The sequence below is a fragment of the Adiantum capillus-veneris genome, chromosome 9 (assembly GCF_014529385.1).
Source record: "Adiantum capillus-veneris isolate H3 chromosome 9, ASM1452938v2, whole genome shotgun sequence".
Taxonomy (NCBI): domain Eukaryota; kingdom Viridiplantae; phylum Streptophyta; class Polypodiopsida; order Polypodiales; family Pteridaceae; genus Adiantum; species Adiantum capillus-veneris.
Window position 1 is genome coordinate 78,033,402 of NC_140939.1, and position 72,089 is coordinate 78,105,490.

Sequence of the window (72,089 nt, forward strand, 5' to 3'; positions counted from 1 at the left end):
CTAAAAATCCTCTTCATCACTTGGCTCTGTTGTGGACCGTGTCTCCAACTCATGAAATGAGACCGAGAGTATATCTATCTGCGGCGGCTCTAAAGTACCTACCTCATCCTACGTTTCTGTCTTTCTATCTTTGAGGAGTTTGTTAACTCTCTTGAGCTCTGTTATTTCTTTCAGGACCTCTTCTTCTTTATGGATCCGCATCAGTGCCACATCCCTGCGCTGTGATTGCTCCAGCTTTAATTTTAACTCAATGTCCTTGTTCTACTTTTCTAGTGCCTTGCATACTTTATCAGTCTCTTTCATCGAGCCCACGAGTGGATTTTCTCTGATTTGCTGTAAGAAGATTGCCTCATCATCGATTCGTTGTTCAGAGTACTGTAAAGAAGCATTTGCAACATCCAATTGCACTTGGATTTTTTGAGCTGGCAGGGATGTCGTAAGAAGTTCATTTGTAACTTTTGTCAGCTGTTCGTCTTTTGCCTTGCAAGCATCTGATAACTTGGTGAGAAGATCACCTAACACCTCTATTTCTTTTTGATGTCTATCTCTAGCTAGCTGATGCTGTTTAGCTTCGGCTTTCATCTCCTGCATGGTGATGATAGTCATCCTATCTTCTAACTCTCCTTGGAGAGTGTCAACCACCATCTCGAGCTCTTTAGCCTTGGTACTGCGGATAAGTGCTACTGATCAGAGTCTCTCCTTCATATGTTGCATCTGCCTTGCATATTCGTTTACTTGCAATATGACCTCGCCATTTGACTGCCAATCTTCTTATCTTGCTAGTCGAGTGGATGTGTCTGCAGCCTCATGTGTGTCTTTCTGCTGCGTCGTAGCTACTGGTTCTTCTTGCGTAGAGATAGAGGGTTGGTATTTTTCTTTGTCATCCTTAGGCCTTGTGGATGCCTCAGTTGTGTCTTACTGTGTGGAAGTAGAGGGTGTTGGCCTAAACTGTGTAGTCTCTTCAGGTGCACGGCTCACTTCCTTCTCTGGCTCAGGTTCTTTATGTTGTTGTTGCTCTTGGTACATTTTTTCCAATGTCTCAATAGGGTCTTCAGCCTCTTTTCTTGTGTGATGCTTCGTTCTTGGGCCTTTAAGTCTGCTCGGCACCTATTTCTCTGGGTCCTTCCCTTGTGCTTGTCAATTGCACTGGTAGGCGTGTTTTTCTCTTTTGAAGCAAGCTTGTTTCTGCGCGGGCTCTTCTTGGTAGGCGGCCGCAACTTTTCCCCTTATTTCTTCTCTTCTTGCTGTCTTCTCCTTGTTATCAGAGCTCTCACTGATGTGCCTTTCTAGCGAGCTGTCAGCTAATTCTTTATCGGATTTATAAGATCTTTCTCCTGACCTTGTTTCTCTCTAAGATGTTTGTGCTGCCAATATGCATGTGTTTTGGTCAGGGGCAGGTGGTAGATTGTCGGCCATGCCAATCGCATGGTATGCTATCCTTGTCAAAACTTATGGTGCACCCAAGTAAGTGATCTTGCCTTCTTTCTTGGTGACCTTCAAGGTGGTCAGGACATATTGAGCGTGGTTCACTGGTTGCCTAGTTGTCGACTTTAGAACTTGGGTAAATGTGGTGGCAATCACATGATTTGGCATAGTGTACCTTGGTGGCCTTTTTGCCAAAAAATGGAAGTGTTGATGGTATAATATGGCTGGCTCTTCCACCTATTTGTGAATCAAATCTGCAAAGGTAGTCAGGGTGGTCTCTTTTGTCAAATTCCATGCTGTTTTCCTATCCCTTTCTCTCATTGTCAGTCCCTCTGTAGGCAGTCTGAGTGCCTCTGCCACTATATCTTTGGTTATGACCACTCGACCTTGTTTCCCTGAGTGTTAGATATTTGGGCCGTTCCATCTTCTTTGATTGTGGATAAAAGCTCGTAAGCTTTTGGAAAATCCACTCTGCAAGGCTCTTGTTCATAGAAGTCTCTGAGTCCTAGCTTGCGGTTGGCTTCTTTGGTCTCGGGCTTCGCAGCAACATCATATACTTCCTTAGGTAAGAGTTTCAACTCCACCTAATGCTCCTCTTCACTCTTGAATCTGCCAGTGAAGACTGTAGTGTGATGCTCTTCTAGTTGTTCTCTGAAGAGGTATGCTACCTTGGCTGCTTTGACTGAATGAGGGTCTAGTTGATAAGCGGGAAGTTCTTGCAACTTCTCCTTCTGGTTGAGGTTTTTCTTGGCCCTCTCTGCTTCTTGCATGACTCCTGTTCAATGAATAGAGTGCAAAGTTCATAGATTTGTCGGAATTTTCTTTGAAATGTCCTTTAGTCTGAAATGCTGACAATTTTGATCCAGTTTGCTTCAAATCAATTTTTGAACAAGCATAGATGCATAAAAATATGCAAGGAACAAAACTGTGAAGTCAAAAAAAAAAATCGCAACCAAAGTAAATAATCATGATTATTTACATCTGAGTAAATTTTTTAACTTTTTGCAAACTTGGCTTCATAGGCTTGAAGTATATACCAAATACATGCTCTGAGTGAAATATGGGCTCATTTGAATGCATAGGGTGAAAATGGTACCAGATTTTGGCTTTAGGTCTTTGAAACAGTACATATAAAGGGAATTTGGGATTTTGAGCTCTAAATTGGTTCAAACTTGACTAGTGAGCTTACCACATCATGTAATTTGGATGTATGATGGAAAAATATCAAAACTTCTCAATTTTTTCTAGAAAGTAAATAATCGCGATTATCAACTTTTCTTTCAATTTTATTTTTTTTTTGTACAAAGTGGTTCTAGGCATTGTATAGACTCTGTATATGAGATATAAGGTGATTTGGATCAAGAAATGTTGTCCATAACCAAGAAATTGGCTTGCAAAGACTTCTTTGCATTTTTTGACAATTTTCCAAGTAATGGGTGGTCATTTTGGCTCATACTTGATTTTTGGCATGTAATAGGTGTGTACACATGATAGGTGAGGTGAGGTGACAATTTCCAAGCAAAAATGATGCAAAAGTAAATAATCATGATTATTTACAACAATGACAAATTCTTTGCAAAACTTACAACTTTTGACCTAGACATATTCTATACACCTAAAATAAGTCCTAAATTGAATTTGGTCAAGTTTGGTCATGCCGGCATCACTTTGTGCTTATTCGACTTTGAAATCACCGTTTTGTGTGACCACGTTGCCTGTTGGGTTGGTTGGTCAACTTCGAGGCTTTGGACTTGTCCGCAACATAGTCATGAAGCAATTTGTCTAATTCTGGCTCATTGGAGTCAGTTTGACCCCGTATATCGAATTTGACGCTTTGTAACCTTCGAGCCATTTTTTGCTTTTCGAAGGCTTTGTTTGATTGATTTCACCAAACCAATCATATACATTGTATATGGACCTCATAAGCAAGTCATTTGTGGAGTGAGATCGAGCTTCTGGCATTTTCCAAAAACTTAGCTTTTCTCTCAACCCCTGCCAAATGGTCAACTGATGATATAGAGAGGTTGAATTATGTTAGGGCATGCTATGGTTTGAATCCCATATGATTTGGTCGAGCTTGCAGACCGCCATGGTCAGTTTTTGGTCGTAGGTCTTCATGCACTGCTCGGTTTCTAGGGTTTTTTTCTAGAGCTTTAGACTAGCTACAGGCAGTACAAAATGAATCATTGACGAGTAAAGAACTTACTCCTCATCTTGTGTAAGACGGCACTGAAAATGATCAACTGTGGGCTCCTAAAAAGTTGCACGAAAGAGGTCGAAATCTCTCTCTGCAAAGGCTGCAAGCAGAAATGAGGTGGTTTTAGCCTACCTTGGATATCTATATCCGGACTTCCCAAACCAATTTTCCTTAGATTCCCCCGTTAGTCCTACTAGGCCGTGAAATCTATGTTAGACTCAAAAATTTCCGTGATCGGATTCCTGTAGCTCATTCTACAATAATTTTGCAAAAGTAGGCCCCGCTTCCATCTTCTGATTTTATTGAAAATTTTTGTGCTTGTCTGCCTTGTCTTTCTGATCACCATTGTGTCTTCCATTTTTTCATCTGAGCTTCCTTGCTATTTGTTATTAATTTTTGACCTATTCAATTTAAAAAATCAAAGAAAATAGAAAAATGCTCTAAAAAGTCAAATAAAAATCCAATAATTAAGAAAATCCATTAAAAAACACAGCTTTATTGTTTTCTGTTGGATTTTCCTGTTTTTAAGTCTCATTATCAAAAAAAATGATGAAAAATACCCATAAAAGGACTATTTTTGATGATTTTTTGATAGTATATACACTATTTACACTCATTGGGAAGATATTATCAGTGAATTTCCCTTGATAATGAATTATAAGGGTATTACTAGGTTATTTTGCAAAAAATCACACATTAACATAAAACTTTTTTCTCCCTCTTCAAACATTACCCTTGATTACTTAGTCCTTAGTGCCCTTCCACCCCTCCTAGATGGCGTCCAAGACGACTGTGTGCATGGGTTGAAAAATTGTGTCTATGCATAGCCATGGTTGTTGGATCTACCATTCTATGAAGATCAATGCAGTTCAAACCATTATGTTGTGCAAGAGCTGGGTATTGAGTAATTAACTCAAAGGTTTATGATGTCGAGGTTTGCTTCTGATGTCTTTCAAAGAGAAAATCTTGTAGCTTGTGTGCTCTTTGTTTGATTGTACCATCAGGATGCTTCAACACACTCAATGCTTTAGCTGCTGCTGGTATCACTTTTGACTGTTGTCGAGCTTTTTCTAGCCATTGGTAGCTTGGTATGCTTGGTGCTGTATGGTGTGGTGGAGTCTTATTACTCGCCATTGCTTGATTGGTTTTACGGTTTGTGGAGAAGATAAGTGCTCCTTTTTCTTCAAAACCATTTTCATGTTAGGTTCCTTGCTTGGAGATGCTCATCTCTGTGTTTTAACTCTTGGAACCTTCTTTTGTTTTGTCGGTGAAGTTTTAGGCACCCAGATCTGAATCGGTTTATCCTTAAACTGTGCTTTTGGTACCCCAACTTTGCCTGACTCCTTGCATGTTTCATGTAGCATTTGATTGTCGAGGGGATGGAGAAGATTGACTACTTCATGGTTTTTTCTACTGATTGCTTCTTTTTCATTCCCCCTTGCTTAGTGCGATTGGAACGATGAGTTTCCCTCCTTTAGGTGATAGCTTTAGCTGATTTGTATCCCAATCTGGTATTGCTCTGTATGTCCGCATCCAGGGAATTCCAAGAATCATCATCTCATTCATGTGTTCATCTGGTAAACATACAAACTAATGAGGACATGAACATCCATGTAATATCACGTTCAAGTTGACTACTCCCAATGTTGGGGTTGGGTTCTTGTTGCATCCTTTGATTGTCGTTATTCCTGTTGTTGTCAATTCTTGACTTCTGGCCTTCTTGTATGTGGAATAACTGATTGCATTTACTCTAGATCCTATGTCGACCAAAGCAATGGTGCTTTGATTGTTGAGCTGTACATTGATGCGCAGGTCCATTCCATCGAGCCAGTCATCATCTGTTGAAACTGCATCTTTAGGTAATTCCCATTTTCAGTCATCTATTTCCAGAGTGTTGATGGGAATTGATATCTGTTGATTCTTGAGAGCAGCTTTTTGCTTGAGTACCCGAAGCCGAGCTTCCTCTTGGGTTTCATTAATAACCTGCTTTCGTTTAATCTTCCTTTGCTTGGCTGCATGCATTCTTTCGAGTAATTCATTAATTAGCGACAAATTGTATTTCTTTAAACAACATCTACCAATCCAATTAGCCATTGGTTCACCATCTAGGGTGGACAATTTTACTGCTCCACTTGGACATACATCTTCAATGATAAACGATCTGTTTCCCTTTTTCTTGAACTTGGAAATGTGTTGCTGAAGGGAGTAGACTAAAACTAAGTCCCCTTTTTTGAATATTTTTGTGATTAAGTGGCTTGAATCAAAAATTTGTTTTTGTTTTCGCTTCTGTGCACAAATGTGAGCTACAACAGTTAGCCTTTGCTCATCTAGCTTTTCTAAGTCTTCAAGTCTTTCTGACAATTCATTTCTAGTCCACTCAAGATTCTGTGCTACCCTTAATGTCGACAATAGAAATTCTATTGGAAGTATGGCATCAAGACCATAAAAAAGGTTAAAGGGTGTAGCATTTAAACTTGTTTTGAATGAAACTCGATAATCCCATAGAGCAACACGGAGATTCATTTCCCAGTCTGTCCTTCCTGAACTAACTACTTTAGCCAGCACCGAGCTGAGAGTTTTATTCGTATGCTTAGCTTGTCCGTTTGCTTGTGGGTGATAGGGAGCTGATTTGTTATGGATGATCATAAACTCATTAACACTAGAATGGTAACAGGACACTTTTATGTCCTTGGACACTTTTGTGTCCTGTTAAGTGACCATTTTTCTTGAATTATTCGAAGAGTATGAAAATGACTTTCTAGGTGCTATATATCCACAAAGTTTCCTTATGAGCTGAAAAAGTCTTAACATTTTTTTTGGAGTATTGATCTCACCATTAACATTACTCTTGCACAACATTTTTGAACCTAAACTGTGTGAAAAAACGCGTCCTGTTTTTGGTTTTTTTCAATTTTTGGCAACTATACCACTCTAAACTTCATGTTTGTGAGGTTTAGATGGCTAGAGGTTAGGCCTTCATATTTCTCAACATGTTTTGATGCTTGTAGGGAGAGCTAAGTGTTAAAACTGAAAGTTATGACCAATTTACAAGAATTGCATAATCATGTTTTTGACCAAAATTAGCACTTTTATGATTTTTTTGGTGGCTTTCTTGATATCCAAATTCAATTTTGATTGTCTAAGTGTAATGTATAACATAAGGCTAATCTTCCTTGAGTTTTGGGGGACCTAATATGCTATATAGAACAATATATGATGATGGTTGAGTTTTTTGATTGCTGAAGAATACGATACATTTTAGAGTAGCAAGTATAACTTTCTCAATATTGCTAGTTTCTTAGGCCAATTGTGTGTATTTTGTAGGTAGTAATCATATCTAATCATAGACTACAAACTTGGTTAGATATTGAGTAGTTTCTATGGGTTTCTAGAGGTCATAATGCTAAACCCAATTTTTTCATGTTTGCTATATTTAGCACTTTATCATTGCCCCTGTGAAATGCCGCAGATTAAATGTGTTTAAAGTGGAACTTGATATAAGAAGGTAAAACGATGATGAACTGAATAAGTAGTTGATTAACACTAGGTTGGTAACCTAACAGGACATAAAAGTGTCCTTTCAGGGTTTTGAAAAAAACCTCCAAAACCATAGTAGATCCACTCATTTTGTAAAATACTTTCATGAGGTTATAGTTCAAGGCCTACTACAGATGGAAAAAATAAGAAACTTGTAAAATTTCTCATCTTTTGGTCACACCAAGCCTCCAAAGTTGACGGACCAGTACATTTTCATCAAAACAGTCATTTCTTATGTTTTGTTGCATAAAAATAAGATTAGGGATTTTTGTAGGACTTGAGATAAATTCCCTAGTTAACTTCAATGGGTTGGTGATCAGAACATATGATTGCTTCTCACTCACTATCTTTTGTTTTGCCAAAAGAAATAGGTACAAAAAAGTTGAATTTTTACCATTCTGCAAACCTATCATCAAAGTTTCTATAGCCACGCTCAATACAATACTATATGCATGTTTTCTTAGTTCCATATTGTCCTTTAGGTTCATAAGGAGCCATGGAGCATGTCAAAAGAATAATACATCTCTTACCACGGGGAATCTTGGGGACAAAGATGAAGTGCTAAATACAGCAAACATGAAAAAACTAGGCTCAACATTATGAGTGTAGAATCCCATAGAAACTATTCAATATCTAGCCAAATTTGATCCTTATGACTAGATATGGTTACTACCTACAAAATGCATGTAGTTGTCACAAGAAACTAACAATATTGAAAAAGTTATACTTGATATACTAGAATGTTTCGTTTTCTTCTATAATTGAAAAAATCAACCATCGTTGTCTACTATGCAAAATAGGGTATTAGGTGCCCTAAAACTCAAGGAATATTAGCTTTATGTCACAATATGCGACATAGAAAATCAAAACTGCATTTGGATATCATGAAAGCCACCAAAAAAAATAATAGAAGAGCTAAAGTTGGCTAAAAAACAGGATTTGATAATTGTAATTTGGTCATAACTTACAACTTTAACATTTATTTCTCCCTAGAAGCATCAAGACATGTTGAGGACTACTGAAGATAGTTCTCTAGCATTATAGACCTCACAAACATGAATTCTAAAGTGGTATAGCTGCAAAAATTTGAAAAAAATCCAAAAACAGGACCCATTTTTTCATACAGTTTGGGTTGTGAAATGTTGTGCAACGACAAGGTTAAAGATGGAATTGATATTCCAAAAAAATGCAGAGTTTTTTTCAGCTCATGAGACAACTTTCTAGACAGATAGCACCTCAAAATCCATTTTGAAACTCTTGACATAATTCAAGGAAAATGGTCACTTAATAGGACATAAACGTGTCCCAAGACATAAAAGTGTCCCATTACCAACCTAGTGTTAATAAGGTTGGCTAGACAATAAGAAGTAAGGCTGATTACAAGGATGGCTCAGGAGAACATGAACAGAGAGAACGTTGGCGATTGGAGGCAGGATGGAGTAGCGAGAGGATGGAGGCGTAGGTTGGCGGCATGGCTATAGTGGCGCTCTTGCAGTGCTCCCTCTTGTGCTTGTTGGAGGGGTATTTATTACCTCTAATGAGATTCGGAGAGTCACCTCCGGGGAGAGACCAATGGCACAGCTACACTGGCAGTAATTACTTGACACTAATTACAACAATTACTACAATAACTATGTAAGCCTATAAATAGGAGTCACTACATTGTATGCAAGGGTTAGATTTTTGGGCTTTTTGTACTTTTGGCTTACAAGATTTTGCTTCCAGACTTTTAGCTTCATAAGCTTTTGGCTTTAAACTCTATAATCGCTTACTCCCGTGATCAATCCTCAGACTTCATCTGAGCTTGAGCCTGTTGTACACTGAACTGATTATCTTTGTACTAATGATCTTAATCTATAATAATAATCTTCCAGTTTGTGTCTCCCGTTCCATTCAGTTCTTTGTTTCAGTCCAATACTTAATTACAGTCCTTACTAACTGAATTGCCTAAATAATCAATAGCTCTGAACTCTGGTATAGCTATCTGAAGAGGTCAGCTCTCATTCTACCTTGGAAAACCACCCTTACTCTTATTTTTCCCTAATCAATATAGGGAGAGAAAGTGAGAGTGTTGACTCTCTCACACTTTTCTCTCCACTAACCCATCTCCCTATATGTGCTTCATCCCCTTCCTCAATTCTCTTCTCTTGTCTCTTGCATGCATTCCTCACACGCACACTCTGCTAGTACAATCCCCACAATTGGTATCAAAGCTATGGCTCGGTTATTATGCATGCACAAAGGCGTCTCAATAGCAAGACAAAAGCGATGAATCTTGGCACGAGCTTGGTAGTTGTAGATCTTGTACAATATATGGAATTGGATTGGAGTAGATCTGATGGATCTCAGAGCCCCGTCAGTGCACGCATCCTCTCTTGGGCTTTAAGAATCTTGAGGATTCTGAAGGAATATCTGTAGATAGTGGATTCAAGGGAGGAATCATGTGTGAGAGAACTCTCTCTCTCTCTCTCTCTCTCTCTCTCTCTCTCTCTCTCTCTCTCTCTCTCTCTCTCTCTCTCTCTCTCTCTCTCTCTCTCTCTCTCTCTCTCTCTCTCTCTCTCTCTCTCTCTCAATAGAAGGTCAATCTTGAGAATCAGGTTGAGATTTGAGCAAGCTGGCAGCAGCAAATTCAAGGCTTGAGTAAGCTTGGGATAAGCTCAGAGCATTGAGCAACCAAATTGGAATCTTGAGAAGAAGCATTGGGTAGTTGCAATCGACAGCCACAAAAGCTGCAACGTTGGTAGAGAATAGGCATTATGGGGAGCAACATCCATATCGACAGTCAAGCCATAAGAAAATTGGGGAAATTGACCATCACGAGCACTACAAAGTCTTGAGTGCAAGGAGAATCTAGGAAATCAAGAGCATTGAATCTTGAGGCTTAGTAAGTAGCCATAGCAATACTCGGACAAACAACAAACACTCAGTGTGCACGTAGCAAGCCAATGCAACATCATGTGAAGAGAAGTCACCTGGGCATGTGTGTGGTGCTCCCTCACACAAACACACTCTCACACTTGCTTTCCATCAAGACAGAGGTTCAACATGGTGTGCTACCTTGTGAGGTTTGACATTGGGGTAGCCGACAGTCTTGATAGGGTCAACAAGGAACCAAGAAAGTCAAATATTTTGGTGGTGTTGCTCACACACTAACACGCACACCGATCAATTGCAAGGTAGCGGATCGACTTGACATTAGGAAGAGAATGGGGTCTAGGAGGGCCTCTTTATTTGGTAGTTTAAGGAAGTCAAACCTTTAGTATCAAGAATGCAATCAAAGGAAAACTTTTGAATTCAAGCAGACAAGACGGCTAGTTTAATTGAATTCAAAGTTCCCCCCAAAATGGAATTTTAAATCTAGCGGGTAAAACCAAATCATGTAGCATATCTATGGAAAGAACTTGACGCGTAGGACGCAGATCTATGATCTTCGGTCAAATCGGAGATAATATGTGGGAGTTATGGAAGACGGAAAATCATAAATTTTTCCACCTCCTTTTTGGGGAAAAAGGTGCATCCTTTGACCACTCTTACACATCTTACACACCGACCATTCTTGCACACAGGGCATACATCTATTTGTCAAAATGTTAATCACCTCTACAACCTCATGGAAAATAAAGAGTCCCTCCTATGCCCCATCCTCTTCCTAGTGACTTGTGTGGTGTGTTGTTTACACACACACACACACACACACACACACACACACACTATTTGATAGCGAGAGCAACCAGAAAAATTGAGCAGTAAACCAAGCAAAGAAGAGCCAAACTTAGTAGAAGAGAGGCAGCACTACACCAAGCAAGGAAAAGCCCCCCCCACACACACACAATGACACACCAAGCAAGGCTTGAGCAAAGCACTTTGACGAAAGCAATAAATTGCATAGGGAATTGGGGCAGAGCAAGTTGTTAGAGCCTTTGCAATTAGTCTGGAAAATAACTAGAATTTGATAGTGAAATCTATTTTTTAAAAAACTTTGCCTCTAGAATTCTTGTGTGCAAGGGTGGGTTCACCCCCCTCGACTTTTGATCCCTGCTCATACATATTGGAGCATGAGAGATTCAGAGAGAGAGTGTGAAGAGAGACGATAGAGAGACAGCATGGACTTTGAACTTGTGTGAGTGAGAAAGATCAGTCTCTTTTTTAATTTCAAGCTTGTGTTTGACAATCTCAACTTCTCAAACCCGCTCACACACAGACAGCTTGAGTAGAGAGACTGAGCTCGAGACAACAGAGTGAGAGAGAGAGTGATTGGATGTATGGGCATCTCCATTCTCAGGCATTGATAGAGAGAGAGTGCGCATGGATAGCGGCTTCGAGCATTGATGGCCTCGACCTCGGTGCGTCTACGGCTATTTGGCTAGCCACTCTCATTCGGTGACAGGAGACAACATCCACATCGGCGATTAGAGCGGTTTTGACATTGACTCTCATGTTTTGGTATCGGCTCGACATTACTCCCATTATAGGTGGATTTTTGCCATTGGAACCGGTTTCATACGAACGACTTTTCCCCGCAATCCACAATTGTGCTTGCCACACACATGGGTGAGGTACCTCTACCATAGAGGAGTGACACCCGGCATTCGCATCAAGAGCATGGATCGTGCTCTACGGCATGATTTTTGGTTATGACACCTTTGGTGGCTATTTGTTTAGCGCATTTTTTCTCAGGGATGAAAATCGGCGCATAGCGGCACCCATACATAGATTGCAGGTTACGTGGGGTTTTGCAGCCGGTTTACGCACAAATTCTCTAGATAACCTGGCAGAATGCTTTCACAGGTGATTTGGCAATCATTTTGACAGTAGTTTCTCTGCAAACAAATGTGTTGACATATGCATTTTTTGTGAGCACACCTAGTGCTACTGAGCTCTTTTGAGAGCAGATATCCCCGCATGGATCACTTTTACTACATGTTGCAGTTCTTGATACCTATTTAAGTGCGGTTTACTCACGTGCATTGAGTTGCAGACACTACCCACTATAGTACGTGTGGAGCCAATTTTTGGCTAGTTTGGCAGTTTTTCTCGACCGTTTTTGAGACTCAGACTAGAAGAGCCCTTTCTAAGACTGTGGCTAGTCCATTTGTGTCTACATAAACCTTTGGAGAGTCAATATCGTGAGATTTTCTTTGAGTTGGGGTGTGCTTGAATGTTGAGGCACCTTCGGTGATACAAGTAGTTGGAGTTCCACATTTTCGGTACCCTCGCCGTAGGATATGTATCTGGGTGGCTTCATATACTTTTGACTCCGAGTTGCCAATCACAATGGTAGTGAAAGTGTCAGTTTTTTGATACCCAATTAGTGCATCTGACACATTTATGCATATTTTGAGCTGAGTTTTGACTCCTTACACAAAGGTGACTCTGTTGGGTTTCCTTCCCACGAGTCGTGACTTTCATTTTTGGCACCTTTGAGCGTATTTTGGTTGATATTTTACTCTCGATACAAAGGTTACTTTGTCCAAATTCTTGCAGCTTCTTGCCATAGTAGTAGACCTCTCAAACCCTCTTGTCACTGATGGTTTCTTCTTCAGAAAAGGAGGGTATTTCATATGCAAGTCAATGCCAGCAACTTCACCATGTGGAAAGAGCACATGAAAGATGTAATGACAAACAAAGGCCTATCATAGCCGTTAAAAGAGAGTGAAGAGGATGATGACTATATGCAAGCTGAGTAGGAGATTTTGGATGCAAGAGCCATGGCTACGATATGTCTACAGCTAGCCGAGTCAGTGTTCTTCACTATCATAGGGAAGACAAGAACCAAGGAACTTTGGGATAGCTTATGTTCAGCATGGGAGAGCAAAAGTGCATCCAACAAAGTTCAAGATGAAAGAAGCTCAAGATGAAAGAAGTTTAAGTGCAAAAGCTCAAGATGAAAGAAGGTAGCATATTTTCTAGTCACTTAAATAAGTTCAACTCCTTGTTCAGTTAGTTGACATCTCAGGGACATAAGGAGTTTGACAACAAACTCAAGTCTATATTCTTGTTATGCTCTCTACCCAGTTTATGGGACATCTTTTGCACATCCATTAGCATTCGGCTGTGAATGTCAAGTTAGTGTTCAATGACGTCACAATGTTGCTCATTGAACAAATTGGATGTAAATCTCTTGACATTGCTAGTAATGGAGATGCATATATGGCTGGCAAGTTAGTGTTCAATGAGGTCACAAATGTGTTGCTCACTGAAGAAATCCAATGTAAATATCTTGACATTTCTAGTCATGGAGATGCATATATGGCTAGAAGTTCAACAACATCAAGAGGCTGTGATACGAAAAAATACAAAAGCAAAAGTAGACATCAAAATCCTTGTTGTCCTAGTAGACACAGAAACTCAAGTACAGACAGTAGTGCCAAAAATGTCGAGTGTTACTATTTTCATAAGAAGGGTCATTACAAAAAGGATTGTCGTAGTTTCCTACGAGAAAAAAAAAAACAAAAAGATAATTCTTGCAAAGGCAAAAGTACGATAAAGATCAAGGAGCTCAATGTGGTTGAGTCTCCCATACCTAGCATTGCAGTAGGATGCTCCTCCTCACTAGAGGAGGAGGATACTCCTCCTCTAATGATGAATATTATGCCAATACACATTCATGCAGAGGTGACAGTAGATCCCTCAGATGTTCTCGTTTTCACTTTAGATCTCACTTCAGATGCTTTGGTTGCACACGATGAGGGTGTTGCACATAATTGGATTCTTGATTTTGGTGCAAGTTTTCATGTCACACCGCATAGAGAGTGGTTTTCCTCTTATGCATCCATGCATGGCATAGTCAAGCTTGGTGACTCCTATGAGCTTGACATTATTGGCATTGGTGATGTGAAACTTGAAATGCATAACGGCATTACTTTTGTGTTGTAGAATGTCAGACATGTGCCCAAGCTTACAAAGATCTTTCTTTCTATAGGGCAGTTGGATGATCTTGGCTACACTACAATTTTTGGTAATCATTCTTGGATGATTTTCAACAAAAACCTTATCATGATGAAAGGTTGCAAAAGAGGATCCCTAAACTCTATGTTCGTTTTGAGTGTCGACAAACACTCTATCTATGTTGCCAAGCTGTCGTCTACTAAGTTGTGGCATAGCCCGCTAGGGCATATTAGCCAAAAGGAAATGAAAACATTTCATCATTTTGGCTACTTACCTATGTTAGATTACACGGACTTTCCATTGAGTGAGCATTTTTTATACGGCAAACATACTAGATTGACATCTTCGCCATTGAACAAGAAACCAGGCACACCCCTAGTCTTAGTGCATAGTAATTTGTGTGGTCTAATGCCACATAAAACTCTAGGGGGGGAAACTACTTTCTCACGTTCATAGATGATTCTACCAGAAAGGTGTGGGTGTATCTCCTTAAGCATAAGGAAGAGGTCTTTCCTATGCTCCAAAAATTCTTTACCATGGTTGAGAACCAATCAAGAAAAAAGCTCAAAGCTTTTTGCATGGACAATGTTTCACAAAATTCAAGGATTTTTGCAATCAAAGAGGCATCTGTCAACAGTTTACTACTCCATACACACCTGCACAAAATGGGATAGTTGAAAGAATGAATCGCACAATTCAAGGGCGAGTTATCTCTATGTTTTATATGGTGAAGCTTACCTCTTAGAGCAGTGCACATCATCAATAGGTCATCTAGTTATTCTTTGAATTTCAAAATTCGAGAGGAGTTATGGACTGAAGCTATGAGCATTTACATGTATTTGGATATGAGGTATATGCATATGTGCCCAAAGAAATTTGTCTAAGTTAGACCCCAGGTCACATAAATGCATTTTATTGGCTATGGTGCAAATGGAGAGATGGATCATCTCTGGCACCGAGAATCTCCCAAAGTCATTCGTAGCTCATAGGTGATTTTCAATAAGTAAAAAATGCACAAGAAGCCCATTAAAGAAGTTGAGTACAAACACGTTTGTTTTGAGGATGTAGCCTCCGAACATTAGTGCTGCACATAATCCTCAAGTGCAAGATACTGAGGTCGTCCGGGGCGGGAAACAAGAAGAGCGTCCTCTAAACACCCTTCGAGGCTCCCGTGCTGCTCAATTGGGGCTGGCGCAAGCACAATCAGAGACAACAACAACACACAGCCAGAAACCAAACAATAAAAGGGGCACCACCTAGTTGTAGATGCGAACTAGGACGCAGGTGATATCTCCTTGTACTCAAACGCACAATGAGAGGGGAATTCCAGATAGCCACACATAGCAAATACAAACATTCACCACGCCAGAGAGAGGTAAAGAGCACAAATCAACTTGAGCAGCTCAATCTTAGCCTTAAAGACTAGATGCACACAAAGATCGATGAGAAATAGAGAGACAACACAAAACTTGACCTTTTTTCCAATACACAAATTGTCTTAGGGTCACGGGAGCCCTCTCACCGAGCACCCTCTTACAATTGACCTTGTAGGCAAACAATTCAACAAGCCCTCAAACCACCAAGCATGAAATGGCACAACAAACTTCAAGGACAATATACCTTCAACCACCTGATTAGACAACTTATCAAGTCAATTTGGAGAGAAGAGTCGTAGTTGCGGCATACAAATGCACCCAAAACTATGAATCTTATTTATGGACGAGAGTAGGCTACAAGTGTGATTGCAGAGTATAATATCACTACACTCCTCTAGATGGCATAACTAACTTCAAGCTTCTCCATGCACCTATGTTTACTGATGGAATAGAGCACTCACAATGTACACACTCTACACAACTAGGCTTGAAGAGTGGTGTGTCATGTGTTGAGAATGGTGTGGTGTAGTGTGATCATGGGATGATTTACAAGGGAGAGAAGGGCTCTATTTATAGGTTTTAGAAGCCCCAATTTGGATTAGGCCTAATCATGTTTATTTGAAGGAATAAAAGATTATGCATATATATATATATATATATATTTTTTTTAATGAGGTTGGGTCTCTCTTATCCTTTGAGTCACATGGATGTGGGCTCAAGGGAAGAGAATTATTGAGGATGAAAGGAGAGAGGATTGAGTGAATAATTTGGGAGTGCCTACTCTAGTAGAGGGTGCATTTTACAATAAGGTTAGTGGTGTAATTATTACTAAGAAATATTTACAAAATCATTCACCAAATGGTGAGATATATGATGAGAAAAGTTAGAGAAGGGATGAGCTTGTAAAGAGAGGTTGAAGCTTTGGAGAAGTTGACATTCACCTCTTTACAGCACTAGAAGAAGAAGCAGTCAGCATGGCGAAGTAGCGCGTGTCGATGAAGCTATGTTATCTTCAAACCTTGGCAAATTCATGACAAAAGCCTATATTTGCAGAGGTTATCCTTGGATTTTTGCTGATTTTTTTGAAGTTCTTTACAAAGCTGAAGAGAGTATGGTAATATGGACATATATGTAGAGAGAAAGGGGGACACATAGGGTGTAGAAATGGAGGATGAAGGCTATGGAGGTGTGAGAGATGTGGCAATGGTGAAAAGGGTGAATTAGGACATGGGAGTTGCAGGTTTGGGAGTGGGAAGGAGAGGGAGGAGTGTGTGTGAAAGAGGAAAATGATAAAGTGGAAGAGGGAGTGTGGCTGCATAGCATGAGCAAACTGGGGTCCACCAATAAAATCATAGCTCACAGCTCGTAGCTCAAAAAAATATGAAAAAATTTAAGATAAAAGTTCAGCTCACGAGCTACAATTTTTATTTGTATCACATTTTCAAATTCGGGGAGCATGTGATCTTTAAAAATTCAGCAAAACCGACTGTTTTTTCCACTGCAAAAGGTCCTTGTGAGGTCCTTCTTTGGATGATTCTTTTGAATACCTCCAAGAGTGAGCTCCCCATGGTGCATGCATGCATGCCACATACCCTTGACCTTATTTGGTAGGTCTATATTTGAAGATATTATTGAGATCATGATATAAGTGAATAGTACAACTAAGAAAATCAAATATTGAGGGGTCTAAAAAAATATGTACATGTCAAATATAAATAATATAGGTGGAAAAAATATAAAGGGGTCAAAATAAATTTCTCTCATTATAAGTCTATCATAAAAAGATGAATATTTTTGGTGGTCTAATTTATGAGAGTAATAGAGAATAGATGTAGGAAGTAAAAAATCACAATAGTGAAAAGATATACACATAAATAGAACTAGTTTTTTTGGATTTTTGTTGGAATGGAGTTACACCAAAAATAAGAGAAGCTTGCATGAAATTATTTTGTTATGGAATAAAGAGTATGCAAAATGGTAAGAAAAAATATGGTAATGGTGAGTCAATGTACATGGCATAAATAACACACACCTAAGTATAGATATTTAAATAAATACCAAAATAATCATGAAAAATCCTTCTATTTAGGCCCTATATACAATGAAATATTACACACAAATGGGCCATAATATACTTTTTTTTTTTTCTTTTTTGGCTCAACTAGCCCAGTGACTAGCTAATTAAGGGTTTTTAAGAAAATATGGGGAAAGTCCCCTAACTCACACACGCCTATGTATAGTGAAATGGTAGGGATAACCAAAATGTTTGAGTGATTTGATAGGGTGAGTTAGTTTACTATGGCAATTATGGAAAGCCAAAAAACGGCTATCAATACTATTATGGCTCCAGAGAGATTAGAGTCCAACACTCAAGCATTGAGACACTCTATACGAGTAGCACGCATGTTTAAGTGGTTTGAGTCGGGTATACACCACAGTTGGGTCACTGACAGTGAAGAGCCAACCTATTACAAAGAAGCTATACAAATGGACGATTGTGTTGAGTGGGAGCAGGCTATGCAATCAAAATAAAATTTGATTGTGGCTAATGAGACTTGGGATTTGGTTGAATTACCAAGGAGCAAAAATGCTTTACCTTGCAAGTGGATATACAAGAAGAAGTATACATTTCAAGATCTTTATTTGGGCCTTTCAAGATACTCAAGAGAGTCGGTGATCGAACTTTCTCATTATCGGCACATACTTGTATTTCATTTAAGATGTTTACATGAATGTTTTGTTTCGGGCCTCATGGCCTAGGCAGGCGCCCCCCAGTTTACTTTTCATTATTTCTTATATAGAAAATAAGGAGAGTAAGAAGGGTTCTTCTCACAATCTCTACCAAACAATTGTGTATGTGCTCATCCCCTTCCCCCTTTCTCTCCATAGCTCTCTTGCACTCCGTGTCCTGCATACATCAAGTGGTGTAAGAGTCCAAAAGTAGGAAATACCCTTGGTTAATAATAATAGCTTTAAGAGATTTTCTACAAACATTACACTGAAATTTGGAAAGTCTTTGAAAGGTCTGGTAGTATTAGCGCAGACTGTGAGGTAAGCTTTGCTTTGAAATTTTCAAAAGATTTGTTCTCTTTTGCAATCCATACAAATTCAACATTCTTTTTAGTTTTATCATAGAATGGCCATGTTATAAATAAAAATTGTTTTATGAAGCATCTATGGTATGCACACATTCCTCTGAAGCTTCTCAATTCATGTAGATTTGTTGGTATGGGCCATCATTTTATTACCTCTGGCTTTTTAAAGTCCATTCGGATCCACAGGCCCATAGAGTAGATTGGAGCTCTATGCCTCACTAGTGTGGATCCAATCTTCGTCAAAATATTCTTAATAGTCTTGTTACTGCTCTCTGCTTGACCATTGCACCTGGGATAATACAAAGTTGATTTCCCGTGCCTAACTAAGAGCATCTCCATCAGAATTTCCATTGTGTCATTAATGAAATGTGTCCCTTGATCATACATAATTTGAATGGGGCACCCATAACGGAAGATAATGTTTTCAAATAGAAAAATAGCAGTGGACTTGGAAGTATTATACGGAAGAGCCTTGGCATCTATCCATTTAGTGACATAACAAGTAGCCATAAAGATGTACCGGTTCTTCCTTGGAGTGACCTTCTGGAATGGACCCATGAAGTCCATACCCCATTGCATGAATACTCTCAGTGGTTGTACTGGAGTGAGTGGAGTCATATCTGTTGCTATGGGTCTTCCCATTCTTTGACTATATCACAAGTCTTTCAAAAACTCTGGGCATCTGCTATCAGGGTTTGCCACCATAATCCTGCTTGCATAATCTTCTTATAAGTGATATCAATAGATAATTCTCCTCCAGAATCCCCAACGGGTGCTTCATAGATGATTTGCATCCTCCATCACATTGGCATAATCTTCTTATAAGCGAAGAACACCATCTATGCCCAATCTATAGAGCAATCCTCCTATTATGGTGAACTTTAAACTCTAAATGATCATAGATTTCTTCTGATTCTAAGTCCAATTGTCTGGGAATCCTCCTCTTGAAAGGAACTAATATGCATCATACCATTCAGGGTCTGAATTCTCCTCAGCCTGTCACCTGAAACAGCTCTGCATCTACTGGCTCATCCCTCAAGGATATTTTAGAGTAGCTTTAGTACTTTTGGAAAGAAAATCTGCACCACAATGAGATTTACCAGGCTTGTGTAACATGTGAAACTCGAACTCCATCAGAAAAATCATCCATCTCATTAATCTTCCTTGGATAATAACTTTATTGATAAAAAAAAGTAGTGCCTGATGATCCACATAGAAATGAAATAATTTGCCCAATAAATAGTGCCAGAACTTGGTGGCCCTCAAAACCATTCCTAGTTCTTCTCTCTTTGTGGTAGTATAACTCTGTTCAGCTAGACCGATCTTCGACTGGCAAAATAAACTAGATAATCTGTCCTTTCATCTGGTTGAGCCAGTATTGCCCCCATTGCCAGTCAAGACCTTAGAGAAAGTTTTCACAATAAACCAATGCGATGGGCCAATTAGCTTTATCAAGATGATTTAATAAGCTTGCAAACGTTTGTCGCAATATAGGCATGCACAGAGCGGCCATTTTACTATACGACTTGGTAGTTTCTTGTGTCATTTGTTGGAATCTTCACGAACTCATCTACACATTCTCCCACCATCATACCCACAAACCAAAAGCACCATGATGTCAACCGGATTCCTTGAACCCTATTACGTATAAATATGGAGAGTAAGCATACACTGACCATGCATTAAGTGCCACAACTTGGATGACACCAATGCCACACCTTCACTATAAAAAAATGAGCATACACCTGCTCACAAGAACTATCCCCCCTTGTAAAACTAACTCGCATCGGTTGTTGTAGATTGCCTCCCTCGCCAAACCACCACATGCTCACGTGCATTATGTTAGAAAATAAGACGTAGCTAAATAGATTTTTGAGTAGATTACTTAATGGAGAGAGATAGATTTCACACACAAGAGATTATAGAGTAGAGAGAGAGTACACACGATATACGTGGTTCACCCAATGTGGGCTACGTCCACGGGAAAGAAGCCACTCAATGGCTTTAGCACTTCAAAAGAAGAAGTAGTTTACAAAGGGATTAAACCCTTGATAGATCTCCCGCCTTGCTTCACTGTCACCACCTCACACTCACCTTGTTGCACCAACTTCCCACTATGAAATGTGTGTCGAAATGGCCTCCTTTTATAGGCCAAAAGGGCTGCCCTCTCTTATGAGAGACATCCATGTGTAGCCGCCCTTGTGCGAATAAGTCCAAATCGGACCCTCCAATCCGCCCATGTGTGGCCGCCCTTGTGAAGACAAGTCCGCTTTTGAATTCGGCCACCGGCCACTGGCCATTGACTATCGGCCACCGGCCAACCGACTGGTTGTTTTCTGACCACTTTTCGGCCGCCGTCCGGCCATAATATTCCACCGAAAAGGAATATTCCTCTAAGTTTCCCCTGATTCTTGTCCGTGAAAATTTTGGTTTCCGGTGAGTGATTTTCCTTCACACACGATGGCTTCTCCTCATAATGGGGGCCTTACAAATGTGCGCTTTTACCACAGAAAATTACAAGGGTAAATCAGGCTCCATACTTAACACAATATGAGCCTCCCAATCCCGCCACATGAGAAACGAGCCCCCCCAAAACATCCTCAAGTGTGGAAACTCCCCCTTCCCTATTCAATCCAAAAATAGAATCTAGTAAAATTCTTCTCTCAAATGTTTTTTCAAAACGAGTATCACATACTAGCATACTGCCACGTATTGAGTGACCCAAGATTACGCCAAGCCGACCATAGTTATGGTGAATGTATGCTTCAGCTAGCTCTTCCGCAGGTGTGAGTGCTACTGGTCACTTGGAGGGTTGTTAAGGTAGCATGTTTCCTCAAACATGATGCAATGATCATCCAGGTCTTGGTGGGGTTCAATCAAAAACTTAGGGTACTCTAAGTTCATGTTATGGCCATGTTGGGCAATGGAGAGGCAAGGTGCAAATATATAGGAGTGGTAGGTGGGGCAAGTAGGCTTGATTGGATGTAATTTTTTGGTGAGCACTTTTTTGGAATTTGACGCACAGATTTCAAGAATATTCTCTCTTCCTTCTCAACTTTATTCTCTCTCTTGATCCTCTGTAGGTCTCTCTCTCTCTCTCTCTCTCTCTCTCTCTCTCAAACATTCATATTTATAAATCTCTCTCTCACTATCATCTCACTCATACATGTGACTTGTCTTCTCAAATGTTGTGATATATGTTGGGCAATAAAATTAACCACCAACGTGATAAGTGTCCTTCTATTTTTTCACACTTGTGAGTACTCATACACATGCACATTTGTATACACCCATGGAAAATATACCCATAGCAGAGCACACACTCTTTTCAAACATCATGACATCAACCGGACAATGATACATGTACAAAAAGTCTTCACAACAATTTAATTTCAACGGTTCACCCTGCATAATAACGAAATTAAATTTTGAAGAACATTTAAAGACTACAAAAAAAACCACAAACTGATATTAAAAAAAGTACACAACTTAAAACAACAACTACAATAAGATAGATACGGAGAAAAAAATAGTACAATATGTTAACATGGTGTCAAGACCTTATTTCTCCAACATTAGCAAGGAAACGTGAGATCTATTAGTTGTTGTTGTTGTCGTTGTTGGCTCCGTTGGCTATTCCTTGCACAACAATGTATGCCATCCACACTTCTACCCAAGCGTCCACATGTCATTTGAAGGATGAACACTCAGGTGGGGTGCGAAAACCATGTTCCCCCCAAATCATACTTGCATTGTTGGCTAGTGCAACAACTTGATTGATATCCCCTTTGGTTGAAATGCATTGAAGTCAAGGTTTTTCATGGTGTTGAATATTGAGCTTGTGGCCTCTTCGACTGCACGGAGAGCGTTCCTGTAGTTGTGTGCACTCTGTGTTGTGCATACAGCATTCATAGCATACACACTATTGAGAATATAATTGGCATGCAAATTGTTGATGGGGTTAGCACGGGGAGGGGGTTGAACACACTGATCACATTGTTCGCGATTTCTCCTAGGCATAGTAAATATGTGAACTAAGGAATAACTTTAGAAAATAGATATGTGTCTTGCACATGAATATGAATGAATGAATCGAAACTAGTGCTTTTTTGGCTATTTATAAAAAACCCCAAGCATCTTTACTTCAAAGTTCATTCGCATCATGTCCTCTGTAATATTTTCACTTAGAATATTACGAAGAAAAAAGCACTAAAAGTTTAGCCATTATCGATTGACTTGGCTACAAAAAAATAACATAGTGGAAAAAAAATAGTATGACCAACCAGTAAGTTCAAGTGTTCCACTACATAGAGAATAAGTTAATATAGAGTAATCAATACAAGTCAAGATTTAGGTTCCCATTGACCGCAAATTCTATGGGGGTTGTGCTACTGGGGCATGGGTAGGTGGGAGGCCCATGGATAGTGTGGGAAATAGTGGTCGATAGAGCCATTGACCATAGCTTGGCCAACCTAGAATTATGGTTGAAGTTCTACTTGGAGGAGGAGTTGATGGCACAACCGACTCTTAGCGATGTCATAAAGGAGACGGGGGTGGCTATGACTATGCTCTACGTGATACCTTTTCCAAATGAAGAGTCAATCTTAGACCAATAGGAAGCCTCTACTATGGTTGAATACGTGCCAAAAATTATATATTTTCCCAATCAATGATGATGCAATTTTGTTGTAGACGCCGCACTTCATTGCCAAGCCACCACAACCTACAAGACTATCTAAAGTTGTATCCCCAACCTTTGTGAAGGTACCCAATAACCACATGTTTACAAAAGCACAAACATTAGCAAACATCTCAATGGCACATTAGCAGACTAGTTCAATGGAAAAAACCGAGCATAAAATTCCCCTCCTCTACTTACCAACAAGCAAATAACTCACTCTTCTCCACTCCATGCTAGAATGGTGCTCCAAGGGCATCTAGCATCCATGGAAAGTCCCATAGTGGCTCTTGGATCATGTCACAATCAAGCTCAAACCCATCATAGTCAGCTGCCATATCTTATGCTTGACGATCATATAGTAGAATCACTGGGAGGCCTTCAATTTTACGTGTGAACATGAATAAGTTCCCAACCGGTAATATGGGTACTGTTTTAAACAAAAAACACACCAATATCTACCAATCATGAAATTTGTGGAGAAATGATTGAAGGCTTACCAGATCGCTGGTGAAGTCATCTATCATGGTGTATGTGTGTGGCACCATACAAAGAAAAATAGTGCAAGCTGGCCTCCTTGATGATAAGTGCCGAGTGGGTTTCCCAGCACACCATTAAAATTGTGCCATCCAATAGTAAAAACTATGTAGCCAAGGTGAACACGCTAGCAATGAGCTCGATAGAGAATGCATTCCATCAGGGTATGCCACCAATTCCGGCATCAAGCTAGCAATGTGATGGAAGAAATGCCAACACAAGCCGCACCCCTTCAAGCCATTAATCAGGCTCCATTTTGCCGGAGTGTGAGAGAAACCCAATAAAACATCGGATCACTCAAAGGCTCTTGCAATACATAGATACCATGCAAAAGAAGATTGAGCGAGTCCTCATCAAGTTCAAAGTGGATGCGAAAATGTCATAAATTCACTCAAAAAAAAAATTGATCCATGATAGCCTTCCGTAGATGGCATACATCAACAAGTACTACAAGATGTACTGGGACTACCGCAACACTTATAATTTCTTCCATTTGTGCATCAAAGCTAGCCAAAACTATGTTGAATGCAAAATTTAATGAAATGTTAGATACCACAATGTTGTTGTTGTCAAAACAAGCATTTGTTTGTGGTGAAATTTCTTCCCTAGTGGAAAGAATCAAGTGGTTGAACAAGAAAAAAATTATTTACTGTTGTATGCTTCAGCTTTGTCTTTGGAAAATTCTCTATCTGCATAGTCCAAAAACCATGGATAGTCTCTCCACGTTTCCTTACCATGGAGCTTCTCTATCCAATATTCAGGATAGAGACCACTCTCCTCTCTCTCAGACTCCACCCATGCATCATTGGGATGCTCGAGGTATGGACTACGAATACCTATTTTAAGGGTGCCCAAACACCATCTACAAAAAAACAAGAGGAATAACTCCACCATTTATAACAATATTGTATAGTTCAATACCTACATAGCATGCGTGGGACAGTACAAGAAAAATGTGGCTGCTCCTCTATGTTGTGGGTAGCTCATATGGTTTCCTTCCACCACACAAAAGCCTTGCCAAAGTGCTTTTGTCGTAAAGCCTGCACTGAACTGCCAAGAGATATGCCACAATCAAGTGTGGCACATGCATGTAGCTTCTTTAACGTGGAGTTATCGGCCTCCATCTTGTTGGACACACTCAATAGACCCCTGCACATTAAGTACTAGTAATGTGACAATACTAGATAAGACCCCAAACTCTAGTGTTAGAATGCTCACCTTTCAAGCTTCCATGAATATACATGCAATCTCAACCATTGTGAGAAGAGTTTTTCTATGTTGGAATAGATGCCTCCACTAATGACAAATGTCCCTTGGTCAACATATCGAGCAGGTAATATTTTTAGCAATTTATTATTGGATAACATTCTTAATAAATTAAGGAGAATAAATAGTTCTTTCAAAAGAAGATAGTACTTATTCCGAAGGACTAATCCGTGCCCGTGCAACCTCAAAGGCTTTGAAGGGGGTCATTTTGCAACCCTTCTCTCCCCAACCCATAAAGAGATGCATTAAAAAAAAAAGTTCCATTCTCGGGATTGGCTATGACTACGTTCTTTAGTCCCTTTCACACAAAAATGTTCTCGATCTCTTTCACAGCTAGATCATAGCTTGCCTTGTAGTCATCTTTGTGCATGTGATACTCTCTACTCCCCTTCACTGTGGTAAATTCTGTGTTTCAATCGATACATTTCATTGAAATCTTCTTGCAATACAAATTTCAAAATCAAACTGATTTTCAAGAAAAATCCCATGTACTAACCTAATGCATGTGTATTATAAATTAAGAACTACCTTCCTCAATAGTTGCGCTAGCAAATATGTAGGTAGTATAAGCCATTTTGAACGATTCATTTTCATCCCACAGAGTTTCCTATAAGCTTTTGCCCTATCTTCTTCATTGAATTTGTCCAATAAGGATTGTGGGTCCACAAGTGCTAATTTTTTGCATCATAAATATATCGTGTGTAGTAGTGTCAGACACATGGACTCGCATCACCCTAGTTTCAAATGGAACATTATATCAACAATTGATAATATGAGGTGCACCAATAGAAGTGTGAATAAAATTACTTATTGTTCATCATGCCAAGTACCCATAGAAATTCTATACGATTCATTGTCGTCCCACAAAGTTTCCTATAAGCTTTTTCCCTATCTTCTTCATTGAATTTGTCCAATAAGGATTGTGGGTCCACAAGTGCTAGTTTTTTGCATCATAAATATATCGTGCGTAGTAGTGTCAGACACATGGACTCGCGTCACCCTAGTTTCAAATGGAACATTATATCAACAATTGATAATATGAGGTGCACCAATAGAAGTGTGAATAAACTTACTTATTGTTCATCATGCCGAGTACCCATAGAAATTCTGCCATCTCCGTAAGGTCGCACTTCACAATTGTGCACTCAACCTTTGGTGTAGAGAATTCATCCAACCACTCCCGCAATGCCCAATCGTTCCACGCATGGAGCTGGTGGTTGATTTCCCATACAATGAGCATTTTCTCTTCCATGTGGTTGCTCTCTCACAAATGTGTCCGACATCACTAACTCTCTCTTATTTGGTCATCAAATGTGTCCGACATCACTAACTCTCTCTCTCTATCTCCTAAAGTGTCATGCCTATCGAATGGTATAGGATTTTCTCTGAAAAAAGCTTCGAAAACAATGAAGCGAGCCATCGTGGCGTGTTAATCTCTTTTGGCTATAGAGTTCATTAGCTGTGTCACGCAATCATCATTCATTCTAATGGTCGGGTTAGTCAAAAGATGACAAAGGGGGATGCTAGGCAACAAGTGATTGTAGGGCACAACATATGCATCAATCTAGCTCGATGAGATGTGGCTATCAACCTCAAATCCAAAGAAATCGGCAAGAGGATCATTATCCGTGTTTTTTGCAAGGATGGTCAGTGACGTGACTACACCTATCAAAGGAGGTACTTGCATCATCGTCAAAACGAGCGCTCCAACCACAAAACCGTTCTCTTGAGTAGTGTGCAGAGGAATTTCTTCTTTGGTGATTTGAATCATCATTTTTTCTTGGCGGTCCACGTCTTTGGACTGTTTTATTGTTCAAATTGGCATTTTGTTTATTAATTGGGGTGCTTGTGGATACCAAAGAAATGATGAAAGGTGAAAGTAAAAGAAGAGATTTAAAGGTGTGGGAAGAAGGTTTAAGAGAAATAAAATAAGAGAGAGGGAGGAGAAGGTTTGGAAAGGTGTGGTGCAATGAAAAAAGTTATATTTGCTTTTCAAAGAGATAGAGATCGCTAACACTTAAGAAAGAGTAGAAGTGTGGATTAAAAAACATAAAGAAGCTAGAGTAATCTTTTATAGGCAAGAAAAAGGGGGGGGGGGGGGGAGCGGGGGTCAAGGATGGGGGGGATTTTTTTGCGAGCTTCCTGTATTGTGCTTTACAATTAGTAAATTTTTTTGTAGTTTTGCACACATCTATAGGCTAAAAGTAAACAAATATGAATTTAAAACTAAATTTCCAAGTACAAATAACCAAAAAATTTGCTAAAGTTTCCTTCATTTTTGCTTCGAAATTTTCAAAAAGTGTCTCTGCAAGAGATTAAGGACGTTCAAAAACTGAAAAGACTAACAAAAAACCCTTCAAATAAGTTTGTACTACTTTTCTGTTCCTTTGCAATGTAACATGGCCTAAATGAGCTTGTCGAAAGACAAAACTTGCAAACAAACTATAGGCCAAAAGTAAACAATATGAATTTAAAATCAGATTTCCAAGTACAAATAAACAAAAACATTTTCAAGGTTTTCCTTCATTTTAGCTTAAAAATTGCAAAAAACACCTCTCCACCTTTATCACAAAGGCCTCTGGGATCAAGGACGTTCAAAACAATGAAAAGAATAACAAAAAATCCTTCAAATAAAACCTTTGTTAGCTATCACCTAGAGAAAAAGTATGCTCTTTAAAAAGGAATTGAAAGTATGATAGGTAGTCTCACAAGGTGGTGTTAAATCTTTCTCAAACCAACATAGAGACATGCCAAACATAGTGACATCAGTTATGTAGCCACACATCGTTACCACCCCAAAAAATGTAACAAAGAAGTACATAATCCATAGATCATAGTAGTAACAAAATCAAATGTATGGATCTTCTCACAACAATCTCCTCCCTCTTACCTTGGCACGTGTCCACACACTATGGGATAAAGACACTGCTCATAGAGTACATCATCCACATTTAAACACATGCAATGTCTCAAGTCTTTTGTGCTCTCCTTCCCCAAACCACCACACCCTACAAACACATCCAAGACATAACTACAACGCTCTGTGAATGTTGTGAGCAACTACCTGACCATGTCAGAAACATAGAAATAAACACCATTACTCTTGCAAGTGGCAGCAACAATGTGCCAAACTTATTTAAGACAAGGACCATTCAAACCAACATCATACAAGATAAGTGACTTACCAAAATATACACTACTTCTCTCTACACCACTTCTAACAATTTCACCCCCATCAACTTTTGTGGGGAAAACACAATCATCTAATACGTAGCTACGGTATGTTGGAAACAAACTCTCCAAAATCTTCTCTCCACTCTCTCTATTGTAGCTTGGCACAGCTTGACTGACATGATGCCAAAGACACATTGTAAGATCAAGCACATATTTGAATACACAATTTGTAAATATTATATTATCAGATTAAGAATCTTACCATAGAATAAATGAAAACAATATTCCTTACAGCATTAGTGACCTTACTGCCTCTTTAGTGGCGGGATGTCGATATGCCTTGGAGTCACACATAAGCATCCAAGTACGATGAAGCACAAGCCCCACTCTCGATGCATCTACAAGGAACTCTACTATGTCCCCAGCTAAGCACATGGTGACCAAGAAGCCCTCGTTTTTTCCCAAATACTTGCAAACAATATCCATGCAACCCCTTATCGAACCTGACGTGAATGTATTCCACTTGGAAATAGTCATGCCCTCTAAAAAATCAAAATGTCAATAGGACAAGATACTTTCTTGTTACCCTTTAAAATAAAAAAATTTTACTTACTCCAAGGGATAGGACCAAGGGCGTCCACTAATAATCCCGTAGGAAAATCTACAATTATCAATCAAGCTACCTCTCGATATGGCACTCCATCTTTGATATAAAGATGCATCTTTTGAGTGGCAAACAACTTGTTGATGCTATTTAAAAAAAAATTCATAGTTATATATTGAAAAACATACTAAATTTTATGTTTCATGTACATTGCATTTACCTAATTAGAGAAAATCTATCAATTTGGGTCACATCAACAAGTAGAGCATCAACAAAAGTCTGGTGCTGAAATCCTGCAGCCATTATTTACAATGGTAACTTTCAAAAAATCTTTACATCCAAGTAACTTTAAATTCAAACTCATTTGAGACAACTTAGTAACAGAACATGTCATACGTTGTCTCTCCCAACTCTCTCGACCTAGAGAGGACTTTGCAACAAAGGAGGTAGTAGGTGCTAAAGAGATCTCAATCGAATTTATCCTCTTTGAATCACTAGAGGTGCTAGGAGGTTCCATAAGCCCTTTACCTTTCTTGTCTTGAATGCCAATAAAAGGGGTCGAAGTAGCTCCAGTGGTTGTTTGAGTAACCCGACATTGGAGTGTGTACATTGGGTAGCTTTTGTGGCATTCTTACTAGCTTCAATGTCCACACTTCCCTTGATTTCTTGATGCTCCATAGAAGAGGGTGTAGCAAGTGCATCCAGTTCTTTACTACTATGGGTCTCTTGCTTGAATCCTACAAGCATCATTGTTTCTATCATCATATGCATGGCTTCAAAATGCTTTAATACATTCATGAATTAATCTTTCACATGGTTTTAAGAACTTACTCTCATGGAGATCCTACTCTTGCTTTGGGATTACACCAATTCAGTAATCTATCCACCAAGGACATAATCGTGCTTCCCTTGGTGTCAAATCTTTCTCAAGCAGTGAGGGAGAATACATAGTACTCTCATCAATCATCGACATCAACCCACTCTCTTGTCAATTCTGAAATATCACCCAATCTTGCCTCTTCAACACATTGCAAAATCCACCTACAACAATTATCAAAGAACAAAGGAAATTAGAAGTATTGAGAGAAGAAAAGTAGGAAGTAGCCACAAATTTTTTAGTAGAGTCTCCTTTGTTTTAGAGATCATTTTTCAAATAATAACCATTAAAGCCACCCTATCTTAGGGTTCCACGTGAAATTTAAGGCAAAGAAATATTAAAGAAAATCAAGCCATCAATTCTTTATATATTCTACTTTATTTTGATAACTCCATAACACAAAACAAATAAATCATCCTCTTTAAGCTTCTACAAGGAGCTTAATTAAGATACAAATGAAGTACTTCTCATGCATGCATATCACAATACAATAATCACCATCAATAGAGAAGTCATCTTAGAGTAAACCTACACACTAGTTGTTTCATTGAAAACACAAGCTCAGGCATCTTCTCTGCAACATCCGAAGACTTCACCCCATCTATAAGATATGAAAAAGCTTGCATATAATTACCTCACAACTCCTCTACATGTTAACATATTCATAAATTCTAACTTATATTTCACTTTATGTATATCTACACAACATGATTCTTCAAGCTTATCTATAAGAATTCATCAAATGCATCCGGTAGCTGTGGCCTTTCAAATTGTATCTTTTGGATTAAAAGAGAGGCCTCAGAGTGCATATGAGCCCAATGCATCTCTTTCTTCATGTAAGTTTGAAATGCCTTATAATCTTAAAATTGAGGACATTCTGGGTATTTGGACTTTGTCAGACTCATGAATTGCAACAATATTTTCTTCCTACAATGCATACAAACTTAAACTTAAAGAAAACATTGGACAAGATCAAATATAAAAAAATAAATGCATCCAAAATACCTCTCAGGGAAGATTTTGGAACTTGTAATGCAGTACAACTTGTTTCTTGTAATTTTTCACATGCTTGTATCTTCCCACTTTATGCCTATCAACACTTTGAAGAAATACTCTCCATTATGGGGATTTGTAATGCATAGATACCTGTAGCCTTTGTCTTTGAGCCGCTCCTCCTCTGCTCTAGTAGCTTTATCTAAACGTTTCTTTTTCTCGAGATCATCTAAATCAAATGCTTCAATCTTTTTCGTTTCTTTAGAGAGGAATTCTTGAAATTATCTTTAGAGAGGTATTTAACACTCACATGGTATTTAGCAAGGGGACGAGGGCACAAGGGTAGGAATGGAGTCAAGAAGGGAAAAGAAGAGCAGACAAGGGCACGCATTGGGGGACCCGGGAACAGGGGGCAGGCACAAGGGGCACAGACAGGGGATCAAGGAGGGCAAAGAGAGGCCACGTCCACATGGACTACGGGTCAATAGTAGTCACATGGACGGCGGCCACGTGGTCAAACCTTGGTTCTGCCTCGCCACCATCACAATCTCATCCCTCTATCCCTAGCCCTATGCCCAGTCTCTACCTCCATCTCTCTCTCTCTCTCTCTCTCTCTCTCTCTCTCTCTCTCTCTCTCTCTCTCTCTCTCTCTCTCTCTCTCTCTGGCCCCCTAGGGACCGACCTGCATAGAGCCATTTGCCACGGGGCTAGGAAGAGAGAGAGAGAGAGGGGCGTTTCAAACAGGAAAGAGAGAGAGAGGGGGGGATGGGGGCCTGTTCAGAGAGAGAGAGAGAGAGAGAGAGAGAGAGAGAGAGAGAGAGAGAGAGAGAGAGAGAGAGAGAGAGAGAGAGAGGGAGGGGGGGGGGGGGGGGGGATGGGTGCCGGTTCACACGGGAAAGAGAGAGAGAGAGAGAGAGAGAGAGAGAGAGAGAGAGAGAGAGAGAGAGAGAGGGAGGGGATGGGGGCCTGTTCACACGAGAAAGAGAGAGAGGGGGGGATTGGTGCGGTTCACACGGGGGGAGAGAGAGAGAGAGAGAGAGAGAGAGAGAGAGAGAGAGAGAGAGAGAGGACACGTGAGGGCAAATGAAATTTTTAAAAATATTACTTTTAATATGGATTTCAAAAATTATTAAATATTATTAATAACTACAAGGATCAATATAAAATGATCTTAAATTCTCTTAACACAACTAAACACTTTCAATCTTATTTTTTCAATCTCGTGCGTATTGTTTCTATTCTACTATCATGTGATGCACTATAGTCTTCTCTTCTTTTGAAAGGGCTTCTGGATTTACCAATGGGAAGATTATCTTTGGGTTTAAATATCTACAAGAGCATGTTGCTCCACAAACATTGACTGCTTTGCATGCAATTTTCATTGTTGGTAGTGAAGAGTTGGCAGTGTGTGAGGTCCCTGCCCCTTTTTGAGAGGAGCGGAGTACCTTTGATAGGTCTCCAATCCTGAAAAAGAAAAACCAACGGACATTGCCTTAGCTACTACGTAGCCACGGGCATGAACCGTTAGTGAAGGATTGGTCCTATCTCGCTATTGCGGAGTGTGACCACCATAACCCTATCTAAAAACTATCTATAATCAATTATACCTAAAAGTATAAATCTTAGAGTGACCAATTGTGCGCTTTTTTCCCCATGTTTCAGAAGCACAGCCGCCAAGGTTTGTCTCTTTTGAGATTTATGACTTAAAGAAAACAATTTCTAGTGTTGGAAAGTTACCCGACTCATCGGGTCCACCCGTCCATAGAATGATACGATCGGGGTATCATTCTCCCACTTTCTACACCACACTCACCCTTCTTTTGTTATCTAATTACTACCACACTATTTAAACATACATGTTCCTTTACTTTATTTATGATACTGGTTCATTAAAACAGCCCTTCAAACAGTATTACAAACAATAGTCAAACAAGAAGTCGTCCAATTTTAAACCAACAACCCTTGGATTAGGTTCACTCAAGAATCTCTACTGACGCTATTATGTCCGATCGGTATATACATTATTTATAAAAACCCTTGTCCTCATGAGCGTCCCATACCGCTCGACAAGTACTCGTTGTGCTAATCTGGACATACTCCCGCCACAGCAAGAACGGTGCCAATCTGGGCGTCATCCTTCAGCCATGGCAAAACAAAACTGTAGTATCCAACTGGGCTAATCTCGGTGTACTCCCACCACAGCATCAGTGGTGCCATCCTAGGCGTCATCTCACGCCTCGGCAACTGCCACATAATGCTAGCGCTAATAAGTAGAGAGACATGAGAGAAACCATACCGAAGGTTTTGGACAAACATTTTTTCCTATAGCAACCAGTTTAACCAGACAATCTTTCCTACTTGTCAAACATATGTCGAGTTTCTTGGGTATAAGCCCAGTGGTTTCGGTCTGTGTTTTCTTTTCATAAGGTAAATATTATATTTCTATGGTCTCGCATATGCAATGATGAATAACTTGAAACTGCAATACTAACCTGTACCATAGCTCCGATTGGTCCGATTGGTGGAGACATAGCATGTTCCGTAGGGGTTCCACCATTACTTGTACCAGCTTCATGATCATTAGCGCTTTGGGTTTGAGCACGCTTTGGAGCCATTTTTTTGTACTACACTTATGTTATACACTTAGAACTTTAAATTGGTCAATTTCCCAAGTAATCTCTTGTTTCAAAAGAGAGTCTGTAATTTGAACTCTCGTCAACTCGGATTCACGCTTAGTGTTTTTGTTCTATATCTAATTTCTATACATCAAATATTTGCTAATCGTTGTTAATAGAAAATTAAGTGTGTAAACTACGAGTGAAAGTTTAGGACTGCATTACTTTTATGCATGACATTTCTAATCCAATTCTAACTTCCATTTCTATACTTCAACTAAATCAATTTTTAGTATTATTCAAAATTCTACTTAGTCTAATTGACAATAAAATTGTTGAATGAGAATTTCATCATGTATAATAAGAATATGATAATTTCTCTTATGTATTAACTATACATAAGTTAATAGTGAAGATGCACTAACTAGAGAGAGTAGGTATACTTAGAGAGATTAGAGTAAGAGAAAACATACACACACATCTTTTCTAAAGTTAATTGGATCGTACTATCCATTAGAAAGATTAGAGTAAAAGAGAACACACACACATCCTTTTCTAAAGCTAATTGAATCTCACCAATCTATTAGAGAGATTAGAGTAAAAGATAGCACACACACACACACCCACACACACACACACACATCCTTCTTAAAGCTAATTGAATCTTATTAATCTATTAGAAGATTAGAGTGAAAGGTAGCACACTCACACACATAGCTAATTGAATCTTACTAATCTATTAGAGAGATTAGAGTAAGAGATAGCACACACACACACACACATAGCTAATTGAATCTTACTAATCTATTAGAGAGATTAGAGTAAGAGATAGCACACACACACATATAGCTGATTGAATCTTACTAATCTATTAGAGAAATTAGAGTAAGAGATAGCACACATACACACATATCCTTCTTAAAACTAATTGAATGCTCAATTAATACGCACCTTATTAGTCCACTAGAGTTTTTGCTCTCTTAGTGGTTTGTGGACGCCTTCTATCTACGAGAAGTGGTAGCGCTTTGTGAGCATCATAGAGGCAATCTCTATGACTAAAGTGTGAGCATGGATGCTCTATTTTATAGCAGAAAAGAAAACTTCCAACTTCTTTTCCCAAAAAAAAAATAATAATAATAATTTTTTTTTTCCAAAAAATCATACCCGCGTTTTTGGTACCCTTGTGGTACCCATCAGCTTGACCACTTTGTCATTATCATCAAAAGATAAGGACACACAGGCCCCCCCTCATTAAGATTAGTGAAGACTAGCCTCTCCTTTTCATGTGACAGTGTGTCCCACTTTGTCCCCTCCTATGTGAGTCCAGGTGAGTCCATGTGCCTTCATTTGTCATCCCTGTGTATTCTTTTATCTTTATAATTATTTTATTATTTTTCTTAATGATAATTTACTTTACATTTTTAAGTTAAACTTTACAGTCTTATATTAACTTTACAGTAGTAAAAGAAAATTCTACATTCAGTAAATAAGTCTTGCAATAAGTTAGTTATTGATTCATATAGCTAAACATGTCAGAATTTTGTAGCGTAAATTTTAAATTCTAGGTTTTCTCAACCTACAATTCATAATTTGAACTCGAATATCATAAATAGTGAGTGATGGTTAAAAAAATTCAAATGCGTAATAGAACTTGTGTGAAATTTGAAAGTAGAGACCTTATAATCTCCCCAACTTAGAATTTGAGATGCCCTCATCTCAAGAACAGTGAAGGGTAATCCTTAACACTAGGTTGGTAATGGGACACTTTTATGTCCTGTTAAGTGACCATTTTCCTTGAATTATATAAAGAGTTTCAAAATGGATTTTGAGGTTCTATCTATCTAGAAAGTTGTCTCATGAGTTGAAAAAAACTTGACATTTTTTTGGAATATTAATTCCATCTTCAACCTTGTCCTTGCACAACATTTCACAACCTAAACTGTGTGAAAAAACGGATCCTGGTTTTGTCTTTTTTCAACTTTTTGCAACTATACCACTCTAGAATTCATGTTTGTGAGGTCTATAATGCTAGAGAACTATCTTTGGTAGTCCTCAACATGTCTTGATGCTTCTAGGGATAAATAAATGTTAAAGTTGTAAGTTATGACCAAATTACAAAATTTGTCAAATCCTGTTTTTTAGCCAATTTTAGCTCTTGTATGATTTTTTTGGTGGCTTTCATGATATCCAAATGCAGTTTTGATTTTCTATGTCACATATTGTAACATAGAGCTAATATTCCCTGAGTTTTGGGACACCTAATACCCTATTTTGCATAGTACACAACGATGGTTGATTTTTTCAATTATAGAAGGAAACGAAACATTCTACTATATCAAGTATATCTTTTTCAATATTTCTAGTTTCTTGTGACAACTATATGCATTTCGTAGGTAGTAACCATATCTAGTCATAAGGATCAAATTTGGCTAGATATTGAATAGTTTCTATGGGATTCTACAACTCATAATGTTGAACCCAATTTTTTCATGTTTGCTGTATTTAGCACTTCATCTTTGTCCCCAAGATTCCCCTTGGTAAGAGATGTATTATTCTTTTGACATGCTCCATGGATCCTTATGAACCTAAACAACAACAGGGAACTAAGAAAACATGCATATATTATTTGTATTGAGCGTGGCTATAGAAACTTTGATGATAGGTTTGCAGATTGGTAAAAATTTGACTTTTTTGTACCTATTTCTTTTGGCAAAACAAAAAATAGTGAGTGAGAAGCACTCATATGTTCTGATCATCAACCCATTGAAGTTAACTAGGGAATTTATCTCAAGTCCTACAAAAATCCCTAATCTTATTTATATGCAACAAAACATAAGAAATGACTGTTTTGATGAAAACGTATTGGTCCATCAACTTTGGAGGCTTGGTGTGACCAAAAGATGAGAAATTTTACAAGTTTCTTATTTTTTCCATGTGTAGTAGGCCTTGAACTATAACCTCATGAAAGGATTTTACAAACTGAGTGGATCTACTATGGTTTTGGAGGTTTTTTTCAAAACCCTGAAAGGACACTTTTATGTCCTGTTAGGTTACCAACCTAGTGTTAAGAAGGGATGTCTCATCTTCCCAAGTAGCATCTTCTATAGGGAAATCCTTCCATAAGATAAGATGTTCTTTGATGGATCTATTCCTAAGCTTTCTCTCCCGAGTTTCTAGGATAGTATCAGGTTGGAGTTGTAGAACATCTTGAGTAGGTAAAATGATTTGCTCATCATCAAGGACATGGTCAGAGTTATATACATAAGGTTTTAACAGACTTACATGAAATACATCATGCGCTTTGAGATGAGAAGGGAGTTTTAGTCTATAAGCTTGATCACTTACAACCTTGATTATTTCGTAAGGTCCACAATATCGGTATCTAAGCTTCTTATACCTTCCGAGAGATAGATTGCTCTTTTTGGGATTTACTCATAAGAAAACTTTGTCACCTTGTTTGAAAATCCAATCAGATCTTTTTAAGTCGGCGTACTTCTTTTGTCGATCTTGAGTCGCTTGAATATCCCTTCGAATAGCTTTGGTTTGAGCTTCCATTTCTTCAAGCATTTTCTTTGAGGCTTCTACCCTTATAGTGGGGTCAGAAAAGTTAAGAGGTGATAAACACTCTTGACCATAAAGAGCATTAAAAGGTGTCATTCCAATACTTCTATGAGTAGAGGAATTGTATGCATACTCTACCAAGGGTAGGTATTGAATCCACTTGCGAGGTTCTCTATTGCAGTAGGCTCTGAGGATGTCTTCAATTACATGATTAATTCTTTCAGTTTGGCCATCAGTTTGAGGATGATAAGCAGTACTAAAACATAACTTTGTTCCAATAGCTTGAAACAATGATACCCAAAACTTTGAAGTAAACTTGGCATCACAATCATTGACAATCCTCTTGGGTAAACCATGAATTCTGAAAACCTCCTTCACAAACAAACGAGCAATATCTGAAGCTGTAAAGGTTGTCTTAACTGGGATTAAGTGAGCCACTTTAGTAAGCAAGTCGACTATGACCATGATTGAATCATAACCAGCTTGGACAGAAGGAAACCCGGTGATAAAGTCCATGCTAATACATTCCCATTTCATTTGGGGAATATCTAAATGATGTAATTTACATGGCATGTTTAGTCTCTCTGCCTTAATCCTTTGACAAGACAAACACTGCTTGACATAGCGAAGGACATCACCCTTCATACCTTGCCAATAGTAACTTTTGCGAATTGCATTGATGGTTTTGGCATAACCTGGATGTCCTGAAGTTGGGCCATCATCTGCTTTATATAGGATAGCATTCCTTAGGGTAGACTCCTTAGGTATGCATAGTCGATTCCTATAGTAAATTTTCCCATCTTCTAAGGAATAATGTAGAGGTTTAGGCTGATTTGATGATACCCTCTCTTCATGTAGGATACTAGCAAGCATTTGGTAATCTGCATCTCTGACAGCAGCATTCGAGACCTTTTCTAAAATAGGGTTGTTAGCCATGGAAATTGCCCCCAGAAAAGCTTTACGGATTAGGGCATCTGCCACAACATTATCCTTACCTGGTCTAAATTTAATATAAAAATCATATTCGTGCATGAGCTCTATCCATCTCCTGTGTCTCATGTTAAGGTTAGGTTGGGTAAAAATCCACTTAAGACTCTTGTGATCTGTTACCAATTGGAATTTGCGTCCCAATAGATAATGTCTCCATAGCTTGAGAGCGTGAATAACTGCTAGCAATTCTAAATCATGTGTAGCATAATTCACTTCATGAATCCTAAGCTTCCGAGAAGTATAAGCTACAAGCCTTCCTTCTTGAGTAGGGACTCCTCCTAATGCAAGGTTACTAGCATCTGTGATCACCTCGAATTCTTGGGTGAAATCTGGAAGTTTTAAGAGAGGTTCTGAAGCAAGATACTCCTTAAGCTGTTTGAAGAAAGATTCATGTTTTCCTTCCCAAAGTATCGTAGCTCCTTTCTTTAGAAAGTCGGTTAGTGGTGCAGCTTTAAGAGCATAGTCCTTTACAAAGATCCTGTACCACCCTGTGATACCTAAGAACCCTCTGACTTCGGTTTGGGAAGTGGGTTGAAGCCATTCCACAATATCTTTGACTTTTTCAGGGTCAACAGAGACTCCTTCAGGTGAAATGATAAACCCTAAGTAACAGACCTTAGGGGTAAAGAAGGTACATTTTCTTTTCTTTGCATACAGCTTATTTCGGTGTAAAAGCTCTAACACTTTCCTAACATGTCCTTCATGCTCTTCCTCTGATTTGAAATAAATTAAGGTATCGTCAAAGAATACTAGGAAAAAATTGTCCAAGAATTCTCTAAAGATATCGTGCATCAGACGATTGAAAGTTGCAGGAGCATTCGTAAGTCCGAAAGCCATCACTGTAAATTTGTAATGACCATAACGAGTGTTGAAAGCTGGTTTGGAGATATCAGCCTCCTAGATTCGAATTTGATGATAGCCAGATCGAAGATCGATCTTTGTGAATATTTTGGCTCCATGTAATCTGTCCAGCATCTCATCAATAAGAGGAATTGGATATTTATTATTGATGGTAACCTGATTTAAGCCCCTATAATCTATGCAAAGTCGAAGAGAGCCATCCTTTTTCTTTTGAAAGAGAACAGGTGCACCCCATGGAGATGTACTAGGTCGGATAAACCCTTGCTCAATCAACTGTTTGAGCTGCTCCTTGAGTTCTATAGCCTCTGGACGTGGAATCTTGTACAGCGCTCTTGAGACTGGTTCACTACCTGGAAAAATTTTGATTTCATGGTCTACCTCCCTAGGTGGTGGTAGTTCAGAAAGTTCAGCGAGGAAAACATCCGAAAATTATTCTAGCCACATTGGTTCAGGGCTGGAAGAAGATTTTTCTACTTTGTTTAACTTGACTACAAAAATTTGTTGACCCTTGCGTAACCCTTTCAAAAGACGATTAGCTTTGACCAAGTAAGCTTTTGGTCGTCCATTCTGGCCTTGAATAGTGACTTCTTGACCTTGGTTGTCCACAAAAGTAACACTTCCTTGGGCACAATGGATATTGGCATTATGACTGGCGAACCAATCCATTCCAAGAATTCCGTCATAGATTCCTATGGGTAAGGTTCGAAAAGTAGCAGAAGTAGAGTATTCTCCCAACTTGAAATCTATTTTTCCCACAGTGTACTGAGATAACACCTCCTTTCCATTGGCTAATTCAACTCTCATCTTTCTTGCAGGGTGTTGATTAAGTCCTAACCTCCTTAAACATTTAGGTGACAAGAAAGAATGAGTACTACCACAATGAATAAGAAGCTCAAATTTTTCACCTTGGTGATTTGCAGGTGTTTGAATGATAGCATATTGTTGTCTTGCTCTTGGGTTATCAATTGCAGCATGTAGAGTTTCTCTTTCCTCTTTTTCTTCTCCCAATGTTGGTTCTCCTATGATAGCATTGACTCTGGCAGCCATTCTGCGCCCTCGACCTTGTCCTCCAATTCTTCCTCCACAATTTATTATCTAGCCTCGTCCTCTAGCTTGATTAGGTGTATTTGTTACGGAGACTCGCCTAGGACATACATTCCTGAAATGTCCTAGCTCGTTGCATTCATAGCATCTAAGATCTGCATTTTGAGCTCCATTTGCTAAAGATGCAACTATTGGATGAGTTTGGTGAACTGGGTGAACTTGCCTTTGGTTTCACATCATAGTCCGTCCTCTCCTTCCAGCATTCCTTAAATTTCCATTTCGTACCCTTTGAGAGTTTGACATCTCTTTAGCTAAGGGTTTAGCTCTTAAAAGAGCATCTTGCAAATTTACAGGCCTCATGGCTTCTAGACCAGTATTTAAAGGAACATTTAACCCTTGGCAGAAACGGGCTACTTGTTGATCTGCGGTCATTGGCGGAGCATAGTGCCTAAGAGTTACAAATTTGGAGTAGTATTCTTCCACTGTAAGATGAAACTGACGTAAGTTGAAGAATTCATTCATCTTAAGAGATTCGTGTGCAAGTGGAAGATAACGTCCTTTGATAGCATACTTAATGTCTTTCCAAGTTTGAGTGTTATGAGCTACTTGATTATCTTTGCAGTGTTGTTTCCAACAAAGCTTGGCATCCCCCGTGAGACGAAACATAGCCAACATTGCTTGGTTATCGGTAGTAGTACCAGCAGCAGCAAAATAAACCTCCATCTCTTCGAGCCACACTTCTGCATTGCGCTCAACTAGGGCTCCTTCCCCTTTGAAAGAGGGACGTTTAGCTTGCTTGAGAAGTAGTTTTTTCTCTTGAAGACATGTGTACACCGCACTCTGTGCAATATAGATTAAGTGAAACTTTATTGGATACTCTAACTTTAATCCACTTTAAGGCAAGACTTGATCAGACAATAATACAAACAAAAGATAATATTAATCCAAACTTTATTTATATACACATTATTTGCTACCAAGGTTGGTAGTCTTTAGGTACAAGGATTGTAATGTCTCTATATTTTGAGTTTAGTGACTACAAAAGGATAGGCTAAAGAATCAAAATAATAAGTTTCCTTTGACCCTTGAAAGCTACGAGATACACATATGGGTCGAATCCTACCACCATGGATAACTTTTGTAACTTGGTTATAGACCCATTGAGTCTAAGATATCTTTTCTCCTCCCAAGGTAATGGTAGCATCCGGATTCTTAGTACCAAGGAAAAGATAAACTTCGATGACTTTTAACTCCTTTGCCCATCGAAGTTTCTTGAGGTTGGTATCTATACACCATATCTTGTCAGCATCGATGGTATAGATTCATCCAGAGGGACTCCAGTTGATTCCCCATCCTCTATGCACCCTTGGAATAGGTGGTGCAAACACCCTATCCAAAATCATCATCACCCTTTTTCGAAACTGATAATTTGGTGATTGGCATGCATTTTCAAACATGATGGTGAACACCTGGAATTTCTAGTAGGCTGAATAAACATTTTTCTGTACCAGGAAAGTTCAGTCTTCAATACCATATAAAAATTCAAATCAATTTTTCTAGGTTCTTCTATTATTTCAAACATTCGCATCCTTCAATATCCAAACATCAATGTAAAAATCTCCCCAAGCTTTAACCGAGGCTCTAATACCACTGTGAGGTCCCTGTCCCTTTTTGAGAGGAGCGGAGTACCTTTGATAGGTCTCCAATCCTGAAAAATAAAAACCAACGGACATTTCCTTAGCTACTACGTAGCCACGGGCATGAACCGTTAGTGAAGGATTGGTCATATCTCGCTATGGCGGAGCATGACCACCATAATCGGACCCTATCTATAAACTATCTATAATCAATTATACCTAAAAGTATAAATCTTAGAGTGACCAACCTGTGCGCTTTTTTCCCCATGTTTCAGAAGCAGAGCCGCCAAGGTTTGTCTCTTTTCAGATTTATGACTTAAAAACAACAATTTCTAGCGTTGGAAAGTTACCCGACTCATCGGGTCCACCCGTCCATAGAATGATACGATCGGGCTATCATTCTCCCACTTTCCACACCACACTCACCCTTCTTTTGTTATCTAATTACTCCCACACTATTTAAACATACATGTTCCTTTACTTTATTTATGATACTGGTTCATTAAAACAGCCCTTCAAACAGTATTACAAACAATAGTCAAACAAGAAGTCGTCCAATTTTAAACCAACAACCCTTGGATTAGGTTCACTCAAGAATCTCTATTGGCGCTATTATGTCCGATCGGTATATACATTATTTATAAAAACCCTTGTCCTCATGAGCGTCCCATACCGCTCGACAAGTACTCGTTGTGCTAATCTGGACGTACTCCCGCCACAGCAAGAACGGTGCCAATCTGGGCGTCATCCTCCAACCACGGCAAAACAAAACTGTAGTATCCAACTGGGCTAATCTGGGTGTACTCTCACCACAGCATCAACGTTGCCATCCTGGGCGTCATCTCACGCCTCGGCAACTGCCACATAATGTCAACGCTAATAAGTAGAGAGACTTGAGAGAAACCATACCGAAGGTTTTGGACAAACATTCTTTCCTATAGCAACCAGTTTAACCAGACAATCTTTCCTACTTGTCAAACATATGCTGAGTTTCTTGGGGTTAAGCCCTGTGGTTTGTGTTTGTGTTTTCTTTTCATAAGGTAAATATTATATTTCTATGGTCTTGCATATGCAATGATGCATAACTTGAAACTGCAATACTAACCTGTACCATAGCTCCGATTGGTCCCATTGGTGGAGAAATAGCATGTTCCGCAGGGGTTCCACCATTACTTGTACCAGCTTCATGATCATTAGCGCCTTGGGTTCGAGCACGCTTTGGAGCCATTTTTTTTTACTACACTTATGTTATACACTTAGAACTTTAAATTGGTCAATTTCCCTAGTAATCTCTTGTTTCCAAAGAGAGTCTGTAATTTGAACCCTCGTCAACTCGGATTCACACTTAGTGTTGTTGTTCTATATCTAATTTATATACATAAAATATTTGCTAATCATAATTAATAAAAAATTAAGTGTGTAAACTACGAGTGAAAGTTTAGGACTGCATTACTTTTATGCATGACATTTCTAATCCAATTCTAACTTCCATTTCTATACTTCAACTAAATCAATTTTTAGTATTATTCAAAATTCTACTTAGTCTTATTGACAATAAAATTGTTGAATGAGAATTTCATCATGTATAATAAGAATATGATAAGTTCTCTTATGTATTAACTATACATAAGTTAATAGTGAAGATGCACTAACTAAAGAGAGTAGGTATACTTAGAGAGATTAGAGTAAGAGAAAACATACACACATATCTTTTCTAAAGTTAATTGAATCGTACTATCCATTAGAAAGATTAGAGTAAAAGAGAACACACACACATCCTTTTCTAAAGCTAGTTGAATCTCACCAATCTTTTAGAGAGATTAGAGTAAAAGATAGCACACACACACACACACACACATATCCTTCTTAAAGCTAATTGAATCTTACTAATCTATTAGAAGATTAGAGTAAAAGATAGCACACTCACACACATAGCTAATTGAATCTTACTAATCTATTAGAGAGATTAGAGTAAGAGATAGCACACACACACACACACATAGCTAATTGAATCTTACTACTCTATTAGAGAGATTAGAGTAAGAGATAGCACACACACACATATAGCTGATTGAATCTTACTAATCTATTAGAGAAATTAGAGTAAGAGATAGCACACATACACACATATCCTTCTTAAAACTAATTGAATGCTCAATTAATATGCACCTTATTAGTCCACTAGAGTTTTTGCTCTCTTAGTGGTTTGTGGACGCCTTCTCTCTAAGAGAAGTGGCAGCACTTCGTGAGCACTATAGAGGCAATCTCTATGACTAAAGTGTCAGCATGGATGCTCTATTTTATAGCAGAAAAGAAAACGTTGAACTTCTTTTCCCAAAAAAATAATAATAATAATAATTTTTTTAAAAAAAATTCCAAAAAATCATACCCGCGTTTTTGGTACCCTTTTGGCACCCATCAACTTGACCACTTTGTCATTATCATCAAAAGATAAGGCCACATAGGTCCCCCCTCATTAAGATTAGTCAAGACTAGCCTCTCCTTTTCATGTGACAGTGTGTCCCACTTTGTCCCCTCCTATTGGAGTCCAGGTGAGTCCATGTGCCTTCATTTGTCATCCCTGTGTATTCTTTTGTCTTTATAACTATTTTATTTATTTTCTTAATGATAATTTACTTTACAGTCTTATATTAACTTTACAGTAGTAAAAGAAAATTCTACAATTAGTAAATAAGTCTTGGAATAAGTTAGTTATTGATTCATATAGTTAAACATGTCAGAATTTTGTAGCGTAGATTTTAAATTCTAGGTTTTCTCAACCTACGATTCATAATTTGAACTCGAATATCTTAAATAATGAGTGATGGTTAAAAAAATTCAAATGCGTAAAAGAACTTGTGTGAAATTTGAAAGTAGAGACCTTACACAGTGCCAAAGGAGAGAACAAGCAATCACTAGGGAGAGGATTTTTATGTTGCAGACAAATCTCTCTCTGCAAAGTTCGTGGTGCTAGTCAAAGATGAAACAGTGTCAAATTCAAATGGCATGGCTACTCCATTGGTGGATGTTCCCTACATAGACCTTACTAGTCCTTGAAAGGAACAACTCTTTGCAGAGCAAGCATTGCAAAACTCTATCGACATAAGGAGTGCAGAAATCATTTTGCTATCTTTTAAAGCAATGACAATGCCCAATACCTTGATGAAGCTTCTTTCAAAGATAGTGTAAAGGTCATTGAAGCTATGTGGGCAGTTAGAAAAACCCCTCTCAGTAGTCGTGTGACATGTAGTGGCACCTCCAGCGGTGGAAAAAGATGTGGACAAAATATTGTGGCATGTAGTATAGGGACTCCTGGACCATCCTTTGAGAGGTATAGAAAACATCCAAATGGGTTACTATGACAATGGTTTTGGTTCTCTCCCATACATGTTATTCATTTCTATGTGGTGGATCATAATATAGAACCAAGGCCAGCTCCTCCAACAACAACTTGGCCAGTTGATCTAGGAACGAATCTCACTGATGAAGAAGTTGAGGTACTACTTAAAGGAGGATTTTAAGTGGAGTTAATTAGAAAGGATAGCGAGAGTGCAACAACAATGCGAACTCCTCTCAGGGGTGGAGGTGATTCTTCTTTTGCTTCCAAAAAAGCAAGTAGCAATAGTTCAATACTAAGAAATGGCATAAGAGTCAAATCTCAAACTTCCATTGCAAAGGAGGCAGCTAAGAAAATTGGCCTCGCTCTTTGTTTGAAGGTTAAGGTGATTGAAGACAAATTTGTTGTAGACAAAGGACATGAAGTCTTCAAGGTAGAGCATCACATAGTGGATGGACATGCCTTGATGAGGTGCACATCAAGGATGAGCCCTATTGCACACGCCTTGATTTCATCGATAGGGAGTCCAATAAAAATTAGTATTTGGCTTGCAAGCACTTGTACTTCATTTTCTTGAGAGTTCTTGGATTGAGACAAAATGAAAACATGTCCATTCATCAACCCATGTTAGGCATGTCTACAATGCTCTTAGCCATGAATGCACATATTCAAACTTAGAGTAAAGCCCAAGGTTGTAAAATTTTGTGACACATTTTTTGCCATGTATTTTAGTTGGCAAAGTTGATATAGATTGGGTAGGAATTGGACTTTTGGCAAAGATGTTCTGGATTGTGTTGGTTTCTAAATCTTTTAATTTGTCTTTTTGTTAACACTAATCTTGATGTGAATTGATTTAGGTATATACTTCTCCTTGTGTGTGTGTTTATGAAAGTTTATCTAGCAATAGTTTGATTTTACAAACTATTGAACCATACAATGGGACTAGAGACAAATCAACGTGTATATAACCAAACCTTATGTATGCATTAGATAGCAAGTAGATAAAGTTAAAACTACAGTTGACATTTAAACTTGATACTCACATATAGTGTATTACATGTTATTACCAAAGAATCATATATAAGGGTCATCTATCACTAATAAAAATAATTGAATAGTGGATAATCTTTTGTTATTGCTGCAGCTATCGTTGTAATCCCAAGGAAAGAATCTCTTACCACTTGCCACCATCTAAAAAATGCAAGTTTATCAGTATTGGCAATAATTGGGAAGACATGAGTCAACAACTCCCTCCCCTTGTTATTGATGTCAAGAATTATAACAAAAACTAACAACTTAACACAGATCAAGTATATGAGTCATATATTTGCATCATCTACTTCCAAGAAAAATCAAATAGAATCTCCTTTGTAATTTGGATCAACTTTCAAAAGTTTTGTCCAATGCCATCTCATCCAAGACCCTCATGCGAGGATTAAGGCCGTTTTGGAAGCATTTGAGTGTTTTCAAAGTAAAACACTAACACTAATTTCAAAAGTTATGCTTCTATTCAACAAAAAATAAGAATTAAAGAGAAGTTCCCAGTACCAAATTTACTAAAATGAGTATACTCATCTATAGTCATACACCTAACACCATAAGTGTGAAAAGGACTAGCATCAGCTGCAAAAACCCATGCTTTTTTAGCCCAAAACCATGTGTGAAAAATCTAAACAATTAACAACTAGGTTGCTCAAGATATTTGAAGTCCTGCTATAAATCCACATAAAAAGCACATCCTTTCTTATCACTATGGTTACCATCTGTGGTACTCTAAAAACATGGGTTACATTCTCAAAAAATCAAGAGATATTATGTGTCAAAGAAATGTCCATAATACTATGTAGTTAAACCTAAGTAGTCATCCAGCTTATCAGACAATTTAGCCAGCTAGTCATCATAAAAGGACCAACAAATTGATTTTTATATGACAGATCCTAAATTTCCAAATTATTGGTAATCGTTCAATGCCTGTACTCGAGTGTGTGATCACTATTATATATGTATCCTCATGATGTATAAGCTATGCACATTTCCATATCTAATTATTACAATATTATCAATGTGGATATGATTTGTAGTATTGGGTGCAATCACCGCCAGACTCCATAAGAGCTGAAAAGGTAAGACAACTAGATAATCTCATACATATGCAAGTATATCCAACTGGAAAACGATGGTACACATGCAATTGTGACTAATGTGTGTTAACCCACTACGTAAGAAGGAAAACTATGGATGGCAATCTGATGTGTGACATCAGATGAGTAGGTGTATCATCTGATGGCAATCTGATGAGTATGTGTATCATCTGATGCGTACCTATTGATAAGTACATAGTTGTAGATGGAAATCATCTATGCATGTGGTAAAGAAGCAGTAGCTCGACCATCATGAAAAGCTTAAGTACTAAGTATGTGCAAGAGCATCAACTTGAAATCCCTGAGTCAATTATCTCAAAGTCGAGATATCATATTCATTTACACTATCAACCATGATGAACATATTGTAACTTGGGTTACATATTGTATGGAGGTCACAACAAGTCAATAATGTAATGTATTAACAACCCAGCATTGAGGGATTACCACATCAGCAAATTAAAACCATAGTTCAAGTGTTCCAAAAGCCAGATCCTAGGAACCGAGAAACATTCAAAAGTACTCTAATCTTTAAAAAAATAGATATATTGAGTAGGTGCATAAGCACCTACCTCTACATTGTCGATTAGTGTCACCAAGGTTCATATTGGTTGATATCATTTCACTTGCTTGCATGCATGAGGAAGCTCATGTGGGTGTGCGCATCAAAAGAACACGATCTTGTTAACTGAAGTTGGTAACCATGGTGGCCCTATTTTACAAAGCAGTCCCATGAAAATTTGGGATACTTTGTATGTTTTCATGTCCTTATCTCGCAACCATGCCTATGTGTGGATGGTATGAAGGAAGGTGTTGTATGGGAGTACAGCAGTGCGTGTGTGTGTGTGTGTGTGTGTGTGTGTGCATGTGTGCATGTATGTGTGTGTGTGTGTGTGTGTGTGTGTGTGTGTGTGAATTGCAAATGTATACGAGCAGATGGAGGCATGCCAGAGATAAAATAACACAAATCCCTAGGGGTTTGTTTCTATATATGAGCAGAGAGCCGAATAAGTTATAGCGCGATCCAGGAGCAGATCAAGTGCATCATGTGCCAACAATAGTGAAAGGACTGCATACATAAGCTGTAAAGTGTGAGCTTTGTCCTAAAGTGTGAGTCAAGGAGAGGAGAGTGTATTTATCCCACATACTGTGGAGCAAGGCTGTAGAGCTACTTAAAGCTCATTTCTTGAATCAATAAACCACAACTCATTTTGCACTACATGCTTGTCTATGGTGAGCTTGTGCTAAGCTAAGTCAATACTCAAGATTGTGTTTATGAGTCCAAGATAATCTATCTTGGAACCTAATTCACTTGAGTGAAAATCTTGCTTACACACACTCACACACTTGCACCATGTTTCTCTTTCATCCACCATAGCTAGCACAATCCAAATCCTAACATTTGGATCGTGCTATGGTGTGCTAGCTAGGATTTTAATTATGCATTAGTGTGTGTTAATCATTAGCATCTCCATTAGATTGATTTTCACTTCTGTGAGGTCCCTACCCCTTGTCAAGAGGAGCGGAGTACCTTTGATAGGTCTCCAATCCTGATAAGGAAAAACCAATGGACATTGCCTTAGCTACTACGTAGCCACGGGCATGAACCATTAGTGAAGGATTGGTCCTATCTCGCTATGGCGGAGCGTGACCACCATAACCCTATCTAAAAACTATTTATAATCAATTATACCTAAAAGTATAAATCTTAGAGTGACCAACCTGTGCGCTTTTTTCTCCATGTTTCAGAAGCACAGCCGCCAAGGTTTGTCTCTTTTAAGAATTATGACCAAAAAAAAATTCTAGCGTTGGAAAGTTACCCTACTCATCGGGTCCACCCGTCCATAACATGATACCGTCGGGGTATCATTCTCCCACTTTCCACACCACACTCATCCTTCTTTTGTTATCTAATTACTACCACACTGTTTAAACATACATGTTCCTTTACTTTATTTATGATACTGGTTCGTTAAAACAGTATTACAAACAATTGTCAAACAAGAAGTCGTCCAATTTTAAACCAACAACCCTTGGATTAGGTTCACTCAAGAATCTCTACTGACGCTATTATGTCCGATCGGTATATACATTATTTATAAAAACCCTTATCCTCATGAGCATCCCATACCGCTCGACAAGTATTCATTGTGCTAATCTGGACGTACTCCTGTCACAGCAACAACGGTGCCAATCTGGGCGTCATCCTCACGCCACGGAAAAACAAAACCGCAGTATCGAGCTGGGTTAATCTGGGTGTACTCCCACCACAGCATCAGCGGTGCCATCTTGGGCGTCATCTCACGCCTCGGCAACTGCCACATAATACCAGCGCTAATAAGTAGAGAGACTTGAGAGAAACCATACCCAAGGTTTCGGACAAATATTCTTTCCTATAGCAACCAGTTTAACCAAACAATCTTTCCTACTTGTCAAACATATGACGAGTTTCTTGGGGTAAAGCCCCGTGGTTTCCGTCCGTGTTTTCTTTTCATAAAGTAAATAATATCTTCCTATGGTCTCGCATATGCAATGATGCATAACTTGAAACTGCAATACTAACTTGTACCATAGCTCCGATTGGTCCGATTGGTGGAGACATAGCATGTTCCGCAGGACTTCCACCGTTACTTGTACCGGCTTCATGATCATTAGCGCCTTGTGTTCGAGCACGCTTTGGAGCCATTTTTTTGTACTACACTTATATTATACACTTAGAACTTTAAATTGGTCAATTTCCCTAGTAATCTGCTTGTTTCCAAAGAGAGTCTACAATTTGAGCCCTCACCAACTCGGATTCACACTTAGTGTTGTTGTTTTACATCTAATTTCTATACATCAAATATTTTCTAATCGTAATTAATTAAAAATTAAATGTGTAAACTACGAGTGAAAGTTTAGGAATGCATTACTTTTATGCTTCACATTTCTAATCCAATTTCTATACTTTAACTAAATCAATTTTTTAGTATTATTCAAAATTCTACTTAATCTAATTGACAATAAAATTGGTGAATGAGAATTTCATCATGTATAATAAGAATATGATGAGTTCTCTTATGTATTAACTTTCAATTAACAATGTATAAGTTAATAGTGAATATGTACTAACTAGAGAGAGTAGGTATACTTAGAGAGATTAGAGTAAGAGAAAACATACACACACATCTTTTCTAAAGTTAATTGAATCTTACTATCCATTAGAAAGATTAGAGTAAAAGATAGCACACACACACACATAGCTAATTGAATCTTACTAATCTATTAGAGAGATTAGAGTAAGAGATAGCACACACACACACACATAGCTAATTGAATCTTACTAATCCATTATAGATTAGAGTAATAGATAGCACACACACACACATAACTAATTGAATCTTACTAATCTATTAGAGATTAGAGTAATAGATAGCACACACACACACATAACTAATTGAATCTTACTAATCTATTAGAGAGATTAGAGTAAGAGATAGCACACACACACATAGCTAATTAAATCTTACTACTCCATTAGAGATTAGAGTAATAGATAGCACACACACACATAACTAATTGAATCTTACTAATCTATTAGAGAGATTAGAGTATATACTTCTTAAAACTAATTGAATGCTCAATTAATACGCACCTTATTAGTCCACTAGAGTTTTTTCTCTCTTAGTGGTTTGTGGACGCCTTCTCTCTAAGAGAAGTGGCAGCACTTCGTGAGCGCTATAGAGGCAATCTCTATGTCTAAAGTGTGAGCATGGATGCTCTATTTATAGCAGAAAAGAAAACGTCCAGCTTTTTTTTTCCAAAAAAACAATAATTATTATTTTATTTTATTTTTATTTTTTTCCCCCAAAAATCATACCCGCGTTTTTGGTACCCTTGTGGTACCCATCAGCTTGACCACTTTGTCATTATCATCAAAAGATAAGGCCACACAGGCCCCCCCTCATTAAGATTAGTCAAGAGTAGCCTCTCCTTTTCATGTGACAGTGTGTCCCACTTTGTCCCCTCCTATGTGAGTCCAGGTGAGTCCATGTGCCTTCAATTGTCATCCCTATGTATTCTTTTGTCTTTATAATTATTTTATTTATTTCCTTAATGATAATTTACTTTACATTTTTAAGTTAAACTTTACAGTCTTATATTAACTTTACAGTAGTAAAAGAAAATTCTACAATCAGTAACTAAGTCTTACAATAAGTTAATTAGTGATTCATATGTAGCGTAAATTTTAAATTCTAGGTTTTCTCAACCTACGATTCATAATTTGAACTTGAATATCTTAAATAATGAGTGATGGTTAAAAAAATTCAAATACAAAATAGAACTTGTGTGAAATTTGAAAGTAGAGACCTTACAACTTCATTATCACGGCCGATTAACATTCTTCATCATTAGTTGCATCTCACTAATTAGGCCTTAATCTAATTATGTGTGGGCATGTCCTAACATTTGGATCCAAATCCTCACATTTGGATCATAGCTAGCACGATCCAAATCCTAACATTTGGTATCAGAGCTATGGTGTGCTAGCTAGGATTTTCATTATGCATTAGTGTGTGTTAATCATTTACATCTCCATTAGATCAATTTGCACTTCATTATCACGGCCCATTAACATTCTTCATGATTAGTTGCATCTCACTAATTAGGCCTTAATCTAATTATGTGTGGGCATGTCCTTGGCACACCCAAGAGGCCGCTACCCTCCATGGCTAGATAGGTTTGATTTGGGAGAAGATTAGCATCCAATTTTTTGCGTTCCTAAGCCACTTTTGTGTCAATTTTCTAGTGATTTGCACCTTCAATTAATCTTCCCGATCTTGCACTTATCAAGCTTCAATCATCCCATCTTGAAGCCTTCCTTGCAAGCTTTGCATAGAGGTTTCAATCTCTGCAAACCGAGCCCGAGAACTCCATTAACATTATCCTTAAAATTTCCTAAAAATAGGTGTGTGTGTGAGTTTGTGTGGGAAAGTGCCTGCCGAGTATTGCTTAACATTTACTTTTTCGGTGCCATTCCACAACCAAGCTTGTGGGCTTGGTGGCTAGCTCAAATTAGTAAAGCCATTCTTAGCTTGTGGGGTTCGAAGTTCAAACCCAAGTGGGTGAGGTGGGCGGACCCGAATTCTCAATACAAAAGGCTTTTGTATAGCTGGCGGGTCCGCTGGGGAGGAGTCCCACCAAGGCGTGCCTTTTCTCAACCCGGGGAGTTTCCCTGCTGCCCGGCTTGCCTGTGCTCTTGCCCGCTTGCCCGCGCCCCCTGCCCTGCCCGAATTACCCGACCCTGTTGGGCCTCCCTTCCCACGACACTGCTTGCTTGCCCACTGGTTCTAAGCAACGGGTCCCGCACTGCTCCCGGCCACAAAAGCCCCGACAGACCTTCTCCCTCAAGGGGGCAGTCCCACAGCCTGCTGTCGAGCACTCCAAAAGCCTCTTTTAACACTAGGTTGGTAATGGGACACTTTTATGTCCTGTTAAGTGACCATTTTGCTTGAATTATGTCAAGAGTTTTAAAATGGATTTTGAGGTGCTATCTTTCTAGAAAGTTGGCTCATAAGCTAAAAAACACTCGACATCTTTTTGAAATATTAATTTCATCTTTAACCTTGTCCTTGAACAACATTTCGCAACCTAAACTATGTGAAAAAACAGGTCCTGTTTTTGGCTTTTTTCAACTTTTTGTAACTATACCACTCTAGTACTCATGTTTTGTGAGTTCTATAATGCTAGAGAACTATCTTTAGTACTCCTCAACATGTACTGATGCTTGTAGGGAGACATATATGTTAATGTTGTAAGTTATGACCAAATTACAAAAATTATCAAATCCTATTTTTTAGCCAATTTTAGCTCTATTATGATTTTTTTGGTGGCTTTCATGATATCCAAATGCAGTTTTGATTTTCTATGTGGCAAATTGTAACATAAAGCTAATATTCCTTGAGTTTTGGGGCACCTAATACCCTATTTTTCATAGTACACAATGATGGTTGATTTTTTCAATTATACAAGAAAACAAAACATTATAGTATATCAAGTATAGCTTTCTCAAAATTGCTATGACAACTATATGAATTTTGTAGGTAGTAACCATATCTAGTCATAAGGATCAAATTTGGGTAGATATTGAATAGTTTCTATGGGATTCTACAACTCATAATGTTGAACTCAGTTTTTTCATGTTTGCTATATTTAGCACTTCATCTTTGTCCCCAAGATTCCCCTTGGTAAAAAATGTATCATGATTTTGACATGTTCCATGGCTCCTTATGAACCTAAAGTCCAATAGGGAACTAAGAAAACATGCATATATTATTTGTATTGAGCATAGCTATAGAACTTTGATGATAGGTTCGCAGAATGGTAAAAATTCGACTTTTTTGTACCTATTTCTTTTGGCAAAACAAAAAATAGTGAGTGAGAAGCAATCATATGTTTAGATCACCAACCCATTGAAGTTAACTAGGGAATTTATCTCAAGTCCTACAAAAATCCCTAATATTATTTCTATGCAACAAAACGTAAGAAATGACTGTTTTGATGAAAATGTACTGGTTCATCAAATTTGGAGGCTTGGTGTGACCAAAAGATGAGAAATTTTACAAGTTTCTTATTATTTCCATGTGTAGTAGGCCTTGAACTATAACCTCATGAAAGGAATTTACAAAATGAGTGCATCTACTATGGTTTTGGAGGTTTTTTTCAAAACCCTAAAAGGACACTTTTATGTCCTGTTAGGTTACCAACCTAGTGTTAAACCCCCCTTCCCGCGCTGCTCCTGCCCTCAAGGCAAGTGCCTTCAAAGCCTCCAAGAGCCTTTTTTTTTTAAAGAGCCTATTCCCGCAAGCATACCATTCAAAACCCCAAGGACAAGCTCGAGCCCCTCAAAAGGGTATTCACAAGCACTTCCACCAAAGCTGCAACAAGGCTTTCAAAGCCTTCCAAAAGACATTCAAAGGCAGATATTATCGCGCTTCAAAAGGCATCTCCAGGCCAAATACGCCAAGGTAAAACAAAACCGTGAAGGGTGACTTCACCTCGAGTGAAGAGGTACTTCACATTTTGTTAAAAGGACATTAAAATTAGAATCTTGCACCCAAGCACAATAACTTGCAAATATTGGCACAAATGGGGTTAATTTTATTTGCGAGTTAATCAATTCGTGTTTTTTTGCTAAAGGTGATGCTTTTTCGAGTTTATAGAAGCATGGATTTCACTCATATGTATGCTCTCTAAGGTGGCATTGTGGTATGTTAAATAAGTACCAAGGGAAGGAGAGAGAAGAAGGATTAGATAGAGACAGAAAAACATACTTGTGAAATAGAGATAAGATCGGGGTGTGAGAGTACCGACAACGAGAGAGAGAGAGAGAGAGAGAGAGAGAGAGAGAGAGAGAGAGAGAGAGAGAGAGAGAGAGAGAGAGAGAGAGAGAGAGAGAACCTGAGAGTGGGAGATGAGGGGGAGAGAGGAAAGATAGGTTCAAAATGAAAAAACTCCGGCTCAAGTTTGGGCAAGAAGGTTCTCAAGCCGGTTCAAATTATTTCATTTAGTAACTTGGTATAGAATTGTTTATGTGTTGGTTTAATGTATATATTTTATAAATATCCCACATTTTAATTGAGATGAAAGTGGAGCTAAGTAAAAGTGGAGTTCTGTTGTAAAGAAGGAGGTTGTGTGCACGTTTTCTACTCACTCACATGTGTGTGTGTGTGTGTGTGTGTGTGTGTGTGTGTGTGTGTGTGTGTGTGTGTGTGTGTGTGTGTGTGTGAGAGAGAGAGAGAGAGAGAGAGAGAGTTTGCTTGTTCATATGCATGTGAAAAGGTTCCAAAGATGGGTCCACAAATAATGTTTTCCGAGCCCTTAGAGAGGCAGTTAGTGGTGGTTACTCATTGCACTATTATATGCTTATAGTATTCATAGGGGAATAATAATCATAGTGTTTCCCGAGCCCTTAGAGAGGCAGTTAGTGGTGTCTACTCATTGCACTATTAGATGCTTATAAATTTTATAGGGGAATAGTAATCGTAGTGACAAATCATGCATATTTTATTGCATGCCCCACTTTAAAAGTTAGTGGTGGACTAGTAGACGATTATAATATTCATAGGGGCATAATATTCATATTGACAAATCATGCATATATTATTGCACGCTCCAATTTAGCAGTTAGCATATGCTGTGTGGGACCCCTCATGTCACTAACACATGCCACTCTTCCATCACTATCAATGCTTTTTGAGAGCATGCTGCTTTAGCCTATATAAATGTTACAAGGCAAGCAGCATATGCTGCACAAGTGAATCGGAGGTGCTAATCAAGAGAGATTTTTTCATTTTCCCTGTACTTATACAATGCCTATAGGATATGCAACTACTGGTAATGAGGTAGTTGCAAAAATCCATGAAGAGCTTCACAAACTCCCCCCCAACGCACCCCTTGAAGAAAAGAAGACGTTTACACAGAGAGAGCATGACACAAACAAGGTGATCCGGATGTTCAACCACCTTAATCACGCTCGCAACACTGGAGACCAGGAACTCAATGATGGATTTGAGACAATGCGAGAAGCTCTGGGAGACATGGGTGTACATAGACAGCTCTCGAAGGGCCGCTTTACAGGAGGAGATTGACCATTTGCTTGTCTACAAACGCACAATCAGCCTGGTCGACATCTCTGGCTCTAATGTGGTAGAAGATTGATAAATTGTACTAGTGTGATGCAAGTTGTACTGTGTGTGTGTGTGTGTGTGTGTGCAGGTTTGATTCCCTACCAAATCATGTAAACAACTCATTTTAATTATATGATGCTTATTTTAACTATATGATGGTGTTCCACTCTTCAGTCCCTTGGCGAGAATAATTCATATGTCTATGTCTGAATTATTATTATTGAAGTAGATGTGATACTTTTAATCGGCCTGGTCTACTAACACATCTTCAAGATTTGTCATAATTTAGGGTATTGTTGATATCTTGTACCTAAACTGAACCGCCAAATGTACCTACAAGCTGTTTGAAAGCCAAACGTAAAGAAAATCTATGTGAGATTTTTATATAATGCAAGAAAAAGATGAGCATGTCTTTAGTATTTACCCTACTTTTAGTAGAATGTTGTTTCTTGGCCATGTAGGTGTTGTTGCAAACAAGGATGAATGCCTAATAAGCCAATTTGAAACTAGGAATGTAAAAAATATTGATGGTTGTACTTGTTTGGGTAGAGACCTCAAAATAATGATACACGCATAGACTTTTGCATATAAAATAGTAATTAAGAACACTTTACTGAGTTGAAGAACTGCATACGTACATAAACACACACATATAATAACTATATATATTGTATAAACTAGTACTTAAAAACACTTTACCGAGTTGAAGAACTGCTTACGTACATAAACACACACATAAAAATAAATAACTAAAAAGATAATATATATATATATATAATATAAATATTATATATAAAACTATATATATTCTTAGACCGACAGTGTAAAGAAATACTGACAAGCAATCAAAATTTTGATAGTATAACAACATGAAAAATTTAAAAAAAACCCATTCCATACTTGCTTCCGTGAAAGCTTGCCTAACTTTCGTTAAGCTTTCCCATTCTATACTTGCTTCCGTGAAGCTTGCCTAGCTTTTGTGTATACATGAAACCATGATTCTGTTTCTAAACATGAACAAAAAGCATGATTATATTCACAAGCAATCAAAATTTCGGCAGTATAACGGCACGAAAATTCAAACAAAAAAATTTCCCATTCCATACTTGCTTCCGTGAAGCTTGACTAACTTTTCTGTATACATGAAACCATGATTATGTCATACTTTCTTCCGTGCAGTAGCGAATGCTCACGGGAAGAAGAAATTACATACACAAAAAAGCATGTGTTGGTATATTACTTTGGTAAATCCAAAGCTGTCAACTAACTTCTATCTAGCATAATAAATATGAAATCATGGCTCAATTGATAAGGACAATCAACACCAACAACATGTCTTCAGTAATACCAAAAAAGTGGCACCCAAACACCATGGTCACACGTCGTTCCATAAAAATCGCAAACTAGAAAAACCGATAGATAATACCAATGTTGATGTCAATCAAGGGCAATGTGATCCGGGCTCATATTGTTGCCAATCAGTCTCCTCATCGCTATCTACATCGACTGCTGAAATAGCACGTACACATGGAGCCTTGAAGCGTGAAAGATGTTGATGGAAGACCTCTAGATCACTATCTATGTAGAGACAGTGTCTAGACAACTCAACCCAAGCATTGCCCAAGCCACCACATCGAGAAAACATATCAACAATGTAGGTGTGCTCCGCAGTAAATGTCTACACAAGCCAGCTAAAAAAAGCAAAAAATATGCGCATTTTTCACTTTATGTAACATAGTCCAATAACGCATAGCAGGAAGCATATATTCTTACCGAAAGAAGTCAAGGCTACGCTCGGCGGCACCTCTAAGAGCGTTGTCGAGAAATTTGCGGTCTTGCCAGGAAAGCACCGGGCTTATGGCTGTGAGATTTTGTGAGAGAACTCAACAAAAACTATATAAAGGAGTTAAACCATAGATGCCATGAAGACTAGGGTTTGGAAATAAGTGCAATCAAAGAAGATCCACTCTTTCTCTCTTGCACTCACACACACAAAGAATAAACACATAAGAGAATGTCAAAACAACACAAAGATAAAAACATCAAGGCTATGGTCATATCGTATCATGGGTAGTATGAAAGGGTTAATACATGAGTTAATGGCATTCAATCTTGGCTGACCAAATAGGCTACGAATTGTTCTTTGGAATTGTAGTTTTGTGCTTACCATAATATATATATTTTCTCTAGTGATTGGGATTAATTGTGTGTACAAATCCTCTTGGTTCATAGCAAGATAACTACGCTTACATCAAAAGAAAAATTATAGTCTATGAGAGGTAGTATGATGGAATCCGGTGATAGAAGTATTTCATTGAGCCTTTCTGGGCCAAAGAGAAACACTATATGTTGTTGAAAGTGTATTTTACGGCTAATCCACACGTTAATTCTAATAGATCATACAGAGTGAAAGCGATAGAAATTATCATCATGTGGATTATTCATCTAGGATAGTATGTGGGAAATGTAGATATGAGAAAAGTGAAGAGATGAGAAGTTTCCCTCCCAAGCCCTATTCTTGCCCGTCGGCAATAAGGATACTGTGGGGAGAGATGTACCTGTAGCAAAGAGAACCTAGAATTTGTAGAAAGGATGAATTACGAAGAGTGAAAGAGATAGATTTGGTTAAGGATATGAGATTAGATATATATATATGTTGGATTAGAGATGAAAAAGAAAACAACAAGAAAACAAGAAAACATCAATGTAGAACACATCTTACTTGATAAACCCTTCAACACCATTATTGATGGAGAGAGAAGAAGAGGGGAGAATTTAACATTGATTGATACGCCAAGTCCAAGACCTTCTTTGATTAGAGTTGATCTTCCAAGGATAGCGTACATGAATGGCTAGTCTTCCTCTAGGAGAAAGTGTAGGCTTGGGCTTATGTTAATGGCTAAGTACAATTAGGCATTACTACTCACTCCCTCAAGAATTCCTCTCATCAATGGCTTGAATGCTTGAGTTCTTTTCAAGGAAGAAAATGTCTCCTTTTATAGGTGAAGGGAACCCCCAAGGGTTTACACAAGAAGAGAGAAGCCAGTGTGAACAGGAATTGGAAAAGTTGGAAATGAGCTGTCCTTGCATGATGTGGACAGACTGGGGTCCAGTATTTTGATCATATCTCCTCAACCGTGGCTCCAAATAAAAAAGTAAAAATATGGGCAGAAACTTCAGCTCATTAGCTACGATTTTCACTTTAAAATCATTTTCCAATTCGAATTGGAACCTTGTGTAAAAAATTCATTAAAATAGGATCCATTCCTAGTAGCAAAAGTCTTCCTGTGGTCCCCTTAGCCTAGACTTTCATTTGATTCCAAAGGACACCTCATGCCATATGAAAGCATGACATTGCTCTATGACAAAGTTTTGTAATCATGTTTGCAATAATGCATTAAAATAAGTGTATCTTTGAAATCATCCCACCTAGTGTCCCACTAGGATTTGATTCCCTCCTAGTAGCTATTTAAAAAGAAATATAAGAAAATATAAAAAATACATAGAATATATATATATTGGAGTTTAACCTAGATATAGGATCTAGCTAGGGTGTGAGATGATAATGAGATAGTAGAAATAAAGAATCAATGCTTTTTGCCCCAAGTTAAAGAGGTGCAGCTATTGATGCTTTTCCCATAGTATTTTCTGATGGTAAAGTAAGAATAGGTTACACTTGAGAAAAATAATAGGATGAGATAGAAGGCTTATTATTATACTTAAATATGCATATGTATATTATAGGAAAGATAATTATGTATCTAAAAAATTACAAGATAGATCTTGTAGCATGTGTTTCCACTATGTACGTGTCACAGCACGACATCCACCCCCTCTAAACCTGCACATCCTCCGGTATGTGCCACATTATTTCTTTGTAAGATCAGCCCTCTTGTACATCTTCCTTGATTTCTTATTCACTGGATGATTCTAAAGCTTCATCTTCACTTTGATCTTTACCTATAGTTTGCTCTTCTTCCTCATCAACATCTTCTGGACATTGTCTCCTTTTCTCTTAAACGTTTTGATCCTTTTTCCTGCAATGGGAATCTTTACTTCTGCACCATCTAGTTCAGACAAGCTATAAGTAGCATTTTCATGCACATGCTTTACAATATACGGTCCAAACCATCTTTTTGAAAACTTACGCATGACAGTGTGCTGGTTATCAAGGCTACTATCGTACACCAAAACCCAATCACCTTTGTCAATTGCTTTGCTCCTGAGTCGATGTCGCTTATCAAAGTAGTCCTTGTTTTTAACCTTACATTTTTGAGTCGTTCTTTTGCAGCTTCAATGTCTCCAGGACTTCTCTCTAGCTGCCTTATACGCAATGCAAGGAGATCTTCCCTGCTACGACCCTCTTGCCAAGGTAGTACATTCCATGTGGGAATTGTATCTTCAATCAGCATCACTGGCTTTTGACCATACATTAGCTCCGCAGGCATGTAGCTAGTTACTGAGCTATGTGTTGTACGATCATCCCATAAAGCATATGGTAACAGTTTTGGCCACTCACCAACTCTTCCTTCACAAGCCTTGGCCAAAGCTTTGATGATAGGAGGATGCCCTCTTTCACTCTTTCCATTGCCTTCACGGTTGTAAGCTGTAGTAAGAGAAAGCTTGATTCCTAATCTAGAAAATAACTCCCTTTCTTCTTCGGCATCCAGTTCACCTCTATCTGCAGTGATTTTTCCCACACAACCATAACAGCAAATCACCTCATCAAGAAGGAATTTGCACACAACTTCTGTGGTTTTAGCTCTTAATGCTCTTCCTTCAACCTAATTAGTTAGGTCTTCTCGTGAAAGAACCAAGTATCTCATCTGCCAAAGTCCTAAAGGCATTGTGACTAGATCCACAACCCATTTATAGTGCACGGCTAGTGGATATGTAGGGTGCAATCCATCACGATGTTGGACATTTGAATACATTTGACAAGTTACACATGACTCTACAAATATAGATACATCTTTATACATACCCTTCCACCAATATTTTTCTTTCAACATGGAGAAGGTTGCCCACACACCCCTGTGTCCAGCCCATAGACTCTCATGAAACTCTTGCATGAGCTTTACTTGAGTCTCTTTTTTACATATAACCCGTTGTGGTGTATCACCCTTTTGTTTAGGATGCTTCCACAAGTAACCATCCCTCAAAAAGTACCCATATGCTTTCCTGCGTATCCTCTTGAATTCTTGTTCAGACCAATCATCCTGTTTTGCTAGAGTACTCAAATAGCTTTCAATAAGAAGCCAATCACCTTCATAAAGATCTTTCAAGAACAATTCAAGTGTATTAGTCATACAGACATAGTTACCTTTGACATAAGATATGGACTAGAACTTTGTGCCCATAGCATCTCCCTCATCAATCATCTGTGACTCATCTTCATACCTTGCCCTTGATAGCATATCTGTCACTGTATTGTCTTTACCTGCAATGTGCTTGAACTCAGGATTTAAGGACTTAATGTAGGCAATCCACTGCAACATAGCAATGTGTGGCGTTGAGCAGCTTGTAATCATCCCAAGAAATGGTAGACAATCTATTTCTACAACCACACATGCACCAATTAGGTACTCTTTCCCACTTTTCAAGGCTGTAACCATACCCCATCACTCTCTCTTTTTCTATGGATAGTTTCTTTGGCGAGCACTTAGCACTTTTGCTCCAAATCTTACCACATACCTGTGTCCTTCTTTGTCATCTTGCCCTATTGCCCATCCAATCCCTGTAGGACTGGTGTCTACTGTCACAATTAGTGACCTTTGACACTCATAGTCTACCTTTCTCAAAGTTGTTGCTGACTGGAGCAACTCCTTTATCTTTTTCATGGATTTTACATGTGATTCTGTCCATTTCAACTTCTGATTCTTTCTAAGCAGTTGATAAAGAGGATCAGCTACATGTGCATAATGTGGAATCCAAATAACATAGAAGACACATGCTCCCAGAAACCTTCTAACCTCAGTGATGCTAGTGCATGTTTCTTTCATTCTTTGGATGGCATCTACCTTTGATGGACAAGGTTTCCTACCATATGGCCCGCACATGTGCCCCACAATAAGCACTTCATTGACACAAAACAAAGACTTTTTCCCTGGCAATGTAAGATTCACTTCTTCCAACCTAGACAAAATTTTATCACAATCATTTATGTGATTTACCACAAACCTGCGGCATCCCTTGAGATCCAAAGCTTCATCTTTGTCACTTTCTTCACATCCTTTGATAGGCAAATCATCAATGAAATGCATTGTGATTTGAGGAATAAAGTCACATAAGTCCTTATTCATCCCATTCATCATATGTGCAACAAAGTTGGTTGCTCCCTGTGGCAAGGTACACATCCTTACCAAACCCAAAGGTGTCCTCATGGTTGTCAAGTCTCTGCTTTCGATTGCAAGCTGATATTGATCATACCCTAAGTAGAGATCCCCCATTGAGTAGATTGCCCTCCCTGCAAATGCCTCTGCAAACTCATCCACAATTGGACTTGTACCTACACTTCTAATTGTCACCTTTTTCACTGGTTGCATATCTTGGATGAAGCGTAGAGAACCATTCTTCTTCGGAACTGCGAACCACCTCTTTGAGTATGGAGCACAAGAAGGCTCCAAGATTCCCATTTTGATTTTCTCATTCAGTAGCTCTACTAACTTTGGCAAATGAGCCTTTGGAACCGGAATAGGCCGCAGATTCCAAGGCACAGGAGGTATTGTAAAAATTACCATACGAGCTACAATAGAAGAATCAACACATCCTATCTCATGTGGCTCAAATGAAAAAGCCTTACCATGCTTTGAAAGAATTTCTTTGAAGCACTTTGTCTCCTCCTGTGTTAGAAACTCCTCGCGACCAATCTGCAACTCTTGGAAAGACTCCTTTGTGAAGGTATGCCAAATCTTTTTAGGATTTCTCAAACTTGGTTGTAAAGAAGCCTGCTCAATCTTTTCCCTATTGTTGGGTCGTAAGGGTGAAGCTACTGGTTTCACCTTCTTTGCTACACTCTTGTATTTAGTTTCAACATGGACTTCTGGGCCAACTTTTTGGTTTTCTTTAAAGGCTTCTATTACTTCATACATTTCCATAGAGAAAACTTCCACAACTTCATTTTCAAGATGCAAACTAGACCCCATTATAGCATCAAGCTCACCCATAGTATCTACAAAAGAAACTTGTTCACACAAACCCAAAACATTTTCAGTAGGCTCTAGCAACCCACTCTTTTCCATTCCTATTTGTACATTATGCACATATTGCCTCTCACATCTCTTCAAATCTTCAAGTTTTGTAAAACATACTGATCCATTCTTTGTTACCAAGGAGCTCGTTGAAAAAGCTTCACCTATTTTTGGATCACGCGAGACCCTTTTTCTTTCTGTATCACTGCAATCCGGCTTTACAATGGTACTTGGCCAAAACCCATCATTTCTCTATGATCATGAAACTCTTTGCTCACCTTTGGTAGAGGATGTTCTCTAAGGTTGTCACGATTTCTTTCATGGTTTACACAAACTGTGAGAAATTGGACAGCTCGTTTACCATCTTTGCTACGTATCCTAGCATATGCTAAACCATCATCCATTACCTTTGTTTCCATTCAAACTCCCACGATGTAGGGTTATCCAAGGATGAGATGATATGAAGAAATATCCTGTACAAATAAGTTTTGGTCAATCTTTACATCACCTATTGTTACCTTCACACCTGGACATGCTGCATACAATTCACCGGATGAATTGTTTTCCACTTTTACCATCCAGCCATGATCTGTGTCCATCGGTCATTTGCACTTGTTGTAGAGACTCTTTGACATTATGTTTATTTTTGAACCATGGTCAATCAAGGCAACAAATGGCTCTTCAAGATCACCTACCTTGACCAAAGTTTTTGTAGTAGCCCTTGCCCAATGACTTCGTGAATAGTAACTCCTAGGAATATCTTCAACTTCTTCATCATCATTTGAGAAATGCACTTGCTTCACTCTCCCACTAGATTGGTAGCATCCTACCACATCTCCATCATTCTCCTTATTTTGCAGTTGCATCCCTTGTGTCTTGCAGTTGCATCCCTTGTGTCTCTATATATAGATCAACACTCCACGCCCTTAGGTTGGAATTTTCAAATTGGGATGGTCCTAGAAGCTTTGGATCTTCCTTTTCATAAAGTCTTCTAGTAGGCCCTTCCCTCTTGTATGTATCCAAGAAGGTATGCATTATTGAAGGGTTATATTATTAGATAAATGTGAAAAGAAGAAAATAATTTATATATGGTAGGGTATAGCTAAGATATTAGAAGAAATATACAAATGCTTTTCCCCCAGACAAAAAGAGGTCCAATCATTGATACTTGCTTGCAGTACTTTCTAAGAGTAATGTACATTTATATTACTTCAAAGGTAAATACTAACGTATGGAGCTTTTATTTATGCATATGAGTATTATATGAAGTATACTTTTGCGTCAAAAAGTCACAAGATAAATCGTTTAATGCATGTTCCCACTATATACGTGCCATAGCACGACATCCACCCCCTCTAAGCCTGCACATCCTCTGGTATGTGCCATATTGTCTCTTTGTAAGATCAGCCCTCTTGTACATCTTCCTTGCTTTCTTCTTCACTGGATGATTCCAGAGCTTCATGTTTGCTTTGATCTTCACCTGTGTTTTTCTCTTCTTCCTCACCAACATCTTCTAGATCATTGTCTTGTCTTCTCTTAAATATTTTGATCCTTTTTCCTGCAATGGGAATTTTTACTTTTGTACCATCGAGTTCAGACAAGCTGTAAGTAGCATTTTCATGCACATGCTTTACAACATACGGTCCAAACCATCTTTTTGAGAACATACGCATCACTGTGTGCTGGTTATCAAGGCTACTATCATACACCAAAACCCAGTCACCTTTGTCAATTGCTTTGCTCCTGAGTCGATGTCGCTTATCAAAGTAGTCCTTGTTTTTCAACCTTGCATTTTTGAGTCGTTCTTTTGCAGCTTCAATGTCTCTAGGTCTTCTCTCTAGTTGCTTTCTACGCAGTGCAAGGAGATCTTCCCTGCTAAGCCCCTCTTGCCAAGGTAGTACATTCCATGTGAGAATTGTATCTTCAATTGGCATCACAGGCTTTTGACCATACATTAGCTCCGCAAGCATGTAGCCAGTTACTGAGCTGTGTGTTGTACGATCAGCCCATAAAGCATATGGTAACAGTTTTGGCCACTCACCAACTCTTCCTTTACAAGCCTTGGCCAAAGCTTTGATTCCTAATCTAGAAAACAACTCCCTTGCTTCTTCGGCATCGAGTTCACCTCTATCTGCAGTGATTTTTCCCACACAACCATAACGGCAAATCACCTCATCAAGAAGGAATTTGCACACAGCTTCTGTGGTTTTAGCTCTTAATGCTCTTCCTTCAACCTGATTAGTTAGGTCCTCTCGTGCAAGAACCAAGTATCTCATCTGCCAGAGTCCTAAAGGCATTGTGACTAGATCCACAACCCATTTATAGTGCATGGCTAGTGGATATGTAGGGTGAAATCCATCACGATGTTGGACATTTGAATACATTTGACAAGTTACACATGACTCTACAACTTGAGATACATCTTTATACATACCCTTTCACCAGTATTTTTCTTTCAACTTGGAGAAGGTTGCCCACACATCCCTGTGTCCAACCCATAGACTCTCATGAAACTCTTGCATGAGCTTTACTTGAGTCTCCTTTTTACATATAACCCGTTGTGGTGTAGCACTCTTTTGTTTAGGATGCTTCCACAAGTAACCATCCCTCAAAAAGTACCCATATGCTTTCCTGTGTATCCTCCTGAATTCTTGTTCAGACCAATCATCCTGTTTTGCTAGAGTACTCAAATAGCTTCCAATAAGAAGCCAATCACCTTCATAAAGATCTTTCAAGAACAATTCAAGTGTATTAGTCATACAGACATAGTTACCTTTGACATAAGATATGGACTAGAACTTTGTGCCCACAGCATCTCCCCCATCAATCATCTCTGATTCATCTTCATACCTTGCCCTTGATAGCATATCTGTCACTGTATTGTCTTTACCTGCGATGTGCTTGAACTCAGGATTTAAGGACTTAATGTACGTAATCCACTGCAACATAGCAATGTTTGGCGTTGAGCAGCTTGTAATCATCCCAGGAAATGGTAGACAATCTATTTCTACAACCACACATGCACCAATTAGGTACTCTTTCCCACTTTTCAAGGCTGTAACCATACCCCATCACTCTCTCTTTTTCTATGGATAGTTTCTTTGGCGAGCACTTAGCACCTTTGCTCCAAATCTTACCACATACCTGTGTCCTTCTTTGTCATCTTGCCCTATTGCCCATCCAATCCCTGTAGGACTGGTGTCTACTGTCACAATTAGTGACCTTTGACACTCATAGTCTACCTTTCTCAAAGTTGTTGCTGACTGGAGCAACTCCTTTATCTTTTTCATGGATTTTACATGTGATTCTGTCCATTTCAACTTCTAATTCTTTCTAAGCAGTTGATAAAGAGGATCAGCTACATGTGCATAATGTGGAATCCAAATAACATAGAAGACACATGCTCCCAGAAACTTCTAACCTCAGTGTTGCTAGTGCATGTTTCTTTCATTCTTTGGATGGAATCTACCTTTGATGGACAAGGTTTCTTACCGTATGGCCCGCACATGTGTCCCACAATGAGCACTTCATTGACACCAAACATAGACTTTTTCCCTGACAATGTAATATTCACTTCTTCCAGCCTAGACAAAATTTTATCACAATCATTTATGTGATTTACCACAAAGCTGCGGCATTCCTTGAGACCCAAAGCTTCATCTTTGTCACTTTCTTCACATCCTTTGATAGGCAAATCATCAATGAATGGCAATGTGATTTGAGGAATAAAGTCACGTAAGACCTTATTCATCCCATTCATCATATGTGCAACCGAGTTGGTTGCTCCCTGTGGCAAGGTACACATCCTTACCAAACCCAAAGGTATCCTCATGGTTGTCAAATCTCTGCTTTCGATTACAAGCACAAATTGATCATACCCTGAGTAGAGATCCCCCATTGAGTACATTTCCCTCCCTGTAAACACCTGCGCAAACTCATCCACAATTGGACCTATACCTACATTTCTAATTGTCACCTTGTTCACTGGTTGCATATCTTGGATGAAGCATAGAGAACCATTCTTCTTTGGAACTGTGAACCACCTGTTTGAGTATGGATCACAAGAAGGCTCCAAGATACCCATTTTGATTTTCTCATTCAGTAGCTCTACTAACTTTGTCAAATGAGCCTTTGGAACTGGAACAGGCCGTAGATTCCAAGGCACATCCTATGGTATTGTGAAAATTACCATAGGAGCTACAATAGAAGGATCAACACATCCTATCTCATGTTGCTCAAATGCAAAAGCCTTACCATGCTTTGAAAGCATTTCTTTGAAGCATTTTGTCTCCTCCTCTGTTAGAAACTCCTCGCAACCAATCTGCAACTCTTGGAAAGACTCCTTCGTGAAGGTATGCCCAATCTTTTTAGGATTCCTCAAACTTGGTTGTAAAGTAGCCTGCTCAATCTTTTCCCTATTGTTGGGTGGTAAGGGTGAAGCTACTGGTTTCACCTTCTTTGCTACACTCTTGTATTTAGTTTCAACATGGACTTCTGGGCCAACTGTTTGGCTTTCTTTAAAGGCTTCTATTACTTGATATATTTCCATAGAGCACACTTCCACAACTTCATTTTCAAGATGCAAACTAGACCTCATTATAGCATCAAGCTTACCCATAGTATCTACAAAAGAAACTTGTTCACACAAAACCAAAACATTTTCAGTAGGCTTTAGCAACCCACTCTTTTTCATGCCTATTTGTACATTATGCACATATTTCCTCTCACATCTCTTCAATTCTTCAAGTTTTGTAAAACATACTGATCCATTCCTTATTACCAAGGAGCTCGTTGAGAAAGTTTCACCTATTTTTGGATCAGGCGAGACTCTTTTTCTTTCTGTACCACTGCAATCCCGCTTTACAATGGTACTTGGCCAAAACCCATCATTTCTCTATGATCATGAAACTCTTTGCTTACCTTTGGTAAAGGATATTCTCTGAGGTTTTCACGATTTCTTTCATGGTTTACACAAACTGTGAGAAATTGGACAGCTCGTTTACCATCTTTGCTGCGTATCCTAGCATATGCTGAACCATCGTCCATTACCTTTGTTTCCATTAGAACTCCCACAATGTAGGGCTGTCCAAGGATGAGATGATATGAAGATGTATCCTGTACAAAGAAGTTTTGGTCAATCTTTACATCACCTATTGTCACCTTCACACTTGGACATGCTGCATACAATTCACCGGATGACTTGTTTGCCACTTTCACCATCCAACCATGATCTGTGTCCATTGGCCATTTGCACTTGTTGTAGGGACTCTTTGACATTACATTTATTTCTGAACCATGGTCAATCAAGGCAACAAATGGCTTTTCAAGATCACCTACCTTGACCAAAGTTTCTGTAGTAGCCCTTGCCCAGTGACTTCGTGAATAGTAGCTCCTAGGAATATCTTCAACTTCTTCATCATCATTTGAGAAATGCACTTGCTTCACTCTCCCACTAGATTGGTAGAATCCTACCATAGTTCTATCATCCTCCTCCTTATTCTGCAGTTGTATCCCTTGTGTCTTTGAGGTTTCCCCTTCAACCTGTGGACGAGAAACTTCAGCAAGAGTTTGCCTCTTCCTCTTGATGATGTCAATGATCTCCTCATGGAATTCATGCTTTGCAATGCCAAGAACTTCTCCTAGAGTAAACTCAATCTTGACATTTAAGATCCTTTCCTCCAAGACTTTCTTTAAATCTGTAGCAACCTCAATATCAGATTGTAGTTTATAAGTTGGGCCTTTTGTCTTATCTTTTGCTGCCTCTTTCTTCTTTCCTGTTGTAGACTCCTCCATGACTGAGTACTTCAAGTGGAGATGCTCTTTGTGTTGAGGGTGTTTGAGAAGGCATTGAGTCGCTTTTTCCCCAATTCTAGAAGCTCTTTTTGATGGTCCTTCATATGCATTCTCACGCCTGCGCTTCTCTTCTACAATAGCCTCATTTTGTTGGCATTTCGTAATGTAGGCATGCACTGACAATCAGTCCACTGGATCATTGCATCCTCTTTCTAGACGTATGCAAATTTGACCATGATGGTCACTCGCCTCTTCATCAGTAAGATGCTCAATTTTTACTCCATAAGTAGCTGCCTCAACTGAAGAGGTGGCATGGTTAGTTGCCATATCTTCAACTAAGTTTTGCATTTCCCCCTTCCCAAAGTTAGTTCTCAAGGGTAGACATGTCTCTCTTAAGTGTATTTTACCATCCTTAAAAAAGACAACATCTTTTGACAAAGCATCACTAAAATAATCACAATCCCTTCTTACATGGTCTGTACTATCACACCAAATACATCTATTAACAAACCCTTCTTTGGGCTATTGTCTTTGCCTAGGAAGTGGCCCTGATGGTTGGCCTTTTTCTTCAAGCTTTGCAAGCTTCACCTTCAAGTCACGCATTCCCTTCACAATTTCATTTATCATGGACTCATCAAACTTAGGAGCGATAAAAGTAGGCTTTACCATTTTGTCAGAAGTTGAGGTGGAAGGACTTGTAGTGTTTACTACCATCTTGTTCCTTCTTCTTTGTCCTTTGGCAAGGAATGAGATAGCACCTTCAACCTCATTCCAGTCGGTCTTTAGTCCTTGCTCAACATCTTTATCTTCAAGAAGAAGCTCCAAATTTTCTTGAAACTTTTTACCTGAAGCTTGTAACAAAATATCTGTCTTCTCTGTATCTAGTGTGGCCCTTTCTGTCCTGGTGAGTTGTGCATAGTGCCGCTCAAATTCCCTAAGTAGCTCTGTTATTGATAGTCCTTGCTTTGGCTTGATTACCCATTCTAAGAATGTCCTTTTGGTCACTCTCTCCGAGTCCTCCATGAAATATTCCTCCTTATAAGCTACTTTGAGCTCTTCCCAATTTCTCCCATGCCCATCTTTAATTGCCCTAACATGCTCCCTAATTTCTGGAGCAACAACTAGCTCAAAGCTTTGAATCATCTCACCTTCTGACACGCGATGCAGCTCCATCTCTTTCACATACTCGCGTAAGTACTTGGTTACATCTTTCCCATTGAACTGATCCATTCTGTTGACGACGACCACTTGTATGGCCTTCGTTGTTTCAGAAATCTCCCTTCTTTTAGAAGCATGTTGTTGTTTCATGAACATTGAAAATGCTTGAAACATTTGCATTGTTGATGGCTCAAAATGCATACCCTGCTGCTCAACATGATCACCCATGGTTACCTACAAACTCTCACCCTGGCAGTTTCACGTCGGGTTCACCAAAAAATATGTCGAGAAATTTGCGGTCTTGCCAGGAAAGCACCGGGCTTATGGCTGTGAGAGTTTGTGAGAGAACTCAACAAAAACTATATGAAGGAGATAAACCATAGATGCCATGAAGACTAGGGTTTGGAAAGAAGTGCAATCAAAGAAGACCCACTCTTTCTCTCTTGCACTCACACACACAAAGAAAGAACACAAAAGATAATGTCAAAACAACACAAAGATGAAAACATCAAGGCTATGGTCATATCGTATCATGGGTAGTATGAAAGGGTTAATACATGAGTTAATGGCATTCAATCTTGGCTGACCAAATAGGCTACGAATTGTTCTTTGGAATTGTAGCTTTGTGCTTACCATAATATATATATTTTTTCTAGTGATTGGGATTAATTGTGTGTACAAATCCTCGGTTCATAGCAAGATAACTACGCTTACATCAAAAGAAAAATTATAGTCTATGAGAGGTAGTATGATGGAATCCGGTGATAGAAGTATTTCATTCAACCTTTATGGGCCAAAGAGAAACACTATACGTTGTTGAAAGTGTATTTTACGGCTAATCCATACGTTAATTTTAATAGATCCTACAGAGTGAAAGCGATAGAAATTATCATCATGTAGATTATTCATCTAGGATAGTATGTGGGAAATGTAGATATAAGAGAAGTGAAGAGATGAGAAGTTTCCCTCCCAAGCCCTATTCTTGCCCGTAGGCAATAAGGATACTGCGGGGAGAGATGTACCTGTAGCAAAGAGAACCTAGAATTTGTAGAAAGGATGAATTACTAAGAGTGAAAGAGATAGATTTGGTTAAGGATATGAGATTAGATATATATATATGTTGGATTAGATATGAAAAAGAAAACAACAAGAAATCAAGAAAACATCAATGTAGAACACATCTTACTTGATAAACCCTTCAACACCATTATTGATGGAGAGAGAAGAAGAGGGGAGAATTCAACGTTGATTGATACGCCAAGTCCAAGACCTTATTTGATTAGAGTTGATCTTCCAAGGATAGCGTACATGAATGGCTAGTCTTCCTCTAGGAGAAAGTGTAGGCTTGGGCTTATGTTAATGGCTAAGTACAATTAGGCATTACTACTCACTCCCTCAAGAATTCCTCTCATCAATGGCTTGAATGCTTGAGTTCTTTTCAAGGAAGAAAATGTCTCCTTTTATAGGTGAAGGGAACCCCCAAGGGTTTACACAAGAAGAGAGAAGCCAGTGTGAACAGGAATTGGAAAAGTTGGAAATGAGCTGTCCTTGCATGATGTGGACAGACTGGGGTCCAGTATTTTGATCATATCTCCTCAACCGTGGCTCCAAATAAAAAAGTAAAAATATGGGCAAAAACTTCAGCTCATTAGCTACGATTTTCACTTTAAAATCATTTTTCAATTCGAATTGGAACCTTGTGTAAAAAATTCATTAAAATAGGATCCATTCCTAGTAGCAAAAGTCTTCCTGTGGTCCCCTTAGCCTAGACTTTCATTTGATTCCAAAGGACACCTCATGCCATATGAAAGCATGACATTGCTCTATGACAAAGTTTTGTAATCATGTTTGCAATAATGCATTAAAATAAGTGTATCTTTGAAATCATCCCACCTAGTGTCCCACTAGGATTTGATTCCCTCCTAGTAGCTATTTAAAAAGAAATATAAGAAAAATATAAAAAATACATAGAATATATATATATATTGGAGTTTACCCTAGATATAGGATCTAGCTAGGGTGTGAGATGATAATGAGATAGTAGAAATAAAGAATCAATGCTTTTTGCCCCAAGTTAAAGAGGCGCAGCTATTGATGCTTTTTCCATAGTATTTTCTGATGGTAAAGTAAGAATAGGTTACCCTTGAGAAAAATAATAGGATGAGATAGAAGGCTTATTATTATACTTAAATATGCATATGTACATTATAGGAAAGATAATTATGTATCTAAAAAATTACAAGATAGATCTTGTAGCATGTGTTCCCACTATGTACGTGTCACAGCACGACAGCGTGTCCTCCAATGTACTCTCCATCGGGGCACTCCACCAGTATTCTGGACTTGGCATCGAAAGAGTTGTTGTCCACGCTCTCTCCATCTTGTTGATAGTAGATAGGACGTTGAACCTTATGATAAAACAATCTTAGCAATAGTGTTTCCACCT

The 72,089-nt window shown here is 38.6% G+C and overlaps 1 pseudogene; it reads right to left on the reverse strand.

Moving 5' to 3' along the window:
• Positions 1–24,716: 24,716 nt before the first annotated feature.
• Positions 24,717–30,223, reverse strand: LOC147450699 (uncharacterized; annotated as a pseudogene).
• Positions 30,224–72,089: the final 41,866 nt, after the last annotated feature.